We start from the raw sequence: 72089 nt of genomic DNA, 5'->3' as shown, positions 1-72089 counted from the left end.
AAAAGGAGCCGTAGCTCAGTGGAAGAGCGTCTGCACATGCAGAAGGACCCAGGTTCACCCCTTGACATCTCCAGGTAAGACAGGGAGAGACTCCTCTCTGAAATCTTGGAGAGCCACTTCCATGCTTCTGATGAATAAGATCAGAGGATGGGGCCAAGGTAGAGCATCTGCTTTGCATGCCGAATGTCCCAGCTTCAGTCCCTGGATATTAAATCATGCTCTGCTTGTGAGTAGTGATGAACACGCCCTGCTCTCAGTGCACATCAGATTGGCAAAGAAATAAGCTGAGCGACATCAGGAAAATGCCATGGAAAATAGCTTGGCTTCTTTCCAAGCCCATCAGTCCTGCTACCTCCTTAAGCCTTCTCATTCCCTCCTGCCTTCACATCCAGTTCCTTTCTAATCCCCAATGCCTGAAGCCAATCCTGAAGATAATGGCTGACATTGTCATGCCATGGTACAAACATGTAGCCAGAAAGAAAGAAAGCATGCAGCCTTCCGTGACTTACTTCTAGGTCCCTGAGTGCTTCTGGGGGCAGGGGGGATTGGTGGAAATCCCTCTCCATCTGGATCAGCATCCATGTTTCAGAAGTGGGGTCTCTAGTACTGTGCATGTGCTTTTTGGGGGGATGGACATGCCCAATGTTAGTGAGAGGAGGGAAGGATGTAGGCCAATAGGAATAACCAACAACATCTAATTACAGTCTGATCACACCTGCATTATCTGGAAAGTTCTCAGTCAAATGTATGAGTTGACATCAAGTGTTATGCATTTTCTTTCTCTGATTCACACATGCAAATCAACTTTGGATGCTACAATTAAAGAGCATAATAAAATATGCATATGTGAATTAGCCAATGGCACTCTTTCCAGGTGCTCTTGATTTGGCTCCCTAATTTACTCTCCAGCCTGATGTGTCACCAGGAGCCTGAAAATACGTCACTGCCCAGTGCCATGCACAGGACAGTGATGTCAGTAGACCATGACAGGCAAGGAGGCGGTGAGTTTGCTGCTGAGTGGGGCCAAGGAGGAAGGGAAGGAGAAACGGAGGCAGGCAGGCAGGTGGATGGGTGGGTGGGCAGAAACTAGGGGTGGCGGTGGTGGCAAGAGCCACCAAAAATGTAATTGTAGGCTGCCACCAATATCACCGTGCAAGTAAGTGTGTGGGGTGTGTGTGTGTGTGTCTATCTATCTATCTATAGCTCTGTGTATGTGTGTGAATGACGTAAAATGTCACCCACCCACCCATCCCATAAATCCATTTGGCCAGAAACCTGCTTTAATTTCACAATTTTGTGCCTGCCGATATTTAAACTGCTCATGACTAACAGTTTGTTGTTCCCCCAGCATTTCTGTTTATATCATTGATAAAAAGCATCCAGATGTCACCCGAAATATCGGCCCTGTTCTGCAGTCTGAACTGTACGTCTTTCTTTCATATGCCACTAAGCCAGACAGTGATTCAACTACTCGGCAGCAGATGGCCCAGATCTAGTCAACTCCATGTTAATGTGATTCCTTTAGCAGATAGCAAAGCCAGTCTTTCTCTGCATTTCATTTAAGCTGCAGGCACTTTTAATTTCAAAAGTGTTGCTTAAATACAAAGGACTGGAGAGATCAGTGGTCCGATCTATTTTTAAAAAGAGCTGCATTTCTCATGATTGGTGTTTGGGTCCCCGGCCCCACTCCATTTTCTACCCATACGTCTTAAAGGATAACACAGTTCCGGAACAGATGAACTGTTTCATCCATGGAAATAATCCAGAAAACACAGCCATCTCAATGTCCGGAAAGCTAAATGGCATAAGAATTTGCCACCCAACACATTCAACAAGGCTGATAGAATCAACGATCCACATACTCTCAGTGTGGCTAAAATCCATCTTAGGCTTGCCTAAAATGCAGTCTTACCTGTGCCAAGTTTTTCTGCTTTTTACACTCTTCATTAACTGTACAGATAACAAGTCTTGAAATTGTGATGTGATGGTACCAGTGGTGAACTGCAGGCAGATGAAATCTATCAGGGTAGGAATGGAGCTGAGTCCTGGAGCTGAGTGGAGCCCTGGGCAGATCTACAGAAGGGTAGTTTCACATCAATAAGGCTGTTCTCACGGCCAGAGCTACCTGGGTTGGAGAAGGCTGAGCCAGATAGCTCTGCTTGTCTGCAGCAGTGGGAGCCCTCCCAGCACAGCAGGTCAGAACCTGAGTAGCCCAGATCGGCTACCCTGGTTAAAAGTGAGAGAGGACACAAGCAGAGCCTGTTCTACCTTTTATGTTGGTTGTCTGGACTCCCACGCCATTTTAAACTGTTCCCAGGAGCTGGCAGTCATGCTTTTCATAGAGACCTGTCCTAGAAAGGTCAGGCAGAGTGGCACTGCTTCCGTTCTGAGAGCTGCCTCTCTGCTGCTCACGTGGTGCATTGTGGGATACTGGAGGACCCAGCCTGGGTTTGCCTACATTCCTGGAATGTGCAGCAGGCTGCAGCTGCCCCATTGTGTGGAAGTTGGGGCAGGTATGCTCAACTGGGGGTTTAGGTCATCTGCACGGGACATTTCTCCCTTCCAGCCCATCTCCATTGGCTGGCCATTCAAGTCCACTGTCTGAGCTCAGGTGAGTAGTCCAACTGCAACAACAAGTACTAAGGAGAAAAGGCTCCAGGTCAGGTGTAATGGAGTTTGCCCCCAGGTAGTCAGTCTAAGCACACTGGTACCAGGGAGAACCAGATCCAGAGAAGAGCCAAGGCCAGAAGCTGGTAGTCTGTTCAAGGAGCAAGTAGTGGGAAATGCAGAAGCTAGGAAACAGAGCAGATGTTTGAGCTCAGTGCAAGTTGAGACGGGAGAAATTCCTCAGACCATCACCCAGGACCAACATGGCTATCTCTAGCAGCAGTAGAAAACCTTGGCTCTCCAGCTGTTGTGGAACTACAACTCCTATCATCCCCAGCCACAAAAAAAATAAGGCTGGAAATTATGGGAGTTCTAGTTCAAACATAGCTGGAGAGCTGGGGTTGCCTACCCCTGATGTACAGGTGAAACTCGGAAAATTAGAATATCGTGCAAAAGTCCATTAATTTCAGTAATGCAAATTAAAAGGTGAAACTGATATATGAGACAGACGCATTACATGCAAAGCGAGATAAGTCAAGCCTTAATTTGTTATAATTGTGATGATCATGGCATACAGCTCATGAAAACCCCAAATCCACAATCCCAGAAAATTAGAATATTACATGGAACCAAGAAGACAAGGATTGTAGAATAGAACAATATCGGACCTCCAAAAAGTATACAGTGTACTGTGCTTGATTGGCCAGCAAACTTGCCTGACCTGACCCCATAGAGAATCTATGGGGCGTTGCCAAGAGAAGGATGAGAGACATGAGACCAAACAATGCAGAAGAGCTGAAGGCCGCTAATGAAGCATCCTGGTCTTCCATAACACCTCATCAGTGCCACAGGCTGATAGCATCCATGCCACGCCGCATTGAGGCAGTAATTGCTGCAAAAGGGGCCCAAACCAAGTACTGAATACATATGCATGCTTCTACTTTTCAGAGGTCCGATATTGTTCTATTCTACAATCCTTGTCTTCTTGGTTCCATGTAATATTCTAATTTTCTGGGATTGTGGATTTGGGGTTTTCATGAGCTGTACGCCATGATCATCACAATTATAACAAATTAAGGCTTGACTTATCTCGCTTTGCATGTAATGCGTCTGTCTCATATATCAGTTTCACCTTTTAATTTGCATTACTGAAATTAATGGACTTTTGCACGATATTCTAATTTTCCGAGTTTCACCTGTATAGCAAGGAGGAACCAATGAGCTTCCTGAGGGATGAAGCCATGCTAGGACCTGGGGGAGCAGTATTGACCTGTTCATCCTACACTCCCCATCTGCAAGCAGCTAAAGTGGAATCTACACACAGTCCAGAAGACCTCAAATCTGGATCTTGATAGATAGAAGAAATATATCTTGAAAAGCCTGAGTCTTGATTGTGTTAAAAAAAAAACAACCCTTAGGATCTGGCAGGCAAGCAGATAGCCCCTATGCATTTTATTCGGTGTATATGCTCGACCTTGCCTAGTCCATGTAGGAAACAGGAACAGACAGTAGGCTGGCTCACACAATCCTAATTAGGGTAGAAGGCATGTCCTACCCAAATCTGGGAGCTTTTAGCGCTCTTATTTTCCGATTAATTGTGAGTACAAAGCAAGATGGAGGAAGTGGTCATTTATTAAGCAGCCACTGGGTCAGAGTGCTCCATCATACTCAGCAGCTGAACCCAGCTCTTTAGCAAGGTAGGATGAAAGGCCCTCCAACCCAGTAGCTGCTTAGCAGATGATCACTTCCTCTCCCATCTACCTTGCTTTGTACTCCAGACAGTCAGAAAATGGAAGTGCACACAGCTCCCAAACTTGGGTAGGATGTGTCTCTCACAGCTCTATAATATATGGGCAGCTTCACACATTGTGTTTAATGTCAGGTTCACCACCAACACTGGCGCCCTAGGAATGCATGCAAGCCTGATAGCCAGTTGCATGAGTGCAAAGCCAACATTGGTCGTCATCATAGTAGTTGTGGTGGTGATGGTGGTGGAGGAGGTGGTGGTGGTTGATTTATAAAACTCTTCCCCCATGGTTGGGGAAGAAGCGAGGTGGAGGTGTTTTGATTGGGAAAATGTCTCAGGTGGAAAGAGTTCATCATCCTTCCCACCCACCCCACCACTCCAATCAAATTCATAGTCACAGTGGTTGCATTTTTATTTGAACAACAATAGGGAAGCTAATACTTTTCCGGTGTCATAACTAGCTTGGCCCTTGGACCAAAAACCCTATGATGGGCTTTCAGACACAGGCACCAGTGAACATAACCTGAATGTTATCAGGACTTTTATAGGCCATTTTACTCTGTGCAGCACAGCAAACCCATGTTTGTGACTGTGTATTCACTTGAAAGGAAGCTGCAGGCAATGCTGGTTCCAAAATTGAGCACACATGAACCAGACATCCTTGATTCATGCTTATATTACTTGTTTAGGTGTACACTTAAAAACAACAACAACACCTCAGTTGTCAATTCATGAAGCAGAGAGGCATTAGATACTATGGCCGGGTTCAGACATAGAACAGAACCGCAGGCCCAATGGGCCCACAGTTCCACACATACCCGTGCTGTCATCTGTGTTGGGATGTTAGGGAGAGAGGACTCTCTGCAGTCAACTAGACTGCAGAGAGGTGGGGGAGCTGGTTGTGTGGGCTTCCTTCTTCACAGAAGGACGGCCCACACAGACGATCAGGCCACAGTGTGGGAGGAGCTTCCTCCCTCAGCTCTGGTCCCATTGAGCCCAAACTGTGGTGCTGCAAAAGCAGAGTTAGGGACAACAAAACTCCCCTCTGACCAAAGGTTCACAGTGGAGTTTGGCGAGGAGAACCACCGGCCCCTTTCCCCCCTTATCTCTAGTTTGCCGAGTATGGATGTGCGGCTTGGGTGAACCCTGGTGAACTTGGCCAGTCTTTATCAGGCAACTGCAGTGGATGTTATTGAGCATGCTGAGAAGAATCTAGGAGCACACAGACCTTAACCCTCATCTGGTCATGATTTTTTGACACACATAGAACTTCCCACTCCTGAGTAGTCCCACTGGCTACATTAGATGCCCCCCAACTTTTCTAGGGCACAGAACCCAAAATAATTTGACTTTTCACTCCAGGAGAGTGCAGCGGTGATGCCCACATCGCAAGCATGGTGCACTACTCACTGAGAATGTGAGCTTTTAGCAAATAAAAATGAACACTGCAAACCCCACACTAATGAGGATCCATACTTCAACAGCTCAGTTCTCAGCATTTAAGCTGAAAGGACAGGCTGTGAGTGACCTAAAGGTAATCTGGAAGCTCATCAAGTGCATTCTACAGGCCAGTCACCAACAATCATTCAGCTCCCTTGCCCCTTTTGATTTTTAATCATTTGTGCAAAGTGCATGCACACCCCACGCCATGACCCTGCATCTGATATCAGATGTAAGGGGTTGGCTACTGCCTGGGAGAGGGCCCAGTTCAGACCCTCTCCCATCCTCCCATCAGCATTTCATTGAAATGCTGACTGGCTAGGCTCCCCCCCGCCCACCAGACCAGCTAGCATTTCAATGATACACTGGCTGGAGAGGAGAGGGATGCACCTCATGGTCCCAGCCAGCTAGCACTTTATTTGCTAGCTGGGTGCAGGCGAGGGCAAAGGGGTGCCCTGGCTGAGGGTGAGGAGGTACCTTGGCAGCCAACCTCCCCAGACCCTGGCAGCCAAGGGATGGCCATCCCCCCTTGCCCCTGCCTCCAGCTTGTTTCCCAAGGTAAACATCTCCTTTCAGTGGGTAGGATATTTCTGCATCACAGCACCACCATAATTTCAAACTGTACTTCTTTGGCTTGCCTGGAATGTGTTGCCAGAAGGGATAGCATCTCGGAAACCTAACCGCTACTTATCCAATGCTGCTCAGACCCAGGAATGTAGCTGTGCTATGGCTGCTGCATAAACAAGGTCCACAGGGACGGAGCTGTAATTGTGCACAGCTGCCATGCACAGATGCTGGTGAGGCCTCCAGATGGTGCCCCTTCTCCCCTAACCCACCTTTCCCCATGAGGTGGCAGCCTCCCTATTGGAGCACAGTAGGTTGCCTTTCCCCCACCACTCAGCACGCTGCCACACATGCATGCTGGCCAGCTGAGTGTTCGGCATGGCACTCATCTGCCTTGCCAACCACTCAAATGCTGCCACACATGCATGGAGGCAAGCTGAGCAGTGAGCGCAAAGCAGCCTATTCCATGCTGCTTCTTTAGAGAGATTGCCACCATGTGTTTAGCAGAGAGAGAAGAGGCACTGGTGCCCTGGGGGTCAGGCAGCTCAAATAGGGGCCGCTATGCCCTCCCTATGTCACCGAAGAGTCCGATACCTGTAATGGTTGCCATCTTGGCAATCACGCTACTTGTAGCTTTGTCACTGAACATGAAATTACTTGTAATGTCCTCAAATCATCTCAGCTGCATTGTGGCACAGAAGAAGGAAGGCCCCAAATGTACTGCCCACAGTCCCTGCAGCGCTTCCTGACAGGCATGAAACAGGCCAGGACTAGCAGGCAAAGATACACTTTCAGTTCTGTTAGGTCAAGGTGCTTCCATCAGAACAGGATGTGTAGCCTACCAAATCAGACCATAGGTCCATCTAGAGCAGCATTACTGGCAGTGGCTCTCCAAGATAAAGTGGTGACTTAGACTTAGTGGTGACTTAGTGGTGACTTAGACTTAGCAGGGGGAGATCAACTGGCCCTATCCAGCCCCAGCACAGCATCCTTCCTAGTGGCTGTTGCTGCTTTCTGCCTTATGTTTCTTTTTAGATTCTGAGCCCTTTGGGGACAGGGGACCATTCTATTTATGTATTTTTCTTTGTAAACCACTTTGTGAACTTTGGTTGAAGAGCAGTATATAAATATTCGTCGTCGTTATCATAGTAGTAGTAGTAGTGCTTCAAGCAGTATTCTGATTACTCCCTCGGGGTCCACAATGGTCCCCCCTCCCCCCTCCCCTCTCCCTCTGTCTCCCCAAATTGCAGGGGAGTGAGTTGCTTCACTCATTGCCTCCTCCTACTGGAATAAACTTCTCTTGCTCTGACCTCGCTCCAGAGAACACAGAGCCCTCCTCACTCCTCACTTTTTGCCATTTCTCCTTGTCATGTAACCCATTATCTTGGTACTTTCTCTGGCAGGTGAGTGAGGTTCAGCAAACTGTTCAATGCCATACATCCCACCTCTACATCTTCTTGCTCTCTCCACCTGGAACCAAGCTCCAATACTCCCCATTCTGGGGTGTATCCCAGTAGGAGGAATGGAGAAAAAACAGATATATACTATAGATGGTTGAACAGATGGTGCCAGATTTACTGAAGCTGATCAGTTGTGGTTGCTGCTGTTGTGATCTTTTTTCTACTGGCTAAAATGCCTGCTTCTGTGAGGTCAGATGCTTCTGAAGAATTTACTTGTTCCAAACACTAGATATGACATTGAGGGAGGGGCTGGTTTCATCTGCCCTAACTCAAGAGCACAGAATTATGCAATGCCTCCAACTAGTTTTGAGACACTATCTTCATATGGGAAACAATGCTGAAGTTACAAAAAGAAACAGGGTGTTCTCCCCCATTCAGAATGGCTTAACATGGGCATGGGGTAAAAACCACCCCACCATAGAAACCCCATTCATTTCTGGGGTGGTTTTTCTCCCAATTGACTTATCATGGGAATGGGATAGAAACCACCCACCATAGATGGCCCATTCATTTGGGCGAAGATTTCTACCCTGTGTCACACTTTTATTAGTTACATAAATATCATAAGTGGTGGGCCATACTTGTGGATATAGTGTGTGCCATGCAGTCATGAATGGGCAAACAAAATGAATGGCACACCCCATTCATTTCATTTGGCATTCCATTTATCTTCATGTGGGAGGCTTACCCTGCTGCACGACAGCAGCCACTGGCTCTTTCTTTCTTTGAACTTTTTTAACACATTTAACAAATGATGGCAGAGCTCCTTTCCTGATGACTGCCATTTCAGTTTTAACCACAGTGCCTCAGATGTAACATCATACTGGGGCATGTAACATCATACTGGGGCATGTGGCCCACCTAAAAACATGGTCATCCCATTAGCTGTTGCCATTGTTTTTGTTCACACTGTCCTGGAATTATATTATGGCCACATTTGCACGTAACGCGGAACCAGAGTTTCAGGGGGCAAAGGTTTTCTTACCATTACATGTGAATGTGTGTAACTCCAGTTTTGCCTAGTGACTGATCCAAGGTTCTGTTTTTATACTCAAATTTGAACCCTCAGGTTGTAGTGAGTTTCGTTGTCGTAACCCAAGATTAGACACAGCCTGTATTGCATCTGAATTCGGAACCACAGGCTGTGTCCCCTTCAACTGGAGTTGAGGGAGGAAGCTCCTCCCTCAACTCTGGCTGTGATTGGCTGTGCAGGCTGTCCTTCATGCCAGAAGGAGGCCCACACAGCCAGTTCCCCCTCCTCTCTGCAGTCTTGCTGACTGCATAGAGAGTGCTCTCCATGATGTCCAAATTTGGATAGGAGAACAGGGGGAGCGGAACCATGAGTCCATTAGACCTTCAGTTCAACATTACGTGCGGATGTGGCCTACATCAAGAGCATGGCGGGGGGGGGGGGAGGTGGCACTGGGAAAGAAACTCTACTCCCACCTTTTTAACGTATATAAACAACTTTTAAAAGAAAAAGAAAAAAACCTGCTGCTGTGCCTGTAAACTCCTCCATAATAAAAATGAATGTGAGTAATTAAAACAAATGTAATTTTTAATGAATGAATAACTATACAAATTTGATTTTAACAAATCAATATCCTAAACAAATGAAGTGTTAAATAGCAAAAATGAATGGAGTAACAGACTGATTTTCATTTTGCACACACCCTATTAAATATTGGCATTTCCAGGTTGTAACACCTCAAGTAATTTCCTACAGAAATCCTACATTCAGCATAATTAGAATTCTAGCAGGACCTCCTGGTTAACATACTGATTGTTCTGATTCCCAGGGACAGTTAATTAAGCATATGTGGCTAGGTACAGCTATCAGGAAAACTATCAAGTTGATGGTTTCGCCATTAACGTGAATGTTTGGGATTGTAGAGCCAAGCTATAACCATTCAGACTCTGGCAAAGATAAACATCAGATGGGAAATGCAGATATCCATATTAATTATATTCAAATCCACATTGACTGGGCCTGTCAATGAACTGAGTAAGTTAGAAAGTGGCTGTTCTTTATCTAAATAGGAAGGGAAACAATATTATATTATATTATATTATATTATATTATATTATATTATATTATATTATATTATATTATATTATATTACAGTGGTCACGAAATTAATCCGTTCCGAATGCACATTTGTAAGTCGAAAAGTTCGTAAGTCGAAAAGCAGTTTCCCATAGGAATGCATTGGGAACGGATTAATGCGTTCCGGAGCCTAGAAAAAAGACCCAGACCCCCAGTAAGGCTTGCAAACTGCACAGGAACATTTCTTTTCAAGAATAAACAGGCAGTAAACAGGCAGGCAAGTCAAGGAAACCGCATGTAAAATTCGTAAGTCGAGGAAACCCCATCTAAAAATTTGTAAGTCGAAAAAACCGCATCTAAAACCGGATCTAAAACTGCCGTTTGTAACTCGAAAAATACTTATGTCGAGTAGTTCGTAAGTCGAGGGACCACTGTATATTATATTATATTATATTATATTATATTATATTATATTATATTATATTATATTATAAATTTATAATTAATAAATTAATAGGCACACATTTAGGGATCCATCGTATATCCAGAAGTAAATGGACCATGCACTGCCTTTTCTTCTATGGCTAATTAGCATGCAGTTGTAATGACAGGAGCTCTAGAAAAGAGTGGAACAAGTAGGAAAAGAACCGGCTGGCATTTTCCAGTTTTAAATGATTTCTGTGGGTCTACACCACACTCACAATAGTGCTCTATCTGGATTTCAGTCTTGCAAAGTTCTGTCTCCATGGCATAGGGGGAAAATGGATGAGGATTACTGAGCTGGGATAGCAATCTTACAGAACACTCCTGAGTACATTTACTCTGAAATAAGACTCATTCTAATGGGACTTGCTCCCTAGAAAATGAAGTTGGACTTGTAGACTTCCCAGGGGGGGGGGGGAATCTTTCCTTTGATACACTTTAAAATGGCACCTGTTTCTCCACATTTGTGCAGCCCTTTAATGAATCATTTCCTGAAACAGTGAGGTTGGTCTCACAACTAGCCCTACCTGGCTAGGACAGGGCAAGCCCAGGTAGGGATGGCAGTGTGAAGCTCCTGACCTTGCCGCTCCTCCCCTGGGTAGCCCTGATGTGCCATTCATTTTGTTTGCATCCCATTCATGACTGCATGGCGCACGCTATATCCACAAGTATATAGTGGCCCACCACTCATGATATTTACGTTATTAATAAAAGTATGACATAGGGTAGAAATCTACTCCCAAATGAATGGGCCATCTATGGTGGGTGGTTTCTATCCCATTCCCATGATAAGTCAATTGGGAGAAAAAACCACCCCAGAAATGGGCTTTCTAGGGCTTTCTATGGTGGGGTGGTTTTAATCCACTACCCAGGCTTAAAGTGAGGTAGGAGGACAAGCCCCTCCTATCTCACTCACCGGTCGTGTGGAGCTCCATGCTGCCAGCAGTGGCTCCCAGCCATCTTACTAATGGAGCCGCGGGAAGGAATGGCCAGGCTGCACAGAGCTTTCCCAATGCACCATGCTGCAAGTGCAGTGCATTGTAGGATAGGCCTGGGGCGACTCTCGTGATTGCTGCTGGGCTTGCTGCCACATTGCTCATGTGAGCACACAGACAGCAGAGCCCTGATTGGGCTCTGGTCATCTGGAGAACACAAATACAAAAAATATTTATATACCGCTTTTCATTTTTTTAATTAAAAAGTTCCCAAAGTGTGTGTGTGTGTGTGTGTGTGTGTGTGAGAGAGAGAGAGAGAGAGAGAGAGAGAGAGAGAGAGAGAGAGAGAGAGAGAGAGAGAGAGAGAGAATGGCTCCCTGTCCCTAAAGGGCTCACAATCTAAATGAGGAACATAAACTAGACACACCAGCAACAGCCATTGGGGGGGGGGATGCTGTGCTTGGGATGGATAGGGCCAATTGCTCTCCCACTGCTCAGTGAAGAGAATCACCACTTTTAAAAGGTGCCTCTTTGCTCTGTTAGCAGGGGACTGAGTGAAGGGAGGTGGTCTCCAGCTTTCCCTCCAGCCCACCCCCTTGTGGCCATGTGAACAACCTCAGTGTCTTCTTGTCGGACCCCCTGCCACCAAATTACTGATTTCGTTAACTCTGCCACTCCTTTTTTTCCTGGACCCCCTCCCCCAGCTTTCTGGTCAAAAATATGCACTGCAATAACCACTAGGTGATGCTCCCTCATGCCAGACCAAAAAAAAGAAAAGATGCCCCACTGCAGCCAGCGTGACTGAGGATGGTGAGATGGTGTGACCCATTTCTCTGACTTCACAGTCTTCATTCCTGCCAACATGCACCTTTTCCTATGCTTTGCTCACCTTGCCACAACTGCTCAGCCAGCTTCAGCCCCCTCTTGGGGCAGAGGCTGTCCAGGCAAGCCTGCTGCCTTCATGGTTTTGCAGTGTGCTTTCTCACCCAATCGGCTACCCAGGATGTGACCACTGACTGGCTTGACTTGGACTGGCCACATTTGGAGGTACCCTGCCAGTGCTACCTCTCCCACACAGATTTCTGTCCACTAAGAGCCAAACCAGAGGGTTATTCTAGCAAAGTGCAGGGCATCTCCAGCTTGGACCCCTTGATTAGGGATGTGCAAACAAGTTCGGGGGTTCGAGGTTTGAGGTTTTGGTTCAAGGGTTCGATGTTTTGACCCTCAAACCAACCCCTCCCCCCGGTTCGGTCTGGACCAGGACCAAACCTCCCCTGAAGTTCAGGGATTTGAGGACAGCAAATGTTTTTTTAAAAAAAACTTTACCTTCTACTCCCCTCAGGGGAGTTCCTGGAGGCAGTGGGGGGGGGGGGCGGTCAGAGGCCATTTGTGCAGGCGCCCAGCCTCCAACATAGCCACCAGATGAAGGCCGAAAACTGGCCGAAATGCGCCCGAAACGGGGTGAGGGGGTGATTTAGAAGGCTGGCAGGGGGGAGGGGGAACCTCCACGGACACACCCACCCACCACCTCCAGAAATTCCCCCAAGGGGAGTAGATTTTTTTTTTAACATTTGCAGTCCGTGAATCCCCTGAACCCGAACCAAACCGGGGGGGAGGGGTTGAGGGAGTGCAGGACCAAACTGGACTGGTTGGGTTCAAGTCCTGTTTGGCCTCAAATCGAGCAGGGCCTGCTGGTTCTGTGCACACTCCTACCCTCGATGTTGTTGCTCAACAAATCCATCATCCCCTGCCACAATGCCCATAGCCATTGGGAGTTATAGTCCAACAGCTTCAAGGGGCCCAAGTTGGAGAATTTCAGCTACTGTGTTTGGGGATGATAAGAGTTGTAGTGCAACAACATCGACCCAGATTTGAGAACTTCTGGCATCGTGACTAAGAATGACCTATGTGACCATGGTCTCTGTTTTGAATCTAGTCTCATTGATTGTAGCCCTCTACATTTTCAGTCAGAAGTAAGCCCTGCTGTGTTCAACATGGCTAACTCCCAGGAAAATGAGCATAGGATTGTGCTGTTTTAGGCAAAACACTTTCTCTCAACCTCAGCCCCCATTTATGACATGGGGATAATAATGAGGCTGGTTTTCCTTACAGCACTGTTGCGTGGATTTCTGTGATAATATATGTGAAATATGGTGCGTGATCTAAAGAAGTGTCAATAATTATTGCATAAATGCCAAGTATTCTTGTTCCTGACATTTGGAGATTGATCTAGATGCAGAGGCTGACATGAAGAGGAAAGTTACTTAAAGTAGTCCCATTTAGGCAGTGGCTAACTTGTTCTTTTAATTTCAGTGGGATGACTTTAATTATTTTTTCTCATCATGTCAACCATTGGCCGACATCCAAATACTGGTGAAATGATGGTTCCCTATGGAGGAATGGTGGGTTTTTTATTAGTCTCCCTTTCCTTTTGAAACCAAATGTGATCCTGAGGTTACAAAAAAATATGACCCTGAGAGTTGTGCAGTCCTCAGCGACATGATTTTAGGAGTCACAGTTGGCTTCAGCATGAAGGGGACAAAAATTGCCAATCTCCTGTCCCACCAGCACAGCATTTGCTGCACCAGAGCTTCATTGATCTGGATATCAGCCAGTATTTTAGAGTCATTGTACTGAATGTCTCTGTGTAAGGAGCTTTTGTTTCATACAGCCACTTCTTCTCCTTCCTCCTCCTCCTCCTCCTCCTCATTATTTCTTTCTGTGTATGTGATAGGTCTGTAACTGAACAGCCTGATAATTTTCTACCCAAAAGGCCTCTGTACATTTTGCCTGCTGCAGACTAACTGCCAACACTCTGCTCTGTGGCCCTTTATGTTCCAATTTGAAGGAAGAGACAAATCTGTTGCTGTTTTTGGGGAAAAAAGAAGGGGGGGGGGAAACCCAGCTCTTCATCCCACAGAATCTTTCTCATCCTGTTTGCACCATTTCACTTTTAACCAATTTACTAATTAAAGAACATGCCCAAATTTGGGAGCCAGCATCTGCGCTGTCATAATACAGCAAGAGTTGATGTACTGAAAGTGCAATTAAGCCAGCCAAACATGAGGAGCAAAATGAGAAGCAAAAATGAGGAGCAACTGCACCTCTGGATTAGACCCTTGAAAACTGGGGTAGACTCTTCAGGAGTAAATAGATTGTTCCTTATTGCCTGAGGGAGCCAAGTCATTCTGTTGGCATAAAAAGCATTCAAGCCAAGGAGGATCAGCTCCAGATTTTAGGGGGGTCCATGGTGAATTTCCCTCCATGGGCCACCTTCTTAAATGGGTGGGCTTGAGATAGTTGCTCCACCATCATTGTATGAAAAGCACACAAGTGGTCTCAGGGATCATGGGGTGGAGAGTCAGTCTTGTGATAGCAACAAGAATTGCCCCCTTTGTTAAGCAGGGATTGCCTTGGTTTGCATTTGGATGAGCGACTACGTGTGAGCACTGTCTGCTGCATTCAGAAGGCCCCAGGTTAACCCCCTGGGATCTTGAAGGAGGGCTGGGAAAGATCCCTGCCTGAAACCTTGGAGAACCACTGCCAGTCAGTGTAGACAATACTGAGCTAGACAGACATAGGAACATAGGAAGCTGCCATATACTGAATCAGACCATTGGTCTGTCCAGCTCAGTATGGTCTGCACAAACTAACAGCGACTTCTCCAAGTTTGCAGGCAGGAATCTCTCTCAGGCCTATCTTGGAAATGCCAAGATGGGAACTTGGAACCTTCTGCTCTTCCCAGAGTGGCTCCATCCCCTGAGGAGAATATCTTACAGTCCTCACACTTCTAGTCTCCCATTCATATGCAACCAGGGCAGGACCTGCTTAGCTAAGGGGTCAAGTCATGCTTGCTACCACAAGACCAGCTCTCCCTTCTGGAGAGAGAATTGCCTGACTCCATATAAGGCAGCTCCCTATGTTCCTAAAGACCTGTGTTGGTAGACCTGGATGTCTTCTGAGGCCTTCCCCTAAATATGTCTCTGCAGTTAGAAAAAGAGGCCAAGAATCCATCAGCTGCAGGGGCATACCAGGATGGAGTGGGCCCAGAGACAAGATTTTAAAATGGGCCCATTGCCTTCCTCTCTTTCTCCTGGACCTATGTCTCTGCTGCAGAAGAACATTAAGGACACATGTAATATAGCGCAACAGATTAACAGACAACACAAACTGTCATCTGAATTCACTACAAGATATATGGACCAAATGATGGGGGGTTGTTCTCAAACCCAACAAAACGATTTGCAAAATATGAGAATGGCAAATTGTAGAAATTATATGCTGCGTTTTAAGTATGTTGGCTATTCACAGTATTGGTTTTCCAGGATAAAATAACAAGTCTTAAAGAGCATTGCAAATTAATTTAACGTTTTTATTTATTATTTATTTATTTATTCAATTTTTATACCATCCTTCCAAAATGGCTCAGGGTGGTTTACAATTAAAACATCTAAACAATCCTGCAAACCAGTGCTTGGATGTGGTTCTTTCAGAGTTTTTCCAATCTAAGGTTGTCACCAAGTGACTCAGTTTGAAAGCCTTGACCCTTATTTCAAAACACAACCACACCACCTGAGACTTTGTGCTGATATACTTTTATAATAAAACTGCAATCCTGTGTACACTGACTGGGAAGTCAAGCATCATTCCCCCCTCCACACATACATACACACACAGCATGGCACACGTGGGTTCTTGAGGGCACAAACAGCAACTGAACTCACAATAATGTAATAATATAAAACAAGTATATTCACACAAATATGCATTAGCAGAAACATTTCAACACACAACTTAACATATTCCCACAGCCTGCATCATTCTTTATGCACTCCCCTCTCTGTCTCTTAAGGATCCAATATTTAAACAACTGAATTTCCAAGAATATAAAGATGTAAAAAAAACAAGGTATTCGGGTTTTTGAGAGGGGTTTGGGGAGACCTTGGAGTTTTTGTTGTTTTTTAATGCAACTTGGGGGCTGGGTGGAAACCAGACCCACCATTCAGAAAAGCAGGAGCTACTAAGCTGCTCCCTCATGCCTCTCTCTCCTGGCTTGCACTCTTTCCCTCATCATAGCTGAATGGAGTGCTTGGAAGTATGGCATTTCACCCCTCTCCCAGCTTCCCTTCTGCTCCTTCTGCTTTTGCTTATTCAGGACATTTGCAGAGTTCAGGAGTTTTGCAAGCACAGAGAACAGAAAATGGTACAAAAAAGGAAACATACACAAGACAGAAACAATCTCCACAAGGGTATTCCATTCTCCACGCCCACACACACCTGAAACTCTTCACCTTTCCCCTTTGAAAAGAGACATTTTGCAACCTGAAGTCCAAGCTCCACAATTTGCAAACACACACACACACACCACCCAACAGTGATCAGGGGTTTACTTTTTCTTGTCTTCCTTGTAGTGTCTCCCGTCCTCTTCCACCTCCAGGTCCAGCCTGGGCAATAGAAGGCAGATAGAACCGCCCCCCTCCCCAAACAGCAGGACAGAGCTCAGCAGCGATCCAAACAATTATCCTCAGCTACCTCAGCCTGCTGGGGAGGAGGAAACTTAGCTAAGGAGACATTTGCCTCCCTTTGCTTCATTAGCAGTACACCCCTGGAGGGCATACTACATCGTAGACTCATCCACACAATAAGCAATTGGGTAGGACAAGCATCCGGTTGCAGGGGAGTACCAGTTGCAGGGGAGTAACAACAGGAGAGAGGGCATGCCCTCAACTTCTGCCTGTGGCTTCCAGCAGCATCTGGTGGGCCACTGTGCGAAACAGGATGCTGGACTAGATGGGCCTTGGGCCTGATCCAGCTGGGCTGTTCTTATATTCTTACCCAACTTTGGGAGCTATGTATTTAATCAAGGTAGGAGAGGTGGGCAATGATTGCCTGCTAGGCCCCCACTGGGTAGGAGGGCTTTTCCTCCTACCTCATTCAGCAGTTGAGTACAGCTGCTGAGTAGGATGCATCTCTCCTACCCAGTGGGAGGCTAGCAGACCTCCCACTGCCTATACTGCCTACACTTCCTACCATTGTTTTTTCACTAATATGTAATCAGAAAGCAGGAGCGCACACAGCTCCCAAAGTTGGATATGTGTTCATTGGCCCATATCTTTTATCACACAGATGCTGGGTTTGTGCACAGTATCTTTGCAACATAACACGAGTAGTTTTGAGCTGAGCTGCCTGTGCTGCTGCCTAAGGAAGTGCCGGTGGCTGATGTAGACTTCCTTAGACCCCCTAAGGAAGTGCCGGTGGCCTTGCACAGCGACGTACTTGAACACCACTCAAATTCTTCTAAATTGCCATGGACTAGTTTCAGCTATTTTTGGCTGAGAGCTAATCAGTTCTATATATTTTCAGGAGCACATTTCTAGCTCTTCTGGTTGCTTGAACATGCCAATAACTGATAAACATCTCCAAGGCAAGAAGATTATCTAAAGTGGTTCTTGTTAGGGTCTCCATTTGAAATATAAGTGGCAGGAACAAAATTAAGGACTCAGATTATGAAACTTCATAATCTTCAGAAAGATGCACCTAGCACAGGGCTGTTCAACTTTGACCCTCCAGCTGTTGTTGGACTATAACTCCCATCACCCAACTATTGGCTGCTGAGGATGGTGGGAGTTGTAGTCCAGGTGGAGGGCTGAAGCTGTGCAGCCCTAACCCTTTGTTGTTCTATGTTTATTTAATGTGTTTATTTAAGCAAGCATTTATCCTGCTTGTTGTTTGATTTGTTTACCTGGTGTTGGATTGTTCTTCTGTGTGGCTCTGTGGTTGTGTTTTCCTTTACTGACTGCTCTTTTTATTTTGTTCTCTCTGTTTTGATTTGATGACATTATGCTTTTCTACTCCCATGGCTGTCTGGAACCCATTTTGCTGTGCTTCATGGCTGGCTTATTTTTCTGGGATATTTTGCATTAATTCTTTGTAAGCCACTTTGGGAATTATTAGTAATAGAAAGGAAGAAGTAATAAATTTAGGAAATAATGAATCAACACATAAGATTTCCAGTGGTTAGAAGCAAAGGCATAGCCCCTTGCTTAGCAAAGCCGTAATGAATTATACAACATCGTAAACATTTTACAAAATTAGAGAAAAGATGTGAATTATGCCAATTGCAGCTTTTCTTAGTGCAGAATTTGGATTAGCTTGGTACAGAGTTCAGGTTTTCTTATTATCAGAACACATATACCTCTCAATATAATTTACTCACTTTGGGCTACTCCTGGATATAGGTTCTTAAAAACACTCAGTTTGCCATATAGGAAAGATTGCATTCCTACATGGGGGCTGCATCAACATTTTTGTATTTTCATGAGTACCCAACAACAGATTTCTGGAGAACAACAGGCAATCTCCACTAGGTGCCATTTTTATTGGGAGATTAATAGTTGCACAGAGAGGTTTCAAATGGAGAATATTGATCATATAAAAATCAATGAAATATATGAATGAAAGAAATGAGCAAGAATGAAGAGCATCAGTATTCTGGAGGATATATAGCCCTTCGGTGCCTAGTAAAAATAGGAAGGAGAAATGTTGAGCTGGTGGAAGAATGCAAAATTTCATCTCGAGAGCAGTGAAAATTTCTTGGTGCCAGAAATGGAACCCCAGAGATATGAAACCCAGGGAAACAAGCCAAGCATTTAATGAAACTCTGCTTCATGGCCTCACTGCCAAGAATGTGTGTGCTAGACTGAGCCAAGCCTAAATAAAGAACAGGGGAAGGTGTTCCTCTACAGGTCACGCCAACCCAGACATTGTCCATAGCAGGCTCCATTGGGAGGCCAGGCAGAGAGTGAAAGGAATGTGTGCACAAACACACGTGCACCTCTCACTCAGTTCTGTAGGTCTTATTTTAAAAAAAATACTTTGGCGTCCAAACATTCCACTGAAATGTTGCCTAAAGAAGAATGGCTACATTTCCCTTCAATTTTACTGCAGGAAAACCTAAGTATTCCCCTGGTAACTGAACAAAAGAGGCATCTTTTATAGTAGCGATTCTCTTGATTTATCAAGGGGAGAGCAACTAGACCTATTCATCCCCAGCACAGCATCCCTCCAGTGACTGTTGTTGGTGTCTATCTGTTGGTGTTTTTTAAAAAATTATTATTATTGTGAGCCCTTTAGGGACAGGGAGCCATTTTATTTAATTATTTAATTATTTATTTATTTATCTATTTATTTATTTATTTATACCCATGTAAACTGCTTTGGGAACTTTTGTTGAAAAGCAGTATATAAATATTTGTCATATTTGTATGGGAGAACAGGCGACGCAGGACAAACAGGCAACTGGGCACAGACCCATCTCCTAGGAAGCATAGGCAGGGAGCAGAGAGTCAGGCCAACTGCCATAGTAGCTGCAGCATCAGGCAGTCAGAGGGACTGTCCCAGAACAGGCAGTACTGAGTATGTTGTAGGACAGCCATCTGTTGGGGTCTTGGCCTAATGTGAGGCCATCTGATGGGGCCTCTCATTATTGTGAATACAACCATCTGATCAGGGGTGTACCACTAAAGAGGCAAAGGGAGGCAAACGTCTCCTGGCCCACAGCCTCTGAGGGGGCCCCCAAGGCCAGTCCTTGCCCTCTTTCTTCTGCCATGCAGTATGCCTGCAAGAGAGAGAAAAGGCTCCTGACTGCCTGCCAAATCTCTCCTTGCTTCCACGCCCATGCGGTGTGCTTGTGAGAGCGAGGGGGAGCTGCTGGGAACCTGAGGCAATGGAAGGAGGGAGAGAAGCAAACTTCCCCTTAGCGAAGCTTCCTCCTCCCCAGCAGGCTGAGGTAGCTGAGGATAATTGTTTGGATTGCTGCTGAGCTCTGTCCTGCTGTTGGGGGAGGGGGACAGTTCTATCTGCCTTCTATTGCCCAGGCTGGACCTGGAGGTGGAAGAGGGCGGGAGACACTACAAAGAAGACAAGAAAAAGCAACCCCCTGCCCACTTTTACCCCCTGTTGTTGTTGTTTGGTTGGTTTTTGTTGGGGTTATTTTGGTGGGGTTTTTGCAAATTGTGGAGCTTGGACTTCAGTTTGCAAACTGTCTCATTTCAAAGCAAAAAGAGGAAGAGTTTTAGGTGTGTGTGGAGAATGGAGCACCCTTGTGGAGATCGGGACTGTCTTGTGTATGTTTCATTTTTTGTACCAGTCTCTGCCCTTTGTACTTGCAAAACTCCTGAACTCTGCAACTGTCCTGAAAAAGCAAAAGCAGCAGGAACAGAAAGGAAGCTGGGAGAGGGGTGAAATGCCTTAATTCTAAGCACTCCATTCAGCTATGATGAGGGAAAGCATGCAAGCCAGGAGAGAGAGGCATGAGGGAGCAGCTAAGCAGCTGCTTTTCTGAATGGTAGGTCTCTTTCCCACCTAGCCCCATAGCTGCATTGAAAAACTACAAACATTCCAAGTTCTTCCCCATCCCCCCTCAAAAACCCCATCACCTGGTTTTTTTACATCTTTATATTCTTGGAAATTCAGTTGTTGGATCCTTTAGAGACAGAGAGGGGAGTGCATAAAGAATGATGCAGGCTGTGGGAATATGTTAAGTTGTGTGTTGAAATGTTTCTGCTAATGCATATTTGTGTGAATATACTTGTTTTATATTATTACATTATTGTGAGTTCAGTTGCTGTTTGTGCCCTCAAGAACCCACGTGTGCCATGCTGTGTGTGTATGTATGTGTGGAGGGGGGAATGATGCTTGACTTCCCAGTCAGTGTACACAGGATTGCAGTTTTATTATAAATGTATATCAGCACAAAGTCTCAGGTGGTGTGGTTGTGTTTTGAAATAAGGGTCAAGGTTTTCAAACTGAGTCACTTGGTGACAACCTTAGACTGGAAAAACTCTGAAAGAACCACATCCAAACATTGGTTTGCAGGATTGTTTGGAAGTTTTACTTCAAAATCACCCTGAGTCATTTTGGAAGGGTGGTGTAAAAATTGAATAAATAAATAATTTGCAATGCTCTTTAAGACCTGTTATTTTATGATGGAAAACCAATACTGCGAAAAGCCAATATACTTAAAACGCAGCATGTAATTCCTACAAGTTGCCATTCCCATATTTTGCAAATTGTTTTGTTGGGTTTGAGAACAACCCCCCATCATTTGGTCCATATATCTTGTAGTGGATTCAGATGACTGTTTGTGTTGTCTGTTAATCTGTTGCGCTATATTACATGTGTCCTTAATGTTCTTCTGCAGCAGAGACATAGGTCCAGGAGAAAGAGAGGAAGGCAATGAGGGGCCCATTTTAAAATCTTGTCTCTGGTCCCACTCCAACCTTGGTACTCCCCTGATGCCCTCCTCTCCTCATAGCTGTAGAATGGGCTGTAGTGCAGGGGTACATAGGAAGCTACCATATATTGAGTCAGACCATTGGTCCATCTAGCTCAGTATTTTCTACACAGTATTGTCTAACAGTTTTAACATCATTTTAAAGTGTTGTTTTAAAATTTAAATTGTAATGTTTTAACTTTTACTCTATCATTTATTTTGTTTTAACGACTGTTTTAAGTTTTCTGTTGTCATTTATTTTAACTAATGTTTTAACTTTTTGTTTGTTTTCTTGTAAACCTCCCAGAGATGTGAGTTTTGGGCAGTATAGAAATATGTTTAAATACATAAAATACACAGACTGTCAGTGGTTTCTCCAAGGTGGCAGGCAGGAATTTCTCTCAGCCCTGTCTTGGAGATGCTAGGGAGGGAACTTGGAACCTAGTTGCTCTTCCCAGAGCAGCTCCATCCCTTAATGGGAATATCTTACAGGGCTACACATCTAGTCTCCCATTCATATGCAACCAGGATGGACCTTGCTTAGCTAAGGGGACAAGTCACTCTTGCTACCACAATACCAGCTAGCACAGCTGTTTTTCAACATGGGAGCTAGTTCAGTGTGCTATGCTGCTCTGTTGAGTGTTGGAAGACCAGCACAAAGGATGTAGCTCTTTTCTTCATCATTTTCCCCACAGCCCTAGAACTGTGGCAGTGCTGGCATGGGAACGAGCCCCACAGCAGGGTTCTGCCACAATGACCTAGATCTTTCAAAGTTACAGGAGCTTCCCAAAAAGGGCACGGACTGTAGCCACTGCTGAGCCACTAAAGCAACATCCCATGGGTCCCTGAGGAGCATATCCTAATTTCCAAACATGTTTATTATTGTTAATAATAATAATAATAATAATAATAATAATAATAATAAAGCAATACCAGGGGATAGCAAGCAATACCAGGGGATAGCAGAATAGAAGAAAAAGAAATAGAAAAAAATCACCAAATACAAAGATCTACAAATTGAAATTGAAAGGCTGTGGCAGAAAAAGACCAAAATAATCCCAGTGGTAATTGGCGCCCTGGGTGCAGTTCCAAAAGACCTTGAAGAGCACCTCAGCACCATAGGGGCCACAGAAATCACCATCAGCCAATTACAAAAAGCAGCTTTACTGGGAGCAGCCTATATTCTGCAACGATATCTATAACAACTGACAATAAAATTCAGCCATCCCAGGTCCTTGGGAAGGACTCGATGTCTGGATAAAACAAACCAGTCAATAACACCTGTCTGACTGTGTAAACAAGAAATAATAATTGAATTTATATACAGCCTAGAATAAAAATCTCTAGGTTGTGTACAGAATTAAAACATAAAACATAACACATTTAAAATTCGTTAAAATATTTTAGAAATCAGATAAAAACACATTAAAAACACATAAAAATTTAAAAATCAAATCTCAGTTGAAGGCCTGGGAAAACAGGTACGTCGTCAGGGTCCTCCTAAAAGCAAACAGAAAAGGAGATGCTCTTATTTCAGCAGGGAGTGCATTCCAAAGTCCCGGGGCAGCCACAGAAAAGGTCCAGTCCTGAGTTGCCACCAAACGCGTTTGCAGCATCCGTAATCAGACCTCTACAGGTGATCTTAATAGGCTACAGGGTTCACAACAGAGAAGGAGCTCTCTTAAATACCCTGGACGTAAGCTGTTAAGGGCCTTATAGGTAATAACTAGCACTTTGTATTTTGTTCAGAAACCTATCGGCAGCCAGTGCAGTTTTTTTAGAATCAGTGTTATATGGTCCCTGTGGGCAAACCCAGAGACCAGTCTGGCTGCTGCATTCTGTACCAATTGCAGTTTTCAAACTATGTACAAAGGCATCCCCATGTAGAGTACATTACAGTAGTCAAGCCTAAAGGTTACCAGCATATGTACCACTGTTTTAAGGTCACTAGTCTCCAAGAATGGATGCATCTGGCATATAAGTTTGATACCAGCCTCAGTGCAATTGTTGCCAACCTCAGTGCACCTGTAGCTTGCCCATGGCAGACTGCACAATGCCCAGCTCACACTGTGGTGCACCATTGCATAACACACTTTTGGAATGTTTGTACTCATACAAATATGTTTATACCACTTATCAACAAGATTCCTCAAAGCGGTTTACGTAGAACAATAAATACATAAGGTGATTCCCTGTCTCCATACCACTCACAATCTAAAAAGAAACACAAGATAAGCAAGGCTGGTAGGACACTGTGCTGGGGATGGACGGGGCTTTGTTATCCCCCTGCTACATATAAGGGGATCGCCACTTTAAAAGGTGCCTCTTTGTTCAAAGAGTTTGTAGTGACATGCTCAACCACAGTCTACTCGAGGCCTCACAGGATTCATGCAACATAAGGAAAGAGCATTCTTGGGCAAAGAGCGGCCAGTCACATGTTCAGTGGTCACGGGAAATGGCCTTCAGAACCTCTAAAAGGCGGGGAGTTCAGTCTTTACAGCTAACTTTGCTTAAGCAATGACACCTCCCTGATGGACTATTAGTACTATGGGAAAGGAACTAAAGGCTCTATCATTTGATTCCTAGTGTTGGCCCAAATATAGAGATATATTGCTTTGTTCAAATATAGCCATTCCAGGATACACACACAAATCGCCAACATTCTTTTCTGCTGAGCTATGACCTCCCTGAAAATTAATGGAGTTCTTAGATCTGCTTGCTAAACAAAGAGAAAGCCATGCAGAGTTTGTGCTGGCACGTAACTTTGTTGAGTACCACAAGAAAGAACTTCAGAGGAAATTTGCTGCCATCGTAACCTTCCCGCAGATATTCAGTAGCATTTTTCCTAGCAGTTCCGCCCCACTCCCAAATCAAAATGAGAACAATTTTATAACCTTTACAAGTTTGGTCACATTCAAAACTAAATGCCAGATCCTGCAACTATTATTTTTTGTGAGTAGATACGCTCATGTTAGGAGGGTGGTGGCTCATTGGTGTTAGCAAAAACTATGCAAGAGTCTAAATCAAGAATGAAATGGTGAAGTAGGCTCTTAAAGAATGTGTGTGCTTCAAGACAGGCCCACATCAGAACTGTGGTGAAAAGTAGTGATGTGTTGGCTTCGTACCAAGAGCAATTGCCCTCTCCAGCCCACACCATGTGCAGACCCAAGCTACTTCTGAGTCATATCATCTGAACAGATCATCTGAAAAACTCCCAAGAACAAACAAAAAAGACTTAGAAAAACAAAGGGAATAAAAGGTGGAAGCCCTCACACTCTGGAATTCTCATAGCTGTTTTCCAATAAGGCCCTCCTGGGTTTTAAAGTTCTCTTTGGGCCGAAGTTGAAGAAGTGATGATGAAGTGCTACTACCAACATCAAGGGATGATGCCTCTCCTTCCCAGCTTCTGTAGCTCTCTTATGGGTCATCCCTCACCACCCACCCTTACAACTTCCAGGTGTTTTATCTAGGATAGCCAAAACCTCCAAGCAAAATTTCATTATCAGGTTCCCGCCCCCCATCGATTCCCTGTTTTCATTTCAGTTGTTTCCAGTTGCACTGGCATGTCATCAAGATGACCCACTGCCATTTTTCAAGCAGAAGTTCTAGATGGTTTTTTTCTGCATTCAACTCACTGTTACCTTGCATCACAGATACTGTAGTCAAGGCTGCATTCTCACAAGTGCATGTTTTCTAGGATTTAACAACATTTCAAGAGGCAGTTTACACAGATTGATTAAAATACTGTGAAGATATAAAACATCTGTGAGAACAGAGAATGCCACCATAAGTTCTGGGTACATACATATGCTAAGATTTAAACAAAACTTGTGGATTTCTGCTCAGATCTTTAGTACATGACTTTATTCAGGCATTAGGCTAGTGTTTGTCAGAACATTCTACATTATCACAGGTGTGCAACATGAATCCTTTGTGCAAACCACCTCCACCTTCTACTGGCGTTGCCTCCTCTCACTCCAGCCCCTTTGTTCCTAAACCACATCCCACATTGTTCCTAAAGGTCCTCTGACCCTCTAGAGCAGCCTTTTGGTCAGCTCAAAGTACTGCATAGTGTCCCGATCATAAGAAGTAACAGTCCTATTCTATTCTTCATATTCAGTTAGAATACAGTTCTGGGCACTACCATTTTTTTTGGAAGTGAAGGACTATGCACTGTCTCTTGTCTCAATGACAGTGGAGGACAGACTCCACTGAGTGGAGTGGCAGTGGAGTGGTAGTGAGTCAGAGGGCTAGAGGGTCAAGACATTGGTCATCCCTTCTCTACTGCTCTGACACTATCCCTTTGGAATGTAGATGGCTACTCTTAGGGACTAACTTCCTTCCTTCCTGCTTTGCTCTACCTGTTTCTTCTACCTTGCAACATGCAAGCTCCTCTCCCCTACACCATGTGTGCAGAGATGCAGAATCCATCTGCATCCAGCTAGCTAGCTAGATTAGAGATCCTAACTCCTTACTTTCCTATCTAGAATGGAGTTCTCTAATAAATACCACTTATATTGATTTGAAACTATGAACTGGCTCCAAGTTACTTTACTCTCAGCATACACGCGTGCCTAACTAAATTCCGCTGTGTTGTGCCTCTGTGCACTCTGCTATAATGAAAAAGGGTTTCTCCTACCAAAGAGAATTCCCAACACTTACTTATTTATTTGATTAATTAATTTATATACTGCCTGATTACAAAGGCTCTAGTGACATGCTTGTGCACGGATGTTGCACTAGCACAAGGCAGTTGCATGAGCTACCTGTGCTAAGCTCCAGACTAGTGTTGCATGAATGCAAACATGTTTGCACTTGCACAACAAAGTATACAACATATAGCATGCCTTATATGCTGGGAACGCAAGAGCACAATTCCAAAAGTCTCAATGATTTAGTGTAGCTACACAACCTTTCCATGAGCATATTCAGGTGTAAAAAAAAGTAGTCCTTTCAGATAATTTAAGCGGCAGGATTGCCAATGCAAAATTTGACATCTTCAGGTTATTGGGAAGTATTTCTTCTAAAAATATAAACAAACAAAAAGTTCAACCTCCCCCTGAGCATTTCCTGGTTAAAAAGTAGTACATTCAGCCAATTTTAATGGCAGGGCAAGGAAGGAGGAAGGGAAGGGAGGGAAGAAGGAAGAGAGTGGGAGAGGGTGGAAGAGGAGGGAGATAGAACAGAAGGCGGTGTGAGGCAGGTGAGAAAATGTGGCACGAGGCCATGTGCCCCCCCATAGGTGCATTGGAATAAAATCCAGCCCATCACCCGATTTGTGTTTGACACCCCTGTCCTAATCCATGGTTGGGGCTTCTGTCATGTCCTCCCTCTAAGGTTCCACCCCAGGCCTAATCTGATGGCGGCTCTGGCTTTAGTTATGGTTGCAAACCCTGCAGGATCGGCCTGAAGTCTCCACGAATCACCATCATTCTGCAGGTGACTATTTAAAGCAATACTGGAAATTTGAATGGCTTGACATTGTGAACAATATTAGAAAACATACTCGGGGGTGGGGGGGAAATCTAGAACAGCATTAGTTAGAGGGCAATTCAGCTTTAGCCCACTACTTAGGAACATAGGAAGCTGCCATGTACTGAGTCAGACCATTGGTCCATCATCTAGCTCAGTATTTTTTTCACAGACTGGCAGCGGCTTCTCCAAGGTTGCAGGCAGCAATCTCTCTCAGTCCTATCTTGGAGAAGCCAGGGAGGGAACTTGAAACCTTCTGTTCTTCCCAGAGCGGCTTCATCCCCTGAGGGGAATATCTCACAGTGCTCACACTTCTAGTCTCCCTTTCATATGCAACCAGGGCAGACCCTGCTTAGCTAAGGGGACAAGTCATGCTTGCTACCACAAGACCAGCAGCAGCTATATTTGCAAAACACAATCCCATCTAAATATATGTCCAAATAGACCTGATGCTTCAAGATGCGCTACCTTTGAGCCAACCAGTGATGCTTCATAATCTTGGATAGGGATGTGCAATTGCCATTTCAGCCAGTTTGGTTTGAATCTGGACCAGATTCAAACTGGCCTGGCCCAGTCAGGTTTGGCTGAAACAGATAGAGGTGTGCACAAAAACAGTTTTGCTGATTTGTCTCAAATCTGCACTGGATTAGAACTGACCTGGCCAGGTTTGGTTTTGCCCCCGGTCTAACCGGACCCAGTTCGTGTTCAAATTGAATCAACTGGTAAAGCGGAATCCAGTGAGGATTCCCCTTTACCAGTAAAGGGGCAGGGGGGCTGTCCTAAGGATAGAGGGGGGTGAGACAGAAATAAATAGGTACTTGCAAGTGCCATTGCTGGTGCCTGTGGCCATAGGTGGGAGGAGGCTTCCTCCCATCCCCACCTCCCCCAGAGTAGGCAGAGCTGGCAGCAGCCTGATTCGGGCCTTCTTTGGTCTGTTTTGTGCCTCTGCGCATGTGTGGAGACCATTTCGGGCTCTGCTCCGGGTGCCGACTATGAGGGAGGCTAGGTTGTTGTGCACTCGGGACAGGGCCTTCTCTGTTGCTGCCCCCAGCCTCTGGAATGCTCTCCCGGTGAGTATCCGCTCCTCAGTCTCCATCACAGTTTTTAGAAAACATGTCAAATCGTGGCTTTTTACCCAGGCTTTTATATGATTGTCTCCACTGCTGCTTCTTGTATTTTGTACTGTTTTTATGCTTGTGTTTTAATTTAACTTTTTTAAATCAGATTTGTTTTTATATATTTTTAGCTCAATATTTTAATGTGTCTTTTTTATAATCTTGTTATTAAATTTTATTGTGAGCCGCCTTGGGTTTTTCTTAATGAAAGGTGGGGTATAAATTTAACAAACAAACAAACAAACAAACAAATGTTAGTGCCCTCCACGCATATGCAGAGGCCATTTGCATGACCACTTGCGTGACCATTTGTGTGTGTGGAGACCAGAACTGGGCTGCAGCCGGTCCAGGCTGTCATTCAGGAGGCTGGTGGGGGGCTTGAGCCCCACCCTCTCCTCCTGCCTCCCCCAATGTCTCCACCATCTCTGCCTCCAGCCTCCTCTGGCCTCCGCTAAGGTATGGAGGACCCTTCTCTTCCCCCTCCGCCACCTTTAGGATGGGAAATGCCCCCTTTACTTGTAAAGGGGAATCCTTGCCAGATTCCCCCTTACAAGTATACCCCTGAATCAGCCCGCAAACCAGTTCCTAGAACAGGGACCGGTTCAAATCAAGCCGGCTCGCACATCCCTAATCTTGGGTGCAGATTCCCAAGGGCTCCAAAAACGCTTTGGCCGTGTTCTTGTGCCTCCTTCTTCTTAAAAGAACAAACTCTTCATTTGGTTTCGTAGTCGGTGTTTATTCTGGCTCTGTGCCAGATTGTCTTATTCAAAAGCAGAGTTAAAATGTAAAAGCAAAAAAAAAAAAAAACCCACAAGAGAGGTGGCGGGGCGGGGGGGACTTGGTAATTAAGCAGCAATTTGTAGAGGAGGTAAAGTATCTTTTGAGTCAGGGTATAATGGGATTACACATGAAAGCTCTCTAAAAGTACTGTGGGTGAATTCATTGAAAGATGTTTGACCTCGAGTCTGCCAATTTCACAAATAAAGTCTTAATAATAGCCTGCAATCACACTTGGCTAAGCATTATTTCCCAGACACGCAAAGTCTGGCTTCGAGTGCCAGAAGCAGTGACTCACTCTGTCAGCTGTTGAGGTGGGCATGAGGCAGCTTCATCTTCTGTCAGGGCAGCTCGGTGAATCCCATCAAATCCCTACACACTGGGATCCTCAAGAATATACTAAGGGTATTCACACACGTCGCCTAACCCAGGCTAAGGTAGCCCAGCCTGGGTTAGGCTGCGCATGTGAAGCAGCAGGATCCGCACGGATCCTGGCGCTGCCTGCCCATCCGACCCAGTTTTTTAGCCCTGCTTTTAGCCAAGGTTAAGGGCACGAGTGCACCCTTAACCGCAGCACCAGTATTGTGTGTGTGCTTGGGCTGCTTGCCTAGAGTGCCCGTCCTATGGGGGTATCCTCCAATGCACCGTGCTCATCACGCCATGCATTGTGGGATACATGGAGGCCGGGAGAATGAGTCCTGGCCTCCACTGATCCATGCTGCATGGAGCAGTGCAGATTGTCTGGGCACACAGAGGCACATCGAAGATCTAGCAGAGGATCGCCTGGGGGGGAAGGTAGGTGAAAGCCTGCCTCTCCCACACCCACCGCATTCCACTGCCCCAGCGGGGAGAGTATGAATAGCCTTACGGTTTGTCTGTGAGGAAGTATATATGAGGGAGCAGATCAGTGTTCCCTCTAACAAGGATTCCCAGATGTTGTTGACTACAACTCCCAGAATCCCCAGCTGCAGTGGCTTGAGCTTGGGGATTATGGGAGTTGTAGTCAACAATTTCTGGGAATCCCTGTTAGAGGGAACACTGGAGCAGATGTGAATATACATTAAACGTTGCTTCTCAACGTATGTGCTGCTGATGTGAAAAAGCCAAAGGTTAGCTTTTAAAAAAAAAAATGATGCAGGGGTTAAGGCAGGGGTTCCTGCAGGTCATCCCGTGTCTCCCTTGGTATGGTGCTTGTTTTAGAATTTAGCACCCCATTCTAGAAGATTTAAGGACAGCTGGTCTCGTGGTAGCAAGCATGACTTGTCTTCTTAGCTAAGCAGGGTCTGCCCTGGTTGCATATGAAAGGGAGACTAGAAGTGTGAGCACTGTAAGATATTCCTCTTAAGGGATGGAGCCACTCTGGGAAGAGCATCTAGGTTCCAAGTTCTCTCCCTGGCACTTCCAAGATAGGGCTGAGAGAGATTCCTGCCTGCAACCTTGGAGAAATTGCTGCCAGTCTGTGAAGACAATAGCTAGATGGACCAATGGACTGACCTAGATGGACCAATGGTTGGACTCTGTATATGGCAGCTTCATATGTTCCTATGTTCCTAACCTGTGGTACTCCGGATGTTGCTGAAGCTACTTTTTACTGTGGCTGGAGATGATGGGAGTTGTAGTGCAGCAACATCTGGAGTACCATAGGCTGGGAATCCCTGGTTTAGCAGATCCATAGCAAACGGTTGGTATCAGCACAAGGCACTTAGGCCTAGCACCTGAGGAGGGCCTGCTGCTGATGCCTGACCTGGCCCACTGAGGAGGACTGGGCCTCCTCAAATGTTGCAGGGTATGCAAATGTTAGAATGTGTCAATCAAGATAATTAAACATTTTTCCAGCCAAAGTCCATAGAAAGCTCACACAACATGCCAAAAAGATGCAGAACTGGAAGACATGCACAGACAGGTTCCCACCTCCCCCTCCTATATACTCAAGGGGGCACAGTTTCCCTTCTAGTCTGCCCGCAGACCAGCAATGCAATGGGATGAAAGAGAACAGGGCACGGTATTGATGTAAGGTTGGCATGACCAGCTGGGCAAGCGGCTGTCCACCTCTTCCGCATCACTGGGTAACTCCCTCCCCCACGGCAAACAAACACACACCCTGCCCCATTTAAGGGCAGAATTGTCTTTGTGGGGAGCATGTTATCCACATGCAAAATGTGAACTGGATGTTGGCACGCAAGATTTCAGTTTGGGAGGAAACTGCTCAGGCTGAAATTCAAGTTAAATGTTATAGGGGGAAAATACAGAAGTGGCTATATACATTACAGCATCCTTTTTCCTCTTTGGTAAGGTCATTCCTTTTTACGTAAGGTGCGGCTCTCTGTTGATTTACACTCAGAGAAGAAAACACTGCTTTCCTCTGTGTATTTGAGGCTGGCAGTACTTCCCAGCACAAGACCTGCCTTTGTGATGGGAATGAGTGGGTGTCTCTCCAAAGGCCAGAAGTCTGGGCATAAATAAGCAGCTACAAGATGGTCCCTGGCATGAACTTTCTATGAACTCTGGCCAGCACAAGGTTGCATAATCGGTCTGAGCTGCCCCACAGACCCCCTTATGAAACCAGTCTTTATTGTGGGTTGTTGGCATTTCATCTCCTGGCTAGAGCCCCAGAAAGGCATAAGGAAACACAACGAGGAGAAGAAAATGCAGGCAATAAAAGAATTAACCAGCTATTTCAAAGCTCTCAAAGGGGCAGAGGTTCACCACAATAAAGCTGGCTCACAAACTGTGCAAGGGAACGTGGGCAGTTGGAGCATCACCCGCACCACTCCGTCTGGGACCACTGTAGATGGTATTGCACAAGAGGACAGCTCTGCTCAGTTGCACAAGAAGACAGCTCCGCTCAGTCAGAAAGTTCCGCAAATGCAGTTGGGTGATTGGACACCTTTTATTTCCAATGGGTGTCCCATTGTGCAGCTGTGTTTGTGTAACTTTTTGACCAAGTGAAACTGCCCTGTTGTGTAACACCACTGACAGTGGTTACACAGACAAGCGTGGGTGATGCCCTTACCACCCATGTTTTCATGCACAGTAGGTAAGCCACTGTCTATAGACAGAATTGATTGATTGATTAAGTGCCGTCAAGTCGTTGTCGACTCTTAGCGACCACATAGAGATAGTTTCTCTCCAGGATGATCTGTCTTCAACTTGGCCTTTAAGGTCTCTCAGTGGTGCGTTCATTGCTGTTGTAATTGAGTCCATCCACCTTGCTGCTGGTCGTCGTCTTCTTCTCTTTTCTTCCACTTTCCCCAGCATTATGGATAGATGCCCGATTCAGACATTATGCTGTACAAGTGTACACATGTCTGTACACTCATACATATTTTTGTGTGAATGGCTGTACATCTGTTCATTTAAAAACTGAATCTGGATACAGGCCCTTCAAATCTGTAGTACATATAGGACAGGGATTCTCAATGTTGGGTCCCCAGATGTTATTGGACTCCAACTCCCATCATCCCCAGCCCCAGTGGCCTTTGGTTGGAAATTATGGGAGTTGAAGTACAATAACATCTGGGGACCCAACATTGAGAATCCCTGAATCTAGGACATGTATTTCTGTACCTGCATTCCATATAACATGTGAATGACTGTACCTGTGTACATTGTACACTCATATGAGTGTTGAACATAATGTGTGAATAGGGCTAGTGACTATCCATTTCTTTTTTATTTTTGTAATAAGATGATACAATAAAGAATAATGGGAAATAACAGCAGCTTTATGGGAGACAATTTTTGCCAGGTTTGTGACAAAGGGAAAGGCTTTGATACTCCCTCCCTGCATGCCATGGTCTCAATCCTGAGTTCCCCTCCCATGGCTTATGTTTAAATTCTGAAAAGCATACATTAAATTTTAAAAAGCATTGCATTTTTATATACCAATTTAATCTTTTTGTTGTGTAACATTTTAGTCTTATATTGTTTTACATGTCTTGTATACCGCCTTGAGATTGTTTTAATGAAAGGTGAAATAAAAAATTTAATGATGAATAAAAACTTGCAGAGCCAGATTACACATTGATCATTAACATGTGATTTGGCCCAGGCGCGTAACAATGATAGGGCAAGGGGAGACAGTTGTCTGGGGGCCCCACTGCCTGGAGGGGCACCCCAGAGGCACCTCATGTGACTCCCCATTGCCCCCTGCCCAGCCCCAAGGCCCCTCAGCCACTTGCCCTCTTCGCCGTCTCTCCTGCTTGTTCTGCTGGCCCGCAATGGAAGCAGCAGGCAAGCTGCCAAGAGCTCCTTTTCTCCGGCCTCTCAGCTGATCGGCGGGTGGGCGGGGCTTCCACGGAGGCCTCCGTGTAGGCCTCTGTGAAGCTGAACTCGAGTAGGGCCCAAGCAAGCCAGGAAGGAGGAGGCAGCCAGAGTGTTCTCTGCAGCAGAAGACCCCTTGCTGCCCTGCTTAACCCAGACCAGCATTTGCCAGGTAGAGTGTGAACTCCTTTTTGTGGTTACCTTTCCCGCCCCCCGCCCCCCATATTTAGGGATCTGCTTGCCATAGGGCTTGGATATGGGGGGGGAGGGACCGAGAAGTCTCTGAATATTTATTTTGAAACAGCTTGGAAAATTTGCTGACTTAAAAAAGCTATCTAAAAAGTCCTATAAGTGGCTTGTTTCATGGCAGAAAATTGCAAAAACTTCTGGAACAGTATTTTATTAATTTTATTTATTCATTCATTCATTTATAAATGCACTTATGTTCAAGTTGTTTTGCAACCCAGAAGGTCTGAGTGAGAACTGTGAAGCATGTGTGGTGCTTTTATTTTATTTTTCTTGTGTGTGAACTGCTCCCCAATAACTTGCAGGGACTTCAGGGTCAATCTGGCCAACATGTGAATGCAGCACCTCCATTCCAGAGGAGATGTGTCTTAAAGGGCTTTAAAAGCCTCCTGTGAAAAACCTCCTGCAATCAAACTTGACTGAATTTGTTCAGAATTCTGAGAAAACAAACATAGGTTCACCCTGCATGGTTGAAAGTCTCCTTTGCTAATCTGCAGCGAGGGGCCCATTTTAATCATTCATCTTTCTAGTGTGTTCTAGGCATTAAAAGTAATACAAATGTATAGTACTCAATGTATATCACTATATATTGTGACGTGTGTGTGTGTGTATTCAGTGAAATGTATTTGCAGGCAGCATACTTATTTTGGAATATCAGACTTAAATCCTTGGGGGCCTGGGGTGTGCGGAGGCCCTGGACTTGGGGGGGGGGCCCATTTTAAAATCTTGTCTCTGGGCCCACTCCAACCTTGCTACGCCCCTGATTTGGCCCCATATCTCTAGCCCACACCACAGTTCTATACACACTGAAGAGTTATATGTGCTCAATGAAGGGACAGGCTACTCTAGCCAGAGGCATTCAAAAACCTGAGATTTAAAAGGCAGGACCTGGTGATATTACAAGGCAGCAAACCCCTGAAAGACCAACAAAAATCTGAGATGGACAGAGCCCAAGTTAAGAAGTCCCGGGGAAATGGGAGTGGGGGGATCCGAGAAAAAAATCCAAATTTTTCCATTCCCCCCCAGTGGAAGAATGGTAATGTTTTGCTTTGTTTTTCCAGAAAGAGGAGTGAAACACTTCTTTGTTTTATTATAATATTATTACAGGCAATTACACTGCTACACAACTCTTGGATACAAGATCCAAAGGTACTAATATTAGTGATGATAGCATTGCTATCATGAAATCACAGGTATCTGGATTGTCAGTGTTCATGTGCATACAGCTAAACATAGAATATATCAAACCAACACTAAACAATCTCACAGTCCAGGAGAGAACACAAAAACCACAGAAGGCAGTTTACTCCACCAAGTGAACCAAACCACATGTTTCAGATTAAGGGAACCATGGAAAAAACATAAAACCCATGTAAGGCAGATTGTCCCAGCAAGTGAGCCAAATCTCACACACATACACACATGTCCCTCATATTCACACCCAGCATCAATCCTACTTGGCTCTTTATTTCTCCATTTCCAAATTCCCACTAAGGACACACACACAAACATAAACACACACACACACACACACACACACACACACACACACACAGAGGACTGGTTGCTAAAACCTAGGGGTGTACATGGAACCGGTTTTGGAAGTTGGGTTCAAACTTGAACCAAACCACCGGTCCACGAACTGGTTCGGCATTCCAGTCCATTCATTTGAACCAGGTAGAACCAGTTCAAATCAGCTCAAGCCATTTCAAACCAGTTCGAGGGGCTCAGCTCGTAAAGGGGAATCCAGTGAGGATTCCTTTTTACAAGCAAAGAGGAACCCTGCCTTTAAAGGGGTTCTAAGGGAGGCTGGGGGGGGGTAGCAAGAAGGCACATAAGCGGTGGTGGCTCCTCTAAACCCTGCCAGTGCTCCCCCCCCCATTGTGGGGGCCGTGCTGCTGGAGGGGAGCATGGCAGGGTTTAGAGGAACCACTGCTACTGGCGGCAGTAAGGTGCCCTTTCGCCGCCCACCCCCAGCCACCCTTAGAACCCTTTTAAAGGCAGGATTCCCTTTTACAAGCATAGACCCTTGAACCAGGTCAAACTAGTCCAGTTCGGTTCAAACTCAGACCAGCCACCTTTTTTGAGGCCGGTTCGGTTCAAGTCTGAACTGGTCAAAACAGGCCAGTTTGAATCGAACTCAGTTCAGTTCAAACCAGGTCATCACACCCCTACTAAAATCGATGTAAGAGGACTACCCAGATTTCTGTGATCGTGCTTTCGACTCCACCCCAGGCTGCTCGTGGCAGGGCTACTCAGTTAATCGTGTGTTACTGCGGCGCAGCTCTCCGGTGCGACAACTCATGAGTAGACCCCTGACCATGAGGCTTAAAAGCAGCCTCCCGGCTCAGGGGTCTCTCCAGCATGCCCTGCGCACTTGCGCAGGGTACACTGGAGCTTCTGGGGGGCGCATGGCCCCCGATCCTCCCAGCCTCCGCCAGCTCCATAACTGAGCCAGCAGTCATGTAGGCAGCTGCTTCAGTCGCCCGGAGCAGACTGCTGCCTCGTGTGCGGGGGGAGCGGGCTAAGCCCACTCTCCCCTCTAACCCTCCCTGGGCAGCTCCTACTGATCGTGGGAACCGCCTCATTTAAGTCTACATAGGTTTACTTTGTGTCCATGAGGGGAGAAGCTATAAAACATAATCCGTACAACATCCCTGTATGCAGACGAGGGTTGAGGCTGCAGTGGTTTGCCTGGGGCTATCTAATAAGCTTACAGCAGAGGCAAGATTCAAACTGGGGAAATCCTGGTCCATGGCTCAATCTCTTAGCTGCTACACAACACCAGCAATCTGCTGCTATTCCTAACATGGGGATAGCGGTAAGATCCTTGAGGTCACTTGCTGAAAGAGGGGGCCTTGACCATGGTCAGAATTGCAGTGGGCAGAACATGGTACTGTTGGCCAGGCAAGATCTGAAAACTAGACTCCTAACTTCCAAATGGGAACTGGCCAATTTAGAAGTTTTCAACTTCCTGCATATCACAGTGGCTGATACTATACACCTGGATGAGCCTTAGTTACCAACAGTATCAGATAGCCTGCTAGGCTAGGTATCATCCTGAGAACCTGGAGGCTCCTGGTCCAATCCATGGAACCCTTGACAATTATATTCTATGTCACAGTGGTCCAATTTGAACAATACTGCCCCAACCCACACAATTAGGAGGGCATGCACCAAGAGCACACCCATTGGGATGTTCTTCATGGGCATCCTAATGCTGTCCTACCACATCCCATTATCATGGGGTGGTGGTGTTGGAGCGAGGACCCTGGCGGCAGCAGCTCTCAACTGCAATATCTCATAGTGACCACTGGGTAGGGCGGGGGTTAGGATCATGGATAAAAGTGCTGGACTCCTACCCTTTGTTCTTCCCGTGTAAGTCTCCATTTTGTCTCCCCAGAGATGGCTGTTTGTTTTGTTCTGTCTCTTCAGCCATGAGCTACATCTGAAATTAAGCTGCAGGCTTTTTCACATTTATTTGTAACCATTTCTTTAAATAAATCCTTGAAATTCTTCAGTACTAAAGAACTGTCTCAGGGCCTTTTGCTTTGCTGCTTTCTCACCAAACTGGTTTTGCTGTGCTATTTGGGGACTGAACTGCCATTCTTCCCCTACAGGCTGTTTATCCAAATGGTCCTGCTACACATACTTCCAAGATTCTTTAAACAATGTTGCAGGGGGTCTCTGTTCAAGCAATTCCATCCTCACCCAAACAATTAGGAAGGGGATGTCTCACAAGAGCACACCCATTGGGATATCCTCTTGGAGAGGACCCAAGAGCACACCCATCAGGATATCATGTGGGAGGGCTGTTCATCTAAATGGCTTCTCTACGGGTGCTCCAAATACTTTTTAAATGAGTACATACAGCATCTGGGACTTTTTAGTTTGGAAAAGAGGTGACTATGGGGAGTCATGATATAAAAACTATGCATGGTGTAGAGAGAATGGGCAGAGAGAAATTTTTCTTGCTCTCTCACAACACTAGAAAAAGAGATGATTCCATGAAACTGAAGGCCGGGAAATTTAGGACCAACAAAAGGAAGTACTTTTTCACACAGCGTGTAATTAATCTATGGAATTCCCTGCCATGGGATGTGGTTTTGGCCACTACCTTGGATAGCTTTAAAGGGGGCTCAGACAAATTCATGGAAGACAGGTCTATCAATAGCTACTAGTCTGAGGGCTATAGGCATCTTGCCTCTGAATACCAGTTGCAGGGGAGCAACAGCAGGAGAGAGGGCATGCCCTCACCTCTAGCCTGTGAGCTTCTCAGAGGCATCTGGTGGGCCACTGTGGGAAACAGGATGCTGGACTTGACAGGCCTTGGGGCTGATCCAGCAGGGCTGTTCTTATGTTCTTAAGTATTTGGAGCACATGTCAGATGAACAGCACCCCCCATGTGATAAAGGGACATGCTGGGAGGGCACTGGGGCTTCCACTGAGGATGTCCCAATGGGCACTCCCAGAACATCCTAATTCTGTAAATGGGGACAGTATCTTCAATATATTTTGATGATGATGATGACAAAGATGATGATGATGACAAAGATGATGATGATGATGATGATGATGATGATGATGATGATGATGACAGTATCATCTGAACCAGCCCATGGTTGTTTTAAGGATTACTGAAAAATGTATGTGGAATATGCTGGGCACTCACCAAACTCCATATAAATTCCATGCACTGTTATAGGCTGCACTCCTAAGAAGTCATTAAATAAAACAGGGGGGCTTAATGAGATGTCTGGATGAAATTACTGTTGGCTGTCGTCCCCACTCTTAACCCATCCCTGCCTGCCTGCCTGATTAACCTCTGCCTTTGTATTCATACCCATACAGGTTATGTAAATGCTACATCATAATACCTTGGTTGCAAATCAGTGCAATGCAAACAAAATCTATTCTGCCCAGCCTTTGAATATTTTGTTGTTTTCACAAGTCCATAAATCATCCACCAACCAAAAATCTTCCCATCCTCAGTATCACTACATGCAGTGTCTTAAAAGGGATGAAGAACATTTGCAGGCCAAGTAGACAGGCATCTGCTACAGCTTTCTTTTCCCTGGATACCATTTTTTAAAAAATACACTCAACTATCTCTCCTTCCAATCAGATCTGCACCGCAAGTAATGCATTGTCAAAAGTTGCACTTGTTCATTGAAGAGGGGCTAGTTTACAGCCAGTTCTTCTGTGTTGCTAAAAAGTTATGATGGTTCTGCTTTAACATATAAGTGTCAGGCAGACGCAGTGATGGTGCTGTCAAAACAGGGCAGAATTTCACCTAAAGCTGTGGGATGCACCTACAACTGCCTTCCTCTGCTCTACATAAATGCAATTAGAAGGCAAGAGGATAGAAGTTTATAAGATGATGTGTGGGGAAAGTGGAGATATCTCTCTCTCTCTCTCTCTCTCTCACACACACACACACACACACACACACACACACACACTACTAGAACTCTGTGTCCTATTAGTAATAGTAGTAGTTATCTACTGAATTGGTTGCTACAGGATGTTATGATGGTCACCAGCCTGGATGGCTTTAAACTCATGGAGGGCAGGTCTATCAGTGTGACAAGTCTTGATGGCTATAGGCTACCTCCATGTACCGAGGCAGGAGGCTTCTGAATACCAGTTGCAAGAGAGCAACAGCAGGAGAAAGGGCCTGCCTTTATCTTCCGGTTGTAGGCTTCCCAGAGGCATCCCATCACTGTAGGAAACAGGATGCTGGACTAGATAGGTCTCATCCAGCTGGGCTCTTATGTAACCGGTTATTCCAGTGAAACTGACTGGCAGTAGATTCAGGACAGATGCCTGCCAAACTAAGTGGAGGAGTTAGGATGAGTGAAAAGAGATATTTCAGTCTGCATCTGGGGACACAAACTGGATATGAGAAACTGATGGAATGGAGAAGGCAAGAGAGACTGAGCCAAAGGTTTGCTGAAGGACTTTGGCAGTGCAGGGCCTTTCTCTGTGACCTGATGTGATCTTTTGTTGACTTTTAAGAGTATGCATGCCGCTTGCTTCCACCTGATGCTCAACTATCTGAAAATCAACTAAATATTACCAAGATGCCATAATCTCTCTTCCAAATGAAAACAGAATCCAGCTAGCATTAGCCTCAAGAAACTTCCCACCTCTCAGGAGGGAGGAGCATGTGTAACAATACATTGTATAGTAGGGGCTGTGCTGCCCAAGAGCTACTCCTGTGAGATTGGTCCCCTCCCCATAAAGTATTACAGTTGTACTCCGTTATCTGCAGGGGTTCCATTCCTGCTGATTTCTATGGGTAATGAAACTGGAGATAATAGGGCATTAGGCAATGGGAATTAGAGGGTTAGGTTCTTGACGCAGCAAAAAAAAAAAAAAAAAAGGTCAAAAGGGGCTAAAAAGGGCAGAAATTGGGCAAGAGTGTCCTGCTATGCTCTGTAGGCTCCAAACGGTCCAGCAATGCCCCCCAAATATTTTTGCCAATTTCCTCCAATTTTTCTACACAAAAATCACACACACCCTTTTAAAAAAATGTTTCCTCAGTGGGAACTGATGGGTAGGAGGTAGCTGGAAATACTTTTCTGTGTTTCAATGAGATACCCATCAGAGCTTGGGGAAGGTGACATCCTGCTGCTAAGTGTGTGTGTGTGTGTGTGTGTGTGTGTGTGTGTGTGTGTGTGTGTGTGAGAGAGAGAGAGAGAGAGAGAGAGAGAGAGAGAGAGAGAGAGAGAGAGAGAGAGAGAGAGCGCTGTGTTGGATGAAGACATCTTGAGATGGAAGGCCTCTCTGGGGATCTGATTTGAGGTAACACAGGGATTCTCAACATGGGTCTTAACATGTCATTGAAGACAATGACCACATATACAATATGTCATTATGGCTGCATTGGGAGCAAAGATATGTGCTTGTTTCTCATACTTCTTAGGAAGGTGGTTGGGTTTGCTGTCATAGCTCCATGTTTTCCAACCTTCCATATTTTCCAGCATACACACAATTATCACATAAACCTCTCTTATCTTCACAGGTTTGAATGCTACCCCATGAATTAAAAAAAAAAAAGACCCTGCACATAAATGACACATTGTGAAGAACATTTCACCCTGACATGTTTGTGTATGTGCAAGAATTTTTTAGATCCTCATTCAGAAATGTGATTCTCCCAGCTGCAACCTGGAATGATGCAGTCCAGGAAAGGTTTTACCGCTTGATTTTGCTGCATATATGAAATGGGCACAGAAACTGTGGAAATACTTTCACAGTAGGTCTCCAAATGAGCTCTGGGTTGGGCTACACAGTGGCATGACCACCATTGGAAAAGGGGAAACAAATGTCCCCAGTCCTTCGGGGTTGAGGGGATCATCATGGTACCCCCTAGCCCCTTCCGAAAGGGATCCCCTTGTCCTCCTTCAACATCCAGCCAGTGGATGAAACGCATACCAGCTGGGAATGCGAGGCACAGCTCCTCGCTCACTCCTTCCCAGCCAGTGAATGAAGCACCAGCTGGGTGCTTTCTCTCCCTTGCTTAGAGAAGAACACACAGCCAGTGCTTCATTCCTGACTGAGGACTGTGAGAGGGACCATGTGGACCCTCTTCTAGGTTCTGGCCCACCCTTTGTGTCTGATGTCAATGCAGGCAGCATGGCTGGCGTATGGACACACATGTGCAGGGGCAGCAGTGGAGGGAGGGGCTGCTGTGTCAGCCTGTCCCCAGGCCAACAGTGAGCTCCCTATGTCCCTGAGGCTTCATCAGGGATCCTCACCCATTGTGTCTGGGGTTGATGAGAGTTGTAGTCCAGCAACATCTGAGAATACAAGGTTGAGAACTCCTGGGGGAACAGATTTGTGGCTTTTGAGTATCTGCGGTTTACCTCCACTTATACATGTGTAAGTAAAGGAAATGTTACACAAATGCCATAAGTGGTCAGTGTAATCTCAACCAAAGACAATCAAAGCTGGGTAACACAACCTCTGGAACTTCTCACCGCTCTGGAAAGTGGGGATAATGCACCAACATATATGAGGATGCGGATGGGGCTATAGCCCAGTGGGAGAGCATCTGCTTTGCATGCAGAAGATCCCAGGTTCAATCCCTGGAATCTCCAGGGAGGGCTGGGAAAGACTCCTGCATTAAAATGTGGAGAAGCTCCTTCCAGACAGGGTAGACAATACTGAGCTACATGCACCAAGGGTCTGATATTGTATAAGGTATCATCTTGCATTCCTATGAGTGTTTGTGTGAACACCAAATAGTAATTAGAGATGTGCAGAATGTTTTGACATCGAAACATTCCAACTCAAAATTGACCATTTCTAGTGTTTTGGAGCTCAAAAAACACGCTTTAAATAAAGGGCCTGTTTCAAGCTCAGAACAAAATAACCCAGTTTCGAACTAAACATTTCAACGTTTCCAGTGCTATTTTGGAGGTCTGTTTTTCCCTTGTTGGTTGGTTTTCTGGCACTAGCTTCTGATTGGCTTGAGATCTCTTTGTTTCTTGGTTGGCTTGTTATGATACAAATCAAGAGTTGTCATGGGCAACTGTACCCCCAATGGCTGGGCAAAATGCATTTAAAGGGGCTGGGAGGCAGAGAGAGCCCTTATTGTGTGCCTCTCTTGAAGAGGACACATCAGGAGAGGAGGAAGGATCAGAGACTGCAGCAGCAGAGAAAGCAGACTAGTGGTGGTGGCATGGCCCAGTGAAGAGAGAGACAGAGAGTGCCTGCTGGCTTCTCTCTCTCTCTCTCTCTCTCTCTCTCTCTCTCTCTCTCTCTCTCTCTCCCTCCTTCTGTTCATTTTTGCAGTGCCCCCCATTTAATATTATTGTACCAGCAGCTGGTACAGCTGTATTGTATTAAAACAGCTGTACTGAATGCTGCTGTGTATTTTTTTTTCCTGTGTGGATTTTTTTCTTCTTGTATCCAGCCTCCAGTGGCTTTAATAACTGGGGTGCTTTTCTGAGTGGTCCCCCCCCCCCACACACATACTTTTAAAGCCCCAAGGTGCACCTTTATTGCTGCTGTATGCCCGGATTGCACTTCATTTTTTGCTTTGTAGTCTGGCGTGTTCTGTGACTTCTTTCTGGTGCCCAACCTGTCAGGCTCTCTCTGTTTCACTGGTGTTGGGGAGGGGGAAAGCTTTTTCCTTTTTTAAAAAAAGTGTGTCAGTGCCTGACTAGCACCTACCTTCCTTGCCCTGAGTGTCTGATCGGCCTGAGTGCTTCTGAGAGTAGCAACAGGCCAGACTTCAGCAGAAGATACCAGAAGGTATGCCCCTCCTCAGCAGCGTAGCCCTGCCCCCACATCTGACATCAGATGAGGGGGCATGGTCTCCCTCCCAAACAGGATTGTGTGGCCCTGTTTGGGAGAGAGATCGATCGGCCCCGCTGCATTGGCAGCGAGACCAGGAGCAGCTCTCCCTGCCTTTAAGGCAGGGAGAGTTACACCACCCATGCTGCCAACATAGCACTAGGGATGGGCCTGGACCGGTTCGGACCTGGGTGGTTAGGTTCGGGGTGGGGGGTGGCTTTAAGAGTGGCGGGAGGGTTTACAATGTGTGCGCGTGCAAAGGACTACTGGGAGTTTTTTAGAGCAACAGCAGGGAAGGGGCGGCAGGGAGGTATCCTGCCACCCCAATTACTCTTAACATTACGGTGCCAGAGTGGGGAAGCAGCGGGAGGGGTAAGTAAACCCTTCCGCCGCTCTTAAAGCTACCCTCCACCCCAGTGCCGGACCGCAGTTGGCGGTTCCGTGCACACCTCTATATAGCATGGGCTGATTTCAGCTCCCAACGGGGCCACGTGGACCTATTTGGTACCAAAATAACACCCCCCGCATCTCGCGGCCCCTGGTTGGTGGCAGCCCGAGTTCTTTGAACCCATTCGCCCAGTGGTGGCTCCGCCCCTGCCCTCTCCCAGTCAAGTTGGAGTTCTTTAAATAGGGCCTAGTTTGAGGAAGGGATTAGGTACTAGGTAGGACTGTAGTAAAGGAAGGGGTGGGCCAATTTAGGAGAGGCCACAGTAATCCACTTTCCCTTCCCTTAGGCTTACCTCTTAGTTGCTCAATGCAGTCTGACCCACCCACCCCAAAATAAAACCTCCTTCTTTATTTGGCGGGGGGGATTTAATTTTTCTAGCTTCTGTGTGTGCACTATAGTGCTATAGATAGCACTGTATGGTACACACAGCATAAATAGACCACCCCTAACCCCACACCCCTTTTAAAAATACTCACCATAAACTTCTTCTAACACCCCCACCCCCCATCAGAGTTCAAAACTCAAGATGTCCAGGATAGTGCACAGCAGAGGCAGGAGCCGAGTGGGATTGGTGATGCTGATCATGATGGGTAGTGGCAAGAGGGGCCTACTCCCCGAGTTGTCCGCACGTCTGTGCCTGTGTGCAGGCTCACCTTTTGCAAGGAGGGCTCTCCTGCAGCACAGCCACTGGTAGCAGCTGAGCTAGAATTAGGGGGAAGGTCCTCCCCTGACATCAGCACCTGACACCAGCATGCACCTCACGGTGCACAGCTGGGGACATCTGCTGCTGGTGGCATGGCCAACAAAGCACAGGTGGGCTCCCCTGAATGTGGGAGGTGGTGGACACTAACCACATGGCAGATAAGCTGCTGTGGGCCATGGATTGCCAGGTGGAGGGACGGGTGTCTGGGCAGTGAAACTGTCACCAAGGATTCATGGTGACCCACAATGGTCTAAACATTGTGAAGCAGCCGAGCAGCTTCATTTTGTGCCAATCTGTTGTGTGGTGCACACTCTGACCCTGGTTGTGCAGGATGAGCTTGGCCTTTCTGGGGCTGTGGCCAGGCGAAATATCTCTGCTGAAGGTGCTGAACACCAGTCTGCTGCTACCATGGCTGGATAGGTGCCTCAGTATGGTAACTTACTTCCACCTAATTGAAAAGGGTCAGTGGATGCTCAAGGTGAGACAGCTTGAGCTAGGCCTACCTGAATACCTTATCCCTTAGGATTTTCTGACCCAATGGAACTCCACCTTTGTTTTGCTCTAGCACATGCAGGAGCAAGAGCCGGCCATACATGGCCTAGCAAAGAGGCGTGGCTTGGAAGCATGCAACCTTTCCATGGGGAACAATTGGGTGTTTCAAGTTTCCCCATTGTTCCTTATGCCTGAAACACTTGAAACATTTTGTGTTTGTTCCATCAAAACAACCAGGGTTGACCACTGTTTCGACTAAACATTTCGGCCAACTGCATTTCATTTCAAGCTCAAAACAAAACACAAAATAAGTTTTGTGCACATCCCTAATAGTAATACCTTGTTAAAAGTAAAGCTGGTAGTCACAGCAATACTCACATGTGACCTCCAGACTAAATATTTTTCAGGGCTCGTGACCTATGTGCCCGTCATGGTGTACAGTTGTGACATGCCTTTCTCAGTTTCCTTCTCCTACACATCCAAGAATGTTCCAGGGCAATTATTCAAGCCAGAAGTAAATACTTCAGTTAGCTTAAGCCCAGTGACATTGCCCAAACACCGTCCTGTTCCAAACCACACTGCCAATTTCCAGAATACCTGGAGTGTAAGAACATCTGGTAACGTTTTAAGTTCTGGGAATCAACTACATGGCAATAAACTATATGAGTGCACTTTAAAGGCATAGCTTTCAGCTCATAATTTCATGCTTAATATACACAAACGGAATCTGGGTTTTTATGCAACCCACTAAAATATCAGTGCAGAGGATGGAAGTCAGAACTAATCTATGGATGGCACAGACATTTATATCTGTGCAAAGATCAATACATAATACTCTTTCATGAGTTTGGGAGTGCTTTATCTCTCAGCCTTTATGGATCACCTCAGAGATTTATCTCTCTACTTGTAAAGTTTTCTAGTTACTGGCTTCACCTTTTTCAAGGACTTTGGGATGAAGGGCAACTGTGATCATTACATATTAACTGCCCAATTCATTTGGCTGTAAATCACAGTGAAATAATCCAATTTTACATATTTAAAATAGCAGAATATCTAAATGGTAGGCCTGTGCAAATTTGGATTAGAAAATTTGGATTTTACCTGAAATTGCTGGTCAGTGAACAAATAAACTTATATCTATCTATCTATCTATCTATCTATCTATCTATCTATCTGAAATTGCCTAAAAGCAGTATTAAATAAGTAAAATCTGAATCCATTCTTTAAAAAAATCAGATCTGTAAAATCGGAATTAATTCTAAAATCTTGAAATTAATTTTGGAAATACGTTAGAATTTAGGAATTAGCAAAGGGGGGAGAAATAGGAAAAAATCACTTAAAGTCACTGTTTGGTCCTCGAGCATATGGGGAAGGAGGTCAGGCCAGCCTGTTGTGAATTTGAAGATAATTGGTCATTCCCCTGATTTTTAGTGAATTTTTGAAATTTGTGTTTTAAATTGCTAAATATGGTGAGATCTGGCTTGTTTCAAGACAGAACTTTACAAAACCTTCTGAACTGATGACCCTCCTTGGACCATCATCCCACCATCATGTAGAGGAATCTTCCCATTGCCTTCATAAAAAAGTGTAACAGCATCCCCCTTCCCCCCACATTATATCTCCTGAATGGATTGGCATACAGTTATGAAATCTGGCGCACACAAAGTCCACATTGACATGCCTCTATGTTTTGTTTTGTTTTCCAAGGCTATGGGTCACTCCTCTGATTTTGTGGGGATTTGGGGGGAAAACTAAAAATAGAAAAAAGGGCTAAATTTGGCTTGTTTCCAGCCAGAACTTGCCAAAAGGTTCTGAAAATGAAGCACTGTCTCTAGGACCTTCCTAGAATATTCTTTTGATTTTATATTAATTTTTGTCTTCCCCATTGAGGAAGCATACAGTCAGTAAAAGTGAAAGTAATTTGAATGTTTCTGTTTTTGTGGTTAGAAAGAATTTCACATTTCCCCTTCTATCCATTAAGGGATTAAAAGGTATGAAGTCCTTTTAACGCCTTTTAAAAGGTCTGCCTGTTCCTGCAATGAGGAAGAAAAAAATTAATATAAAACCAAAGGAATGTTCTTTTTCCTCTACATGAGGGTGGAATGATGGTCCAAGGTTGGGCTTCAGATCCAGAACATTTTGTAATGTTCTGGCTTGAAGCAAGCTAGATTTCACCATTTTTAGCCATTTTAATTTTTAAAAATTAAAAAAATCACCAAAATTCGGGGGATTGACCAATTCTCTTCAAATTCACTATTGGGACGGCAGGGAGAGGCTGACAACCTTCATCATATGTGTGGCAAGTTTCAAGCCTCTAGGATCAACTGGTGATTTTTGGTGGTGAATTTTTTCAATTTCCCCCTTGACCACTATGGGGGGAAATAAAATGTAAGTCCAACTCCATTGTAAAAGTCCAACTCCATTTTGATATCCAGTATTTCCAGAGCCCATAGAATCCTAATCCAATATTGTCAAATTTGGATCAAGTTGAATCTGAATTTTCTGAACACGCACAGGCCTACTAAATAGATATGAGGGCTCACAACTTTGGGTTGAAACCTCCATAGGGAAGAATGGAGTTCTCAGCAGCCTCATAACTGCATTTGGGGGGCACTGGGGTGGCCCAGAGCGAGTGGTGGTGTAGTGCACAGCTAACCCATGGGGTACAGGGTTTTGTTGTTTCTGAGGTGTTCTGAGTGTAGATTCTCTGGTAGCAAATGAAATACACTCCACTACACCATCACTCACTCTGGGCCACCCCAGTGACCCACAAATGCAGTTATGGGGCTGCTGAGAACTCAATTCTTCCCAATGGAGAAAAACTTTAAAGACGCGTAAACTTCCAAAATCACTTAAAAAGCAGCCCTTTGCCCAATTCCTTTCAAATAATTCTGGTAGCTTCCTTGCCCCACTTGGGCACTACCACCCAACACACTCCACTCTAGGCCACCCCTTTCCCCCTGACATGAAGCGATACATTTGCTGGAATCATCATTATTTCCTATGAGGAATTCAAAAATACTTTTAAAATTCACCAATAATCGGAGGAGTGTCTGATTGCCTTGGGGTTTGGTGGGTGGTAGGCACCCTTGGGTGCCTACCACCCACCCCACTTTTGTGCCCCTAGGTGCTCCACAATAGGGGATAATGGGCTGGTTTGAGTTTCATTATACCGTATGAGAAAAATAATTAAAAATTCATAAAGAATTCATAAAAAATCGTGGGAGTGTCTGATTGCTTTGGGGTTTAGGTGGCAGTTGGCACCCATGGGTGCTCCACAATAGGGAATAATGGGCTGGTTTGAGTCCCATTATACCCTATGAGAAAAAATATTTTTTTCCAAAAAATTTTTTTAAAAAAAATCATAGTCCAATTGTTTTGGGGGTTGGGTGGTAGGCACCCATGGGTGCCAACTACCACCCCAACCATGTTGGGAGGTCCAAACCAGTTCAAACCAGTTTGAACCAGTTCAAATCAACCCTCCCAGTTCAGTTCGAATTCAAACTTACAGCTCGAATCTAATGGCTGGTGCAGTTCGAATTTGAACCATCAAACTGAACCAGTTAGAATTTGAACCAGTTTGAGTTCAAACCGATTTGCACATCCCTAGTATGGATCTGTGATATTCCAGAACACGATTCTTTTAACTAGAAATTTTGCCATACAATCTCTCCTCCAATATCTCCTCCATACTGCCGCATCTAATGCAACATTCCAGATGTACAATGTGATGCAACATGAAGAAGGGCATGAGTGCTCCCATCTACACCATGTGGCAGGAACAGGGGCTGTATGGGATGCCTTGAATCTGAATTCATATCACAACACAGATGTGCCCCTGGAGTCACATCAGCATCTACGTGCGATTCCTGATCCAGCAATGGAATTCACTAGCAAAAGCTGCAGCACATGCATATCTACATTACTGGATCCAGACAAGAGGATTTCTTGCATGCATCATTTAGCACAGCAGCTCTTTCTGTCAGCTTCAGTCTTCTACTGCAGAGGTTGCCAACCTTGGGTCCCAAGATGCTGGCCTACAGCTCCCATCACCCTCAACCACAATGGTATTAAGCTGTGATGATGGGAGTTGGTCCAACAAAATCTGGGGACCCAGGGTTGGGAATCCCTGCTTTACTACAACAGTTTAACAGTGTCAGAAAAGGACAGCAGTAGCAGCAAAATGATGTTATTTTATAGGACTAAATATCTTTACTCCCATGTATTATTTTATTTGCCTCCAAAACCGCAAAGTCTGGCTGAAATGGACTGAGCAAAAGGCTCAGGTTTCTGAGGTTCAGTAAGTTTGAAAAACATATGTTCTGCCAGAAACGGTTTGTTTTAAACTGCAACATTTCAGTAATGACCTGGATCAGCAAGTCAGGCTGTTGGCAATGCTTCCATACAAAGAGATCTGTGGCTATACATATGCATAGTGAGGGCATTTACTTGTTCACACCCTAGAGAGACATTATTTCACCACATTTTTGTCTTCCTAAATATGTTGCTGGCTTGAATGAGTTAATAAACAGCACCCCATTGGAAAGGAACCAAGGTTTTTTTTTTGGGGGGGGGCATTCAGAAAGAAATTTGCTATGTCAGGATTGGCCATGCCTCCTGGCATATTTATTGTCTTGTTGATACACACACAATTCTACCTGGAATCTCCAGATTCCCCAATAATTTCCAAATCGATCCAAAAGATATGAAACATGGAACTCACACAAAAAACCAAGTGAGCATATCCAAAGAGCAAAATGCAAACAAAACAACTACTGCTTTTAGGATACCTAGGCTCCCATCATACAGATCAAAATAAGCATTTAGAGGCTGGTCAACCATTGGTCAGAGATGTAACAGTTTTTCTCATTCAGCAGGGGTTGGACTAGAACACTTCCAAGGTTCCTTCCAGCGTTAATGGAGGTGGATCTTCTTGGTGGACACAGGCCATCCAATGGGACCAGGCAGGAGGGAGCCACACACGACCTGCTCCCACAGCCACCCGCCCAACTCACTCATTCCCTCCATGGCTTCCACTTGGCTGGGCACTCACCACTACTGGCAAAGAACCAGTGGCAACATACCACCTGTTCTCTGGATCCTTGCCCGACTTGGCTGCTTCTATCTAGCAGGGGCCTAGTTAATATCATAAATTGGAGGTGGTTAATATCATAATATAGTTAATATCATAATATTGGAGGTGGCCTAGTAAATATCATAAATGCATCGCTGAGGGAGGGTAGGGTCCCCCCTGTCTGAAGGAGACAATGGTTAGACCACTCTTAAAGAAGCCTTCCCTGGACCCCTTAGTGATGGACAGTTACAGGCCAATCTCCAATCTCCCTCGGTTGGGCAAGGTGATTGAGAGGGTGGTGGCCGACCAGCTCCAGGCAGTCTTGGAGGAAACTGATTATCTAGACCCATTTCAAACTGGCTTTAGAGCTGGCTATGGGGTTGAGACAGACTTGCCTGCCTAAAGGCAGTAATGGGCTGGATGTGGGAGAACAAATTGATGCTGAATCCAAGCAAGACAGAGGTGTTCATTGTGGGGGCTCAGAATCTGAGGGATGAGTTAGATCATCCTATGCTGGATGGGGTTACACTCCCCCAGAAGGAGCAGGTGCGCAGCTTGGGAGTACTCCTGGACCCAGGCCTCACCCTGGTATCTCTGGTGGAGGCCATTGCCAGGAGTGCTTTCTATCAGCTTCGGCTGATTCAACAGCTGTGCCCATTCCTTGAAGAGGATGACCTCAGAACAGTGAGTGGTGCATCAGCTGGTAACCTCCCGGCTTGACTATTGCAATGCGCTCTACATGGGGCTGCCTTTGTACGTAGTCTGGAAACTTCAGTTAGTTCAGAATGCGGCAGCTAGATTGGTCTCCGGGGCAACCCGGAGAGACCATATTATGCCTGTTTTGAAATGGTTACACGGGTTGCCAATATGTTTCCGGGCAAAATACAAAGTGCTGATTATTACCTTTAAAGCCCTGAACGGCTTGGGCCTGAGATATCTTAGAGAGCGCCTTCTTTTACATGATCCCCACCGCACGCTAAGGTCATCTGAGGAGGTCCATCTCCAGTTACCACCAGTTCGTTTGGTGGTGACTCAGAGGCTGCTCCCAGGCTGTGGAATGCACTCCCAGCAGAAATTCATAATCTTAACTCCTTACTGACCTTCAAGAGAGCCCTTAAAACCCATCTGTTTGGCCTTGCCTTTCAGGGTTTTTAATTTGTTTTAATTGTTTTAATGTTTGCCCTGGTTCTCCAGGGTTTTTAGCTGTTTGAATGTTTAATTGGTTTTATTCTGTTTTTATAGTTTTGATTTTGTTAACTTGTTTTACTTGTTTCTATTCTGTTATAAACCACCCTGAGCCATTTTGGAAGGGCAGTATATAAATCAAATAAATAAATAAACAAACAAAAATAAATATGATTTGATGATGTCACTGCCTGGCATATGGTGCTGGGTAGTGACATTATTAAACTGTGACCAGCAAAGTCTGGCAGTAGTGAGTCTCCAGCTGAATGGAAGTTTCAGATGGAGGCAGGTGTGCAGGCAGAGGCTAGTGGAAGTGTCAGCAACCACCAAAAAATATAGCCATGGACCACTGCCAACATTGCATCACTGATGAGCTTTAATATTGTATGATTCCATGAGTCTTCTCATTCGCCTTTGCTGCCCATTTAGCCTGGAACTCCCTCACTGAATATTTATGTGGTGCCACCTCTCTCTTCCTTCAAATGCCACCTCAGATCCCATCTTTTTTCTGAAGCCTTTGGTTTAACCCCTTAGTCATCAACCACAGCTATACCCAAAACTCAGTAAGCATATCTGCATTATTTATAGACATTCTTACATGCTTTCCACTGCATTTGTCTTTCTTTCTCTCCCTTCTGATTGTCTTCCCTCCACTGAAATTTAGATTACAAGATATTTGACATAAGACACTGCAAAACCAAACAAAGGACAACTCTCATAAATTTCTTAGATGTTTCTAAATGATCTCATTTTCATAAACAAGAACACACAATTCTGATTTTGTTTTTCCCCAAACTGAAATCAGCAGCCTGTGGGGCTTATTTGCTGCGCTTTGCTGTAAGTCCTTTGTTGTATACCACAAATAGAAACATCTCAGCCTTTTGTGATTTTCCTCATAAGTCAACTATTTCAATTACCATTCCAAAGTTCAACCCAATAATGAACCAAATGTGAATAATACAAAGTAGAAAGGAGAGCGTCAAGACACTGTAAGTAATGTCAGAAATGAAATATGGTCTTCTGGAAAGTGTGGTTCATATGGGACATAGTGGAAAGAACAAGATCTCAAGGTCTAGCATTAAACCTGAGACAAAAGCATTGAGAAAGCCGTTCTTCCCATCTCTGGTTTAAACAAAGCCCTACCTATTTTTTAGTATCAGATGTTTGTTTCAAATCCTCAATGGGAGACATGTTCAGACAATCATCTCTCTACTTCTCCCACATCTTCAAATGGACCTTCCAGTCCTTCCGTGTTAAAAAATAGACAGAAACAGTGCAGATGGGTGATGTGGCAAGGATTTTGATTATCATATAAGTGCAAAATGGACCTCATTTCTGTCTGATACTGGAATGTGTCAAAGTAGCTGCCGCTTCCCCAAGAATAAAGAGCATAATCAGAAAGAATGGACTACTGGCCTTTAGTGAGAAACTGTTCCAAGCAGGGGTTTATGTAATGGAGCGACAATTTGGTAACAGGGGAAATAAAAGAAGGGTCATTGCAAAACCATTTAAACTCCTCATCCTTATCTTCTGGCTGACCTTGAGTGGCAAAGAAGGGTTGAATAATAAAGAGTAAACCACTTGAGGATGAATAATGTGGTTTACATTGCAGAATATGAACACACACACAAAAAGAAGCTATGTGTGGGGGGGTATGATTTACAATGGGAAAGTAGCGGAGAGCGTGAGGAGCTTAACTCACAGCTCTTCTGTTGCAATATCGCCTCCGCACACTATCCACACCCAAGTATCAATGTATGTGGAACTAAGTAGGAGAGTTGGGGCAGCAGTTAGGAACAATAACACAGTAACACAGGGTGATGGAACAGATAGAGGGGACCACTATTAGGAAGAGGTTGTTATTACAGCATGGAGTAATAACTCGTGCAGGCTCTTGCAGGAGGGACTTAGATGGATGTTGAAGTGGACTCCTCCAATAAAGGACTTTGGTTATATACTCCTACTTGATCCTTGAATGTGTGCAATCCTCACATGAAACGGTTGTAGCGGTTTAGAATAAGTAACCCAGCAGAGACTGTGCAGCAGGAACAAAGCAGCAAGGTGTTTTGAAACCCCAAACTGGGTTTTCATCCTGGAGAGCCCAATATTTATGAGGATAAAGAGCCATGATAAAGAGAGAACTCCATGGAGGAAATGTGCTTTTAGGAATAAATGGCAGCAGGCAACACCTTCCCCATCTGCACCACCTGTGCCATTAGAGGTGCTCCTACCCTTAGACTTCGGGGCCAAAGTCCACGGCCTCCACAGTCCCTGGGGGCCCCCAAATCCACTTTACTCTCTCCCGAGTGGTGTGGTTGCCTGGCCGAGCATAATGATGCATAATTTTCAGGGGAGGGGGCGCCTTCAAAAGCTTTTAGGTCCAGGCTCCAAAATTACCTAGGTGCACCTCTGCATGTCATGCCTCTACTCCAAATCAGCCTCTCCCAAAACAGCTTCTCTGTAACAAAAGTATCCTTCTATTACAGACACCTATGTGTAATATTGAGTTAGGGTCCTAGTTCATGTGATCTTAAGGACTGCCATGATGGACCAAAGAAGTGTTCAGTCTCGCTTAGAGTTCATTCCACCAACAGTGTCCAACTATTTGGGCTCCCAGAGCATGGTCTAAGGGCACATGATACAACCACCTTGCTGAAGCTAAGCAGGTCATGGTGTGGTCAGTGCCTGGATGGGAGACCCACATATGCTGCCTTTGGGGATGTGGGACCCTAGCTCAGTGGCAGAGCATCTGCTTTGCCTGCAGAAGGTTCCAGGTTCAATCGCTGACATCTTCAGGTAGGGCTGGGGAAGACTGCTGGCTGAAATCTTGGAGAAGCCATTGCCAGTATAGACAATACTGAGCTAGATGGACCAATGATCTGACTCTGCATAAGACAGCTTCCTGTGTTCCTAGTCAGAAGTCTCGCTGAGGTTCACAAGCAGGGGTTGATCCTCTCTGTACTATTCTTTTTTTAAAAAAAATCACAATAGAGGTCAAATGCCAGGTCCGGAGTTAATGAGTTGCATACGAACTTTCCACTTTAGCCTCAGTGGGTGGACCTGAACCAGTCATTTGGTTTAGCATTCTGTGCATTTAGTGCCTGTCCTCTGCAGGCAAGCACTAATGACAGAGATGTGTATGGGTACGGCCAAGGAATGTGTCAGTGCAGGGGTATGGCTAGACAGTGGGTTCTAGGGATGTGCACAGAACCAGGCAGGGGTGGCTTGAGGGGATGGGGGGATCTCGCTTTAAGGGTGGGGGAGGGTACACATACCCCTCCCCCACTTTCCCCCCACCAACACTCGTTTTTGGTAAAAGCCTTCGGGGCGGCAGTATACCTCCCTGCCCACCCCTTCCTCCTCATTGGCCAGACGTATCAGGCACCCATGTGCGATCACGCACACACTCGCGCACATGCACCCGATACTTCCGGCCACTTCCCGCTGATGAGGAAGAAGAGGTATCAGGGAGATACACTGCCGCCTTGAAGGCTTTTACCCAAAACGAGTGTCAGTAGGGGGAAAGCGGGGGGAGGGGTAAGTGCATCCTCCCCCACACTTAAAGTGAGACACCCCCCGCCTGCCTTTGAACCTCGAACCCACCCAGTGTTCGAACCTGTTCGGAGGCTCGTAAACGGGCCTCCGAACAGGTTCATGCACATCCCTAGTGGGCTCACACAACCCTCCACCTGCTAGTAAACATCGGCAGAGGGCTAAGAGAGAGAGAGAGTGTGTGAGAGAGAGAGAGAGAGCGCTTCTATAGCTTAGATAGATAGATAGATAGATAGATAGATAGATAGATAGATAGATAGATAGACAGACAGATCTCCTCTTCCTGGATTCAGCAGCCTGTGGTAGAGTGAGAACCCAATTATTTCAGCCAGTTGCAATCAGCCAGCCAGTTTGTCAGCCATGCCGCCCAGCTTCCCACCTGCAGCTGACACTCCCTCACTCATGGGAGAGTGAAAGTGTGCTGTTGTTGCCGAAGGCAGCATGAGTAGAAATGACTGGAAGAACATACGAACATAGGAAGTTGCCTTATACCGAGTCAGGCAATTGCTTCATCTCTCAGTATTGTCTACACAGACTGACAGCAGCTCTCCAAGGCTTCAGGCAGGAATCTCTCCCAGACCGATCTTGGCGATGTCAGGGAGGGAACATGGAACCTTCTGTGTGCAATCATACAGCTGCTCTTCCCAAAGCAGCCCCGCCCCTTAAGGGGAATATCTCACTGTGTTTACACTGTGGTCTCCCATTCATATACAAACCAGGGTGGACCCTGCTTAGCAGAGGCAACAATTCAATACCACAAGACCAGCTCTCCTGGCACCTTGAAGGTGCCAGTGATTCAACTTGTTGCCGATCAAGTAGAATATACATCAGGGATAGGCTACCTTTGGCATGCCGGCTGTTGCTGAACAATTTCCATCATCCTCAGCCACGATACATTGTGACTGGTGACACGTACAGGCCCCCAGTGAATTGCTCAGAGCCCCAGATCTCATTGGCCACCTTCCTCCTCCATGGTCTCTTCCAGAAAGGAAGCGCAGCAGTGGAAGCACCTGCACAGAGCCTGGGAGAAGGTTCCTGGCCTCACCTAGCTCTCTGCTGCTTCCAACATCCTAGCTGCTATATTATAATATTAGAGACATATTTTTAAAAAAACCAACATAGGTAATAATTCTTGGGTGGGACATGATTATTCTTGGGGGGGTGGATATCAAAAGGGGAGCTGTGGGCCTGAGCCCCAGTTCTTATACAGTAAATACTTAGCAACGCCCCTAGTTTGGAATGTTGTAGTTGTAATCAACCACAACTGGAGTGCCAGAGGCTGCTTACCCCTTGTACAGAAATACTGAAGAGCCCTTTGGGAAAATAGGCTGGCCTTATGTCAAAGGGGTACTTGACATAACTACTTCACACATACATGTCTCCTCTCAATGCTCTAGAAATCGTGGGCAGTGGTCTTGAAGAAGTAACTGTTGCTACAGGGACTGTAAAGGTAAAGTGTGCTGTCAAGTCGATTTCGACTCCTGGCGACCACAGAGCCCTGTGGTTGTCTTTGGAAGAACACAGAAGGGGTTTACCATTGCCTCCTCCCACGCAGTATGAGATTTGCAGCCACCTAATGTCGCAGCAGGAAAATGTCTTGACTAGCAAGCCAGAGGTTGCCAGTTTGAATCCCCGCTGGTATGTTTCCCAGACTATGGAAAACACCTATATTGGGCAGCAGCGATATAGGAAGATGCTGAAAGACATCATCTCCTACTATGCGGGAGATGGCAATGGTAAACCTCTCCTGTACTCTACCAAAGAAACCACATGGCTCTGTGGTTGCCAGGAGTCGACACTGACACAACGGCACACTTTACCTTTACAGGGACTGTGCTTGCAAGTAGTGCAAATGGCATGTTTTACTAGAGCAATCAAGGAATGTACCTCTACAAACTAGAAATTAGCTAGAGGAAAGACCATTGCTCAGTGAAAGAGCATCTATTTTTCATGTAGAATGTCCCAGTTCCAATTCCTGGCATCCCCTGGTAGGGCTGGGAGATATCCATCTGACATCCTGGAGAGCCACTGCCAGTCAATGTAGACAGTGTTGAGCTAGATGGACTAAGGGTCTGACTCAGTATAAGGCAGCCTCCTATGTAACAGAAGGTTTGCTGAATATGTTAGTCCATAAATACCTCCTGAAGACTCCTCAAGCATTTGATAGCTTGATGCAATAGTTAGTATCGCTGCAGAAAAGGGACATGATCGAATGCTTTTCAGGAATTAGTGCAATCGGTGTTTAAAGAAGTGCTTGGTTGGGAATCAGGCATGGCCAAATTACACTATTGCTGAAATCTTCTTTCAATATTACCACTGTCTGAAAAGTGGAACAAATTTCAAAGAGTACTCACTGACTTGCTACAGAATGTTTCTATTGTTAGCAGCTTATGGAAATACCAGCTGCTGTCCTTGCATTACCACTGAGAGAAAATGGGGGAAAAATGCACATGGCTCAAATGTTTACATTTTCATTGACCTGTCTCCAGAACAGATCATTAAAATGACCATGAATGAAAAAATCCAAGAAATGGAGGCTGGGCTGGATTTTCCAGTAATCTGTCTATGGTTGCAACCACTACACCATTATTATGCAGTTATGGAAACCACTAAAGCACATAGCTCATCTCAAACAATCTTTGTTTTGCCATTCAGAACATGGTCCATCAAGAGTGGAGACAGACTGAAAAGTTATTAATGCAGTGAAGATAGCTCTGGAAGACTTGGGTGTGGACCTTTGCTTTCAAGATCCAAAACCAGAAGAAGAGGTAAGTGTCAGGAAGCTGAGCCATGGGCAGTGGTCACCAGGGGGTGCAAGTCCAAAGCCAGGACTGGGAGAGTCAAAAACATGCCAGGGATCAAGCCAGGTAGACAATCAAGAGTCAAAGGATCTAAAGAGGAGCCAAGAGTCAAGAACAAGCCAAGGGTCAAGTCAGGTAGACAAACAGGAGCCAAATGGTCTAGACAAGAGTTGAGAGTCAGGAACAAGCCAAAAGGTCAAACCAAGTAAGTATCCAGGAACCAGAGGATCAAGTAGTAATCAGGAGTCTAAGATAATCCAAAGGTCAAACCAAGCAGACAGGAGAGACAACAGCACCAGAACAAGGGAAGTGATACTGAGATAAGGATAGCTTCAGACAGGAAGCCTCTTATACTCTTCCTGTCTGCAGGGGAGCCAATAACAGGCCACATGGGATGAGCCCAGCATAGGGCTTGGATGCTCAAAAGCTTCTGTAGTGCACCAAGTCACCACAAGGGGCAGTTGGGAGCAGAGTCTTTCCCACAAGTTTGTGACAGTAAGGAAGAATCTTCACACAGACCATTGCAAGGGTAATGTGATGGCAGAAAATGTTCTGGAGCGATTTTCTCCTGTAATTCAGTTAATACATGATACTATTAAAGGAAAACAAAGACTTTTGCAGATAGATAGATAGATAGATAGATAGATAGATAGATAGATAGATAGATCTGCAACCAAGAGGAAGCAAGAGTGTAGGAAAATGGTAACAAATAACTGGCCTTCTAATGAATGGGAAAGAGACTACTGCAGTTTTAGAAGAAATCATGCAATTCAAAATTATTTCTCTGAGCCTTTCGCTCTTCGCAGCAGATGGGATATTCCACAAATTTGTCAAATCAAAGTTCATAATATTGACAAACCTCCAGTCTTTCTCACCGCCATCATATTGTCATGCACTACCAGACACTGGGATGATATGGAATAAAATCTCACTAATCCAAATATAATCTGACATAATCTAAATATGCCCTCAGTCTCTTCAAGTATGTCACTGGCCAACATCCACAAGCAGTGGCATTTCACTTCTCTAATTATGTTTGTGGCAAAGAACTGTTGACAAGGAGCACAAATCAGCATGAGCAGCAGCATTGATTAAAGCCAGCTGGGTTTCTGACCAGCAGGTGCCCACCGAAGCATCCTTCCACTCATTTCTATCACTGAAACAAAATGACACTACATTTCCTCTTGAATGAATGCCATTCCTGCTTCCACCACACAGCCCTTCACAATGGCCGAATTCAGACATAACGCAGAACTGGGATCCATGGTTCTGCTCCCCCCCCCCACCCCAGTGCTTACCTGTCTGAATTAAGACATAAGTGCTGGCCTCTCCTCTACAGTCTGCAAGACTTCAGAGAAGAGGGGGATATGGCTGCTGGGCTTCCTCCTTTAATTGATGGACAGCTGTGGCAGACAATCAGGAAAGAGAGAGGGAGGAGCTTCCTTCCCTCAACTCCGGTCCCACAGAAGACTGCCTCAAGTTCTGCATTCAGACATAATAGAGGCAGCCAGAAATCAGAGGCCTGAGCAGCAAACCTCACTTCAATCTGAGGGTTCAAATTGGAGTTTGGTTAGTGAACCCTCAGTTTGAGTTAACTGCAGTTTCACATATTCAGACACATCATTACATGAACCCCAGCCACATGTAACTCCAGTTTCATGCAATGTCCAAATGCGGCCAGTGTATCAAATCTTCTATGATTTAAAATCCAGGAAATATGATGCACACTTTGGACTGAAATCTCCATGCGAGATTGACACAAGGGCATTCTTCCATGCAGCTCAGATAGGTAACCCCTGCACCATCACAGGGGTATGGGTTGTTGCTTCCTACATCTGTCACATGACCAACTAAGATATGTCCATGTGCAAAATGAAATCAAGAAAAGCATCATCATACTATTACTGCTTTTTATATTAGTTAGAGAGCGTGATATTGTGTCTGTTGCTCTGGAGGTTATGGATTGACTGTCCCCACCTGCCTCCCTGCCTCCCTGCCTCTGCTCTGCTGCTATGGCTGCAGCTGCTCAGGCAGGAGCCTCCATCCTGGTTTCTCAAGTGCCTGGACCCAAAACAGGAGCTGGTGCACCCAGCAGTTGGTTTGGCTGCAGTCGGGCCTGGTTGGTTGTGGAGGGAAGCTCCTTGCAGCACTGTTAAAAACTGCCTCTCAGGGAGGCGGAGTGTTTGGTTGGCCCTGAGGATCACAGGGCCTGCACTACTGTGGGGAGAAAGGTGGGGGCAAGCATACTACTGACTGAGAGAGGCCAAGTGTCAGGCAAGCCGAGTAGGGGTGTGTGTGTGTGTGTGTGTGTGTGTGTGTGTGTGTGTGTGTGTGCGCGCGCGCGCGTCAAAGTCAGACTTCGCCTAGGGCACCAAAACTCCTAGGGCAGGCCCTAAGAATGCTGCGGAATCCAGAGGAAAGAATGGTGGTATGCAAGGACAAGGCAGAGGAGTGGAATCAGGAATACTAACAGTTTAAGGAGACATAATATGTACAGAGAGGCAAGTGCAGATTGCTTTTCAGTGCCCTTGCTGCTGGCTGTTTGTTAGCCCCACCTCTGCTCCAGGACTAGAATGCAAGTAACTAAAAGCTGGCCTGGAATGAGGAATGGGTTATCCATAAACACCACAAATACATCTTTTCCTCCTTAGAATGCATTCAAGGCTCTCAGGACTTGCACATGCTTCATGCATAACACTGAATAATTGAACAACTTACCCACAGAGTGTTCCTGACTGACCAGTGGGTGTCCACCGATCCCTCTAATTAGGACTGGTTTCTGCCTTCCCTCTTAGTGCTTCCCTCTCATGCTCAGAAGCTTGTCGACAGAATATATTTCCCCCGCTGACCTCAACGCTCCTCTGCTAAAATTAAGTAGCCCTCTGTGTCAATGTCAAATCAAAAACAAAAACCAATCAATATTAATAGTTACTTAAAAGGAGTTAAGCAAAGTCAATTAAGCTAGGAGGACACCCTGTTTGTTCCCACAGGCCATCTTTATTAATTCAGCTCAATTTAAATGCCAGATGCTATGTTTCCTTCCCAACAAAAGTATTGATTTTGTGCCACTCAGAAAATAGATTGTCGGTGCGCATGTGCATGCCCAAGCACACACATTAAATTGAACCAGTTGGGGAGCCTTCAAACGAGGTGCTAATTTTCATTCTACGTTAAGTGTAGTTCTTTATTAGAGCTCCATCATTAGCCATCTCATAACTGTTTTCACTGATCAGTGTCCGCATATTTGCAGGGCCAACTGCAGGTGGTGCTTCAGCCCAGGGCATGCTGCCCATTGCATGCTGCCTTGCCCACAAGCTTGCCGGGCAGTGGCAGGCCGCAACATCTCCTTCTCCTCTCACCCCAGGGCTTTCTCAGGGAGGGAAAGCTAGTCTTGTGGTAGCAAGCATGCATTGCTGCCTTTGCTGAGCAGGGTCCACCCTGGCTCACATTTGAATGGGAGACTCCATATCTGAGCACTGTAAGATATTCTCCTGAGGAGATGGGGCTGCTCTGGGAAGAGCACCTGCATATTTACATGCAGAAAGTTCCATGTTCCCTTCCCAGCATCTCCAGAGAGGGCTGAGAGGAACCCCTGCCTGCAGCTGTGGAGAAGCCACTGCCAGTCTGTGGAGGCAATCCTGAGCTAGATGACCCAGTGGTCTGACTCGGTATAAGGCAGCTTCCTATGTTCCTGTGTAAGAGGAGAATTTAGAACTGCACAATGGTGCAGGAGTGCAATCCATGCGCATAACACGCACTGCAATAACACATGCCCGTGCATTTTCCTTGCCCATGTTGCCTAGAGGCACATTCCATTACATTTAGAAACCAACATAGAGTGGAAGAAAATTCTCAGAGCTGAGGATTTGACAGCACTATTGCAGAAGAGTGTTCTGTTTATTGGCGAAGACTCTGACGGGAGTAGCATTGAAGTCTGCAGGAAGCGTCTTTGGTGGGTCAGGAGAAATGGGTCTCTTGATCTGGGTCTGGGTTCTAGAAGAACCTGGACTACTCATTTCACTTTTCTCATTGTTATGTATCCCTTCCCCCCCCCCCCCCCATATCTATTACGGATAACTTTGAGGGAAGACAGGACCCATAGACAGTTTAAAAGTTTGGGGGTGAGGTGGGGACAAAAAACATAGCAGAGCAAACAGCTTGTGGCTTGAAAGACTTATTTGTAAAAATAAAAATAAAACAGGGGTGGCAGAGACAAACTTAGGGGGGCAGGTCTGCCCTTGCCCCCTCTAGCTAAATCATTCCACCACTGCATTTGCAGGTTGCAAAGTAGAAAGGGTCTTTTCAGAGACAGTCAGGGGGTGCAAAGGGGGCAAACATGTGATGGCAGCACTCCCAAGATTCCCAGTTGCTGGGAGCAGCTGCTCACTCTGAGAGGATTCATGATGATGCTACAAGATGACCAGACATCTTCTGGTTAATGAGGCTGATGCTGATCAGGAAAACTTCCCCTCCCCTTGCTACTGCTCTGAACCAACTGGCCACCTCTTGCTCCTGTACTTCAGTCAAAACTCAGGTAGGAAGCTCAGTCACAGTTATCATGTCTCATGAATAGTTTGGCCCATGAAAGCTCTGAATAAGTTAAATTATTGAACTTGGAAGGAAGGAAGGGATGGATTCTACTTTGCTTTTAAAAGGAAAAGCAGGATTTCCCACCACCACCCCCACAATCTCCAGGATATATAAAAACTAAGCTTGTGCTTTGAAGGGGATGGGGGAAATCTTTGTGTTCATTTTTATTAAAATGCCAGTTAAACAAAAGTCTTTCCTCATCTTCTCCTGGATTGTCAAGTAAAGCATTATGGGAGATGGAAGCATGGTGTGGGATTAACCATTTGCTTTCTTTTCTTTTCCAAGCAAAAGGAATTGTTAAGAAAGTATTATCCATATTCCCCTCTCTATCCTCTCCACCAAAAAAAAAAATGTGCTTAGGCTTTGAGGGGAATGCGGGAGGCTGCAGCCGCATAAACAATTACCCGAAAGCACGCCCTTTTGTGGATTTGAACCATTTTACATGGAAGAATATTTCATTTATATGACTATAAATATATGAATATTTCATTTATATTAACTCCCACACATATATACCATTACCACTCACAAGCTCAGTCCAACAGCTGATCACTGCAATTATGTTGTTGTTACTACTCCTTCCATCAACATCCACATTTATTCCTATACCTAATTGTTGGGTTTGTTTGTTTTTTAAAAATTTTCATAGCAGCTGGAGTGTTCAAGAACTTTCTGTAACAACTCACCAGCTGAGTGAATGGCTGGGGAGAGGGATTATTTCAGTCAACTGAAGCCAGACCTCTTATAACTAATCGCTAGGGAGGTTTCAAAGACTGCAGCCTAAGTGTACATCAAGTTTCTTTCCTGTGTCAAAAGTCCCTAATTATTTGGGGAGGGGGAATTGGCCAAACCATTACACTTCTGCAAATGTATATGTATTATGCTTTAATTTGGGACCCAGCTAGCTTCTCTGTAAGATTATCCAAATCTGGCTTTGAGCACATTTTTATTTCCATGCCATTTTCCTTTTCTGCTTCCCCACATTCTCCACTTTGACTTATTGAGGGAAACAGATCAGCTTTTACAGGAGCAGTAAGTCGAAGAGGTGAAGGCAACAAGGAGAACCATCAACACATGAGTGAAATGTTTTTCCATGGGAAATGATTCAGATGCACAAGAATCATTTAAAAAAATAAAAATGATCTTTGCTGCATTCACAGTCACTGACTTCATCTGCTTGACAGCTCTGCTGTTTTGCTTCGCAAATACCATGAAAATGGGAAAGCAGATTCTTGGTTTCTTATAACTGTTTCCGTGGTCTTGCTATTCATAAAATTGCTATAAGTCTCAGCAGGTGCAAAATTAATTTGTTTGTGTATTGATAGCTTCTTGGAAGGGTGGTCCACACATAGTCACTTCAGGTTCCTGCAGGTCTGTCGTTGGGTGTATAAATTTGTAGGGTTGCACGAAGAATAGGTGGTATGAAGTACAAAGACACATGAATTAGTGCCATTGCTTGCTGCTCAGCGGCAGACAGTAGGGGCGTAGGAAGGCTGGAGTGGGCCCAGAGATGAGATTTTAAAATGAGCCCCCCCCCACTGAATTATTCTTTAAAAGGATGATTTCTATAGTCAGAAAACATATTCCATAAATCTATAGAAAGCAGAGATTCCCACAGAAAAAGAAACATGTTAGCCCTCTGTAATATTTCAGATGAAACCTGTCCCTTTTAGAATTATAAATATTATTGGAAATTAAATGCATGCTGTGAATCATTTCAATTATTACTATTTTTTAAATAAAATGTATTTTTTAAAAGCTAATGTGTGAACAAATCTAAAAGAATCTTGGGTTTTCTTTTGTTGGGCAAGAAAGAAGTACAGCTTGATATTGCTTCGTGATGAACTCTGTACTTCATTGTACTATTCTTTTGCAAAGAAACTGACAGTTTCCATTGCTCAGCTGTGTATGATAATTAAGTGACATATTTCAAATACCTTCAATTGAAAGGAGCACCTAAGAGAAAGGAGCACTATTTTTTAGTGAAGTGCTTAACAAATCACAAAACCACACTAACAAAAGCTGGTAATGTGGCTTTCTCAATAATGTTTATAGAACATTTAGTTGTATCTTAAACATCTTGATCCTCAAGCACAACCAGAATACTCAATCCAAACTGTGACCTTGGTGGAGAACAAGGGTATATTGTTGGGCTGTGGGGATGATTTTTATTAAACTTTGTAATGGAGAGAGAGAGAGAGAGAGAGAGAGAGAGAGAGTTTCAAACCAAGGAAGGAAGCAGGGAAGAACAAACACAAGCAAGCCACTGGCTTTTCAAATGCAAGCACACACACAGTGGCTTAATGAAGTGGGAGTCTGGTATTGGTACCAAACCCTTTCCCTACACCCCTTCTCCATCGACCACCTCTGGCGCATGCACTTGCAACAACAAACCTTGGAAAGGGAGCGGTGGGGGAAGGGAGTAGAGGCAGAACTGGGTGCTGTGCATGTGTGCAGGGTTTTCTCTCGGTCTGTGTGTGCATGAACAACACATACACATGCTGTGTGTGTATGTGTTGTATCTTCCCCTCCAACCAAATGAGAGTGGATTCATGGTCTGTATTGAAAATCTCATAGGATACCAGAGAATCTACACTCCGAACACCTCAGAAACAACAGAAACCTGTACCCCATGGGTTAGAAACCCACGGGGGTGGTTGTCACCCTAAGTGAACAACACCGCCACTCACTCTGGGCCACCCCAGCACTCCCCAAGTGCAGTTATGGGGCTGCTGAAACCTCCATGATTCCCTTTGGAGAAAAACCTTAAAGAGAAGCGTAAACTTCAACAAATCACAAAAAATCAGCCCTCTGCCCAAATCCTTTGAAAAAATTCTGTTAGCTTTCTTTGCCCCCCTTGGGCACTACCACCAACCCCACACCACTCCAGGCCACCTCTTTCCCCCCAACATGAAGCAATACACCTCCATTATACCTTATGAGGAGGGAAACCTTAAAGGTGCATAAACTTCAACAATTCACCAAAAATCAGCCCTTTGCCCAGTCCCTCTGCAATTTGGGTGGTATCCTCCACCCATTAGGCACTACCACCCCAACCCACTCTTTTGGCCCTGGGACCCATTTTCTTGATCTGAATCGATGTGGATTCAGCTTTGGATTAATTTGGATCCAAATCGAAGCTGGGGTAATCGAATCAAATCTGATGGGTCAGATTCGGACCCAAAACCATATTGGGGGTGTTTTGATTCAGATCTGAATTGAAACACCAAAAATCTGAATTGCACACCCCTATCCTCCTCATGACCTCAGGTGAGCTCTTGAGAAAAGGTATACATTAGTCCAAGTACATAGGAGCATAGGAAGCTGCCTTATACTGAGTCAGACCACTGGGCCATCTAGCTCAGTATTGTCTACACAGACTGGCAGCAGCTTCTCCAAGATTGTAGGCAGGAATCTCAGCCATATCCTGGAGATGCCATGGAGGGAACTTGGAACTTTCTGAATGCAAGCATGCAGGTGCTCTGTTCAGATCAGCCCCAACCCCTATGAGGAATATCTTACAGTGCTCACACATATAGTCTCCCATTCAAATGGAAACCAGGTTGGACATTGCTTAGCAAATTCATGCTTGCTACCACAAGACCAGCTCTCCTCCCACTTATGGAACAAACTAACACAAAATGTTATGTTGGCCACCAGTTCAGGTGACTTTCAAAAAGAGGATTAGACAAATTCATGCTAGACTGGACTACCCATGACTATTAGCAATGAGAACTAAATGGAACTTCCATGAACAGAGGGAGGATACCTCCAAATACAAGGTGCTGTAGACAACATAGCCATTGCCTTCATTCCTTGCTTATGAGAGTTTCCAGTTGGCCGCTGTCAGAGTCTGAATTAACCTTCATCCAACCCAGAAAGGTAATTGTGATATTCATACAACAGTGTGGTACTCAGGAAGAAGCATAATAACCAGGTATGCACTGACCAAACCAAGAGGTGGTGCCTGGCCATTGTGTGGTTTCCTGTAAGTGGGTGATTCACTAGTTTCCTGGAAGCAAGTTGTATAACACTGTGTTTGTGTGAGCATTCTGGAGCAAGGCTCACTGCCATACACTGTTCTCTGGAAAACGCCACAAACTCATCAGCTTTGCCTAGTTCCCATTGGTGAGTGTTCAACTCTTGCTGTTCCTGACAGTTTTGAGCATCATTCTGAAGAGGTAACTAAAATAGACAGCTTCCCAGTATGTAGCAGACCATCTGCCTTTCTTGCCTTGCTGCTTGCTGCTACATAGCTCTCTAGGAGTTGTAGCAGTGGGAAATCTGGGGGGTGGAAAGCATCATTATGGTCGCATGCTTTGATTACTCTGGCCAGTTTCCAGCATTGTCAGACTTGGCACACACTGGAGCACATTCAAACTTTGTCAGCTGATAGCCAGTCTGATGGGGGTGAAGGCCACGAACAAGAAGGAGAAAGAGGGGGGAACAACCCGTATTGGTTTCTTGCAGTGAGGGGAAATATGTGTTGGAGATACAGCTCCTGATGGCATTGACTCTTAGCACCAGCAACCCTATTGACCGCTAGGGGCATTAGAGGCAGAGGCAGCCAGTAAGGGCATTCCCTCTCTGACCATGCTATCTCTACTCTTTGTTAGACTGATAGTCTCAAGTTTCATTCTCTCACCTGGAGAAAGAGAATTCCTTCTTCTCCCTCCTGCTCTTCTGGTATGTAGCTAGCAACAAGGCATGTAGGTCTTATCTATTTCCCTGATTGATTTCCTAAATACTTTAGGAATAACTATTTTATTTAGAACTTTAACTCCACGTCTCCAGACAATATTAATTAGCAGTGCTCTCCATACCTGTACACTTCTGCTGCAGCTGGGGTTAACAAAGACATCTCCCCTCCAAGCTCTCTAACAATATGATTTCTCTCTGCCATCCTCCACCGTGGTGTGATTGCAGAAGAGGGCAACTGCTCCCTGCATTGTTTAACTTTTGCTGACATTTCCAACCTTCACTGGAAATTTCTTTTGACAGATTTCCAGTTCCACTCAAATTTGAATCAGCAGCGAGTCCCACACGCAGCAGAGATGGAAAGCAAGCTTGTTGAAAAGAGACAGAAAACATCTTAGCAAAGGGGCTGAGATAGATAGATAGATAGATAGATAGATAGATAGATAGATAGATAGATAGATAGATAGATAGATAGATAGACAGACAGACAGACAGACAGAAGACCAGGCCCTTGACTCTCGGTTTTAAGTTGTATAAGAATCCATGAAGTAATACAGAACTCCAACAGCTTTCTGGGAAATGATAGCAATTAAAAGGGTTGTGGGTGACACCGTGCAACAGGACTATTATTTTAGAAGTTATCCTTTGGCACGTACCTTCCTCCGCCTGCTTCAAGAAAGCACAAGGTACATGGACGGAGCCTCAAATAACTTCTCAGCTCCCATTATTTCTCTTAGAAATAGCTGCACATATTATTGTTCTAATAAGAACACATTGAGTGAAAGCACTGACAATGGGGAGACATCTTTCAAAACAGATTACTGGACAGGCACTGCCGGTCTCAGTAGTCCTCAAGACCTGAAGTGGCACGTGTAATTCTTGGGTGAGTGGTCTTCCAGGTTCCATGACAGTTTCTGGAAACCATGTATCATGATGTATTCAATGAGTTGTATACAGATAAAATATCTCTCATTTGGGCTGATCTGGACTCCAATATTTCTGCAGGGCCAGTTAGGGAGGTACCCAGCAATCCCTGTTGCCAGATTAGATTGGATGAGTTTCACTTTGTGACTTCTGAGGATGTGGACAAGCTGCTTGGAATGGTATGGCCTACCACTTGTCCTTTGGATCCTCGCCCAACATGGCTGATTTCATCTTGCAGGGAGGTTGTTGGAGATAACCTAGCTGATATCATTAATCTCCGCATTGAGGGAGGACAGGATGCCACCTTGTTTGAAGGAGGCAGTGGTTAGACACATTCTTAAGAAGCCCACTCTGGATCCCTTGCTGATGGATAATTATAGGCCAGTCTCCAACCTCCCATAGTTGAATATGATGATTGAGAGGTTGGTGGCTGACCAGCTCCAAGCAGTCATGGAGGAAATTGATTATCTAGACCAGGCCTGCTCAACTTTGGCCCCCCAGCTGCTTTTGGACTACAACTCCCATAATTCCCAGCCACAGTGGCCAATAGCCAGGGATTATGGGAGTTGTAGGCCAACATCTGCAGGAGGGACGAAATTGAGCAGCTCTGATCTAGACCCATTTCAAACTGGCTTTAGAGCACGCTATGGGGTTGAGATGGCCTTGGTCGGCCTGATAGATGACCTCTGCCAAGTTGTTGACAGAGGGAGTATAACTCTATTGGGTTTTTTTGATCTCTCAGCAGCTTTCAGTACAATTGACCATGGTATCCTTCTGGATCGCCTGAGGGCTTTGGGGATAGGAGGCACTGTTTTACAGTAGTTCCGTTCCTATGTCTTTGGAAGATTTTAGATGGTAGTACTTGGTGACAGTTGTTCTTCAAAATGGGAGCAACTATATGGATTTCCTCTAGACTCATTCTGTCACCAAAACTTTTAAACATCTACATGAAATTGCTGGATCATCAGGGGATTTGGTGCGGGGTGTTATCGATATGCCGATGACACTCAAATCTATTTCCCCTTGTCATCAATATCAGGAAATGGCATTTGCCCCTTAAATGCCTGTCTACAAGCAGTAATGGGCTGGATGAGGGATAATAAAATGAAGCTGAGTCTAAGCAAAATGGAGGTGCTTATCATTGGGGGGTCATAATCTGCAGGATGGGATAGAATTTCCTGTTCTGGACAAGGTTACACTCCCCCAGAAAGAACAGGTTCATAGCTTGAGAGTGCTCTTGGACATGGGTCTCAGGTTGAGGCTGTGGCCAGGAGTGCTTTTTACCAGCTGTGACTGATTTGACAACTCCACCTGTTCCTTGAGGAGAATGGCATGAAAACAGTGGCATACCAGCTGTTAACCTCCAGGTTGGACTACAGCAATGCACTCTATGTAGGGCTGCCTTTGTATGTAGTTTTGAAACTTCAGTTCAGACTGCAGCAACCAGATTGGTCTCTGGGGCATCCCAGAGAGACCACATTATTACTATTCTTAAACAGTTGCACTGGCTGCCAATATGTTTCCGGGAAAGGTATATTATTATATACCTTGGTTATTACCTTTGTTGGTTATTACCTTTAAAGCCCTGAATGGCTTAGGTCCAAGTTACCTGAGAGAGCATCTTTCTCTACAAGTTCCCCACGATTCATATGGTGGTGACCTGGGATCAAGCCTTCTCAGTTGTCACCTCTGGGTTGTAGAATGCACTCCCCATGGATATAAGAGGATTATCTTCTTTGGAGGCCTTCAGGAGAGCCTTTAAGACCCATCTTTTTAGCCTGGCATTTAATGATAACTAGTTCTAATTTTAATTTGGTTTCTGATTTTAACTGTTATGTGTTTTTGATTGTAATGTAAACTGTCCTGAGCCACTTTAGGAAGGGTGGTATATAAATTGAATGAATGAATATAAATAATCAATAATATATTCTTATATAGTTATATAGTCTCTCGCTGTGGACAAAAGGACTTTAAAATGCTTAATTTTGCATCACTTGTGCTCCAGGTAATCTGTATAACCAATTTGGATTTTTGTAGTGGTTTAAATCTGAAATACCTACATGCACTGTATGCTTCCTCAGTTTTCTTTTATGGGGTGTGTGTGTGTGTGTGTGTGTGTGCGTGCGTGCGTGCGTGTATGCTGCTTACTGCTATCCAAAGAAGAGTGTGGGCAATGCTATCATATATTTTGTTTTCACAATTCATCATCATTTTAAAAAGGAAATGAAACATTTCAACTGAAAGTCTTGTTGACTTCCTGAAGCTCTGGTAGGGCAGCATAAACACACCTGTAAATACGGAAAGGTAGAGTTGGTAGCCAGCACAAAGGGATGGTTGCAGCTACTAATAAACAAATGACAACATCAAAGCTCCATTCTGCCATCAGTTATGGAAATCATGGGGCAATAGACAAACAGAGGTGAAAATAAACATCTACAGTCTGATTCTGGCCTTGAGAGCCAGAGGAAAGAACCTTGGGCTTGGAGACTCTGCCAAGTGCCAAGGTCTTGTTTGTTTGTTCATTACATGCTTTATCTCATCCTTCCATCAAGGAGCTACTGGAAACACCCATAGTTTCCTCTGTGTTTTCCTGGCAACCACAGGTTGCTCAGACTGAATGATGATAACTAGACCAATGCTACCCAGCAAGCTTCATGGTTGAATGGGAATTTGAACCAAAACCAAACAGGGTATAGTCCTATCCAAAACCAACATCTCAATAAGTAAAATCAGGACATGAAACATATTTGGTGAAGTGGTCTTTTTCTGATTTTGTTTATTGAGTTAAATGGGAATTTGAACCTGGGAATTTGAACCTGGGGCTCTAGGCTGAAGTTCTGACCAATAGGCCAACTCCAACAGCCATCTTAGCTTAATCCATAGACCATCAAAAGAAGAAGCATGAGATAATGCATAAGAACAGCCCTGCCTGTCTAGTCCAATTCTGGGAGGTCCACAGGCAAGAACTGAGGGCATGCCTTCTCTTCTGCTGTTGCTCCTCTACAAATGGTATTTAGAGGATTAGTACCCATTGATAGACTTGTCCTCCATGAATTTATCTAAGCCCTTCTTAAAGCTATCCAGGCTGGTGGCTGTCACCACATCTTGGCAGAGAATTCACATCTTGGCAGAGAATTCCAAAGGTTAATTATGTGTTGTATGGAAAAGGTACTTCCTTTTGTCGGTCCTAAATTTCTTGGCAGTCAGTTTCATGGGATGATCCCTGGTTCTAGTGTTATGTGAGAGGGAGAAAATTTTCTCTCTCCACACCATGCATAATTTTATAGACTACTATCATACAATAGATTTCAAGACTAATACATTCTAAAAGTACCTACTGTCAACATGGCTGTTTTCCACACCCTGAAAAATAGGAAAAGGGATAAAATGATTCTCCAACCCAAAAGGGTTCACAATCTAAAAAGAATTAGGTTTTGATGCACCCATGTCTGGAAGGACACCATGGCTTGAACAAACCATGTCAGAGTCTGAGAATGGGCACTAGCACAGTGACCTTCCTGGCACTATGGATGCCCAGTTCTCAGATCCCTGTCCAAGTACATCAAACCTTGCAACTGATAGGTCATATAAAATTCCCAGATTGGCCAACCTGGCATGAATATTAGGCTTCCTGCCTTTGCTTGGTAAACAAAACAAAATGGTGAATTCTGTTTGCATAAGGTACTCCAGCAGGGGATGGGGTGTCTCAAACCAGGGTTCCCATGATTGATACTCCATCACCTTGCCTCTCTTATGTCACCAGCACACATTTGATATGACAAGTCTAGCAGACTGGTGTCTTGAGAGCACCATCTGGGCTGCTGTACCAGCCTGCCTGAACATTATTGGCTGACACAGAGGGTCAAACCTTGTCCTCATCCTATGAAGCCCTAGCCTCCATGCTAGGGGAAGGACCATAGCTCTGTGGTAGACCACCTGCTTTGCATGCAGAAGGTCCCAGGTTCAATCCCTGGCACCAGGTAAGGCTGGGAAATATCCATCTGAAACCCCAGAGAGCTGCTGCCAGTCAGTGAGGACAATACTGAGCAAGATGGACCAAAGATCTGACTCAGTGAAGCTCTTCTCATGATTGGTGAGAAGAGCTTCTGTTGGACTTGCAGAGAGAGCGCCCGCTCTCCCCGCAGACGAGCAGCCACTTGTAACTGGGCAGCTGGGTCAGCCGCCCACACGGCTGCCAGCTCCATCACAGAGCCGACGGGGGCTGCAGGGATCAAGGGCCGTGTGGCCCCCAGAATTGAGAGACCCCGAGCCCGGGGGTCTACTTGTGTGTTGCCACACGCCGCAACAACACACGAGCAAAAAAAAATGAGGTTAACTGAGCACTCATTTAAGGGGAGGGGGAATTAGGTGGGCCAGCCGCCTTGGGAACACCAGGCTCGCCTGCGAGCTCCCTTAGCCTGCTTTCCAGGGATCGTGGGAATAGCCTCAGTATGTTCCTCATAATGCATTTCACAAATTAGAAAAGACACAGATAGGGGCTGACAAACTGTGCAAGGCTCCGTCAGCCTAGAAGTGGAGCAATTACACAGTGGCAGAAGAGCACTCTTCTGCAAGACTGCACAATTGCACACAAACACAGTTGCACAATAGAGGGCCTTTGGAAATTATGGCTGATGGAGCCTTGCACAGTATGTCAGCTGACAAGTCCCAGAAACATCTAGCTGGTCACTGTGGGAAACAGAATGCTGGGTTGTGGTAGCAAGCATGAATTGTCCCCTTTGCTAAGCAAGATCCACCCTAGTTCGCACTTGAAAGGGAGACTACTGTAAGATTTTCCCCTTAGATGATGGAACCGACCACTCTGGGAAGCGCATCTGCTTGCTTGTATGCAGAAGGTTCCAAGTTCCCTCCCTGGCATCTCCATGA

This window comes from Hemicordylus capensis, chromosome 4, assembly GCF_027244095.1.
Source record: "Hemicordylus capensis ecotype Gifberg chromosome 4, rHemCap1.1.pri, whole genome shotgun sequence".
In the NCBI taxonomy this organism is placed as follows: domain Eukaryota; kingdom Metazoa; phylum Chordata; class Lepidosauria; order Squamata; family Cordylidae; genus Hemicordylus; species Hemicordylus capensis.
This window is presented reverse-complemented; position numbering follows the sequence as displayed.